Source organism: Rattus norvegicus, chromosome 1 (assembly GCF_036323735.1).
Source record: "Rattus norvegicus strain BN/NHsdMcwi chromosome 1, GRCr8, whole genome shotgun sequence".
In the NCBI taxonomy this organism is placed as follows: Eukaryota; Metazoa; Chordata; class Mammalia; order Rodentia; family Muridae; genus Rattus; species Rattus norvegicus.
The window spans coordinates 242,771,187-242,843,275 of record NC_086019.1 but is presented as its reverse complement, the minus strand read 5'-3'; the positions used below and the strand labels follow the sequence as shown (position 1 = coordinate 242,843,275).

General features: G+C 38.8%; 2 non-coding genes across 2 annotated transcripts; both read left to right on the top strand.

The window, feature by feature from the left end:
• Nucleotides 1–28,528: 28,528 nt before the first annotated feature.
• Nucleotides 28,529–28,654, top strand: LOC120100447 (small nucleolar RNA SNORA17). The gene has a single exon (XR_005500199.1). It is a non-coding gene; the product is annotated as a small nucleolar RNA SNORA17 (small nucleolar RNA).
• Nucleotides 28,655–38,346: 9,692 nt separating this feature from the next.
• LOC120100195 (U6 spliceosomal RNA) lies at nucleotides 38,347–38,449 on the top strand. The gene has a single exon (XR_005499979.1). It is a non-coding gene; the product is annotated as a U6 spliceosomal RNA (small nuclear RNA).
• Nucleotides 38,450–72,089: the final 33,640 nt, after the last annotated feature.

Here is a 72,089-nt window from a genome sequence, read left to right as displayed (position 1 = left end):
GTGAACTTGTTTCTCTGCTGACTTTCTACTCATGCCATTTTCCAGTTGCACTTTCTTTCCCAAACTGCAGTCAGTTGTCATAGTTAAGGTAGTGTCATTGGCTCAGGGTGAGCTCTGCATAGAGATGGTGCTGTGTTTGAGGCTCACTTGCCCTGCTATTTCCATGGTTCATTGAACCTCACTAAATGCTTATTCTTAGAGTCTGCAGATTCAAAAAATAAATAAAGGAAATGGAAGAAGTCATATGTTTATGGCCATCCATAAGAAAAATTGAATAAAATGAAAATTCTCTTATGGATATAGCTCTCAATATTTTAAGCTTCTATAGACTTTCCCAGAGTATAAAGCAGTAGTCATAGAACTTGAGAAATGTGGTTTCCCTCTAAAGGGTCAGCTGCAATGGGTTATCTTGCCTATATCCCCCATCCAAATACATCCAGGAATGTGCCTTAGTTCAGCCCATGTTTTTCTTATTCATTTCAGAAGAGAATGTGCATAAGAAATGGAGAAAACCTTAGAAAGAATCTGTAAAATGCTATGGGTTTGGGTTGAAATTTTGTCTGAGGGACTAGGTGTAGGCTCAATTTTACATTGTTATCAAAGCTCAGAGATCTTATGATTGAGTACATCAATCTTGCTTACAGGAAGGATAGATGCCACCAGAGAAAGGGTTGTAACAGCACCAACCCTGTGTATTTTCTAGGACATAGGTGTGTTGGGTGTTTTATGAAAAGCAGTGTTTCTAGTTTGTCTTTAAATACTAGTATGAAAAAAATTTCTGTTAATCACGTACTCTGGATCCATTTGCTTGGCACTGGAATTCAATGAAATTATTTTCATAAGGAGAGTCATGTGACCAGCTATGAGGCACGGGTCAGCTTCAAACATCTCTGGTGTCTGATTGCAAGTGATGGACTAGTTTCTAGCTGTCAGGGCCTGATTCTTTATTCTATTCTTTCTTTTCCTTAAAATGGAAGAGTAGCACAGCACATACAAAGTCTTTCTGTGGTTTGTGTGCCCCCCTCCCCCATGTTGAACCCTATTCATAGAGATCACATAGAAACAGGGATACATCACTGGAATCTGGGTAGCTGTCCTCTCCTGCTTTTCTTATGGACATTCAGCCTCCCCTAATCTGAGTATTACTTGGCCAGTATCAGAGAATGGTCACTGTAGATGTCCTTAAGACTCTTGGCACCAGGGCTTCTTGTTTTGGGATATTACCCTTGGTGCTAAATTTTCTTCTTCCTGCTTATATTCCAAACTACCAAACTTCATATAAATTTTAAGACACAAGAGTCTTAAAAAACCCCACAAATGTCAACAAACCTACTATTTAACATAAAAGATTGACGACCCAAATTGCCCACCCACAAGAAACCCTCATCAGGTTGCCTATGATACTCAGAAAAAACATTTGAATTTGATATTTCTTTCTTATACATTTATTTATGGTCTATACATGTGTATGTATATCAGGAAGTGGTGTGTCTTGCTGCTTTGAATGACTTTAAATTTCATATGAAGAACTTCATATATATTCCTCAATTTCCATCTTTTGTTCAAAGTTACTGTGAAGTTCACTGGTGACAATGCATACAGGTCTTGTTCATCTGTTTTCTTCTTGTGTACAAATTCCTTTTTGCGAATATATTGTAACTTGACACATTTTCTTCCATTGGGCATTAGGATTGTTAGAAGTTTATTTTGTTGTTACAAAAATATTGCTATGAATATTTTTATGTATATTCCATTGTACAGGTGGGTGAGATTCTCTAGGATTTTTATGTAGGAGGGCAAATTCTGAGTCATACTCTATGTGTGTCTGCAACTTTAATTTAATCATAGTATTTCTCTCACCCACTAGCAGCATGAGAAAGTTCCCAGTCTCCATATTCTTTCAGTGTTCAAAAATTTGGTGATATGACAGGTGAAATGATGTCAATTTAAATTTTCATTATATTTTCCTGTTTACTCTGCTTCATTTGTATTTTCTATTGGCTATGAAGTCATGAACCATTTCATGTGAATTTGCCATTCCCCTGATGTGGGTTATATGAGTGGGCTGCTCTACAATTTGCTTTGTTTCTCTGTTTTCTCGAGGCCCTGTTATTGGATGGTATCATTGCTTACATGTGTTGCACACACATGTTGTGGTATGAGTGGCTGTGTCTTCTTGTAAGCTGTGGGTTATCTCTCTATGCTTTATGGCATACTTGATGGAAGGAAGCTCTAGTAGAACCATATTGTTTTTTGGGTGCTGGATAAGGAGCACCCCCATAACAGAGTGGCTTAAAGCAATAACATAGTTCTTAATGCTACCCGAGGTTCTAGAGGGTAGCAATTTTAGGAAAGCCAGGTTGTCTGTTTCCAGCTCAGACTTTCTCAAGGAACTGCAATGGTGTAGTGAAGAATGGAACAGAACAAAGGCAGTTGGGCGTACTTTCACCACTTACACTCAGGAGTTCTACCCGAAAGACCTCTGTAGGGACTTGTTTCAGTTTTATCAGAACATGACTGTGAAGACAACTAGCTCTCTTGCCTGGCACTCAAGTCTCTGACAGTAAGACAGGAGTTGTGCTGTCTTGAATGTCCTAGTTTTGGGATTTCAGGTTTTCAATTTGAAAGTGTTACCAGATGACCCATTTTAAAAGATAGGTCACATATATCTTACCTCTTAATAAAACAGACATTGGGGTCATGCTGCAAGAAGAGTGTGTAGAGTGCATTATGTCATATTGGGAAAATAAAATGTATAAAATAAATTTATCACTATTTTACATGAATAACCTCTTGATTTTCAAAATTTCTGATCTAAACTCAAATTCAAGGATAGTTCCTCAGATGTCTCTATAAATTTTTCTTTGTTTTACACATCTATACCTTTAGTCTGCCTGGGATTGATTTCTGTGTTTAGATAAAGAAGTGATCTAATTTAATTTTAGTGATTCTAACACACATTGTTACCTATTGGTGATATGAAATGCTAGATATTCTGAAATGTTTTCATGCCAACATTTTAATTTTGGAGCTTCCTTTTCTGTTACACCAGTCAGAATACCCAAGGTCAAAAACTCAGGTGACAGCAGATGCTGGTGAGGATGTGGAGAACTAGAAATACTCCTCCGTTGTTGGTGGGATTGAAAGCTGGTACAACCACTCTGGAAATCAGTCTGACGGTTCCTCAGAAAATTGGACATAGATGAGGACCCAGCTATACCACTCCTGGGCATATATACCCAAAAGATGCTCAAACATACAACAAAGACCCATGCTCCACTATGTTCATAGCAGCCTTATTTATAATAGCCAGAAGCTGGAAAGAACCCAGAAGCCCTTCAACAGAGGAATGGATACAGAAAATGTGGTTCATCTACGCAATGGAATACTACTTAGCTATTAAAAACAATGACTTTGTGAAATTCATAGGCAAATGGTTGGAAGTAGAAAATATCATCATGAGTGAGGTAATCCAATCACAGAAAAACACACATGGTATGCACTCATTGATAAGTGGATATTAGCCCAAAAGCTCGGATTACCCAAGATACAATCCACGAACCACATGAAGCTCAAGAAGAAGAATGACCAAAGTGTAGATGCTTTGGTCCTTCTTAGAAGGGGGAACAAATTTATCCATAGGAAGAAATGTGGAGACAAAGTTTGGAGCAGCGACTGAAAGAAAGGGTATCCAGAGACTGCCCAACTGGGAATCCAGCCCATATACATATAGCCACCAAACCCAGATGACGTTGCTGCATACTGACAGGAGCCTGATATAGCTGTCTCCTGAGAGGCTCTGTCAGAGCATGACAAATACAGAGGCAGATGCTGGAAGCCAACCACTGAACTGAGAACAGGGTCCCCATCAGAAAAGTTAGAGAAAGGATTGAAGGCACTGAAGGGGTTTGCAACACTATAAGAACAGCAATACCAACTGACTAGAGCTCCCAGGGACTAAACCACCACCCAAAGAGTACACGTGAAGGGACCCACGGCTCCAGCTGCATATGTAGCAGAGAATGGCCTTGTTAGGCACCAATGGGAGGAGGAGCCCTTGGTCCTGCAAAGGCTTGACCCTCCTGTGTAGGGTAATGTCAGAGGGGAGGTGGGAAGGGGTGGGTGAATGGTTGGGGGAACACCCTCATAGAAGAAGGGGGATGAGGATGGGATAGGGGGTTTATGGACGGGAAACTGGGAAAGGGGATAACATTTGAAATGTAAATAAAAATATCCAATAAAAAAAAAGAACACTCAGCTATGGTTCCTTAATCTCATTACTTTGGTGAGTTTTGATCCTCTGATTTGATCTTTGCATTCTTCCAAAAGAGGATCTTCTGCTTAAGACTGAGTGTATCAGCATCAGACTATGTGTATAAACATAAGTATTTAGAAAAAAGTTTAACTACATGTCCCTTTATCAAAACATCAGTGTTAAACTCTCTGATAGGACCTCCCTAGACATAGACTTTTAAAGAGTTCTATAATGCCAGGCATGTGCTTTTTCTAATCAGGCCTCAGTTTCAATCAAGAATCAGCTGTTTATGCCTTGACTGCTGATGCTACGTGGAAAGTCCTTATCTGGCTTGTCAGTATGGTAGCACACAAAGTCTTTAGCTTGGTCAGACCTTTGATAGCTTTTCTCTCCCATCAGTCTGCGTAGAACTTCATGGCACTATGAACACTAGTCAGCAGGGAGAGTGCTTCTAACTAAGTTACAGCTAGAGTTTTTTATGTCCTGTATCCGAATATAATGTAATAGGGAAATGAGAGGCTATAACAAGGGTAGAAAGGCCTAGATGGGAATAGGATCGAGGGAAAATGGGAAAACTGGTGGTGGGGAGATTATCATCCAAATCTAAGGGTATATGACAAAGCTCATCAGAAACCTACTAATTTAAAAAGAGCTAAAAACTATTTTAATTAAGTTAAATTTAAAAGATTTTTGATAATTTCATACACAAGTACCATATTTACATAATTTCATTCTTTCCTATCTCCCTTGCTACTCTTTGACCTCAATCACTATCAAACTTATGATTTCTTCTTTATACAACACACACACACAAACACACATGTATACACATACACATGTATACATACATAACCGTATATACACAATTACACAGTATACATACATATACACACCTAGATGTGCAGACACACACACAGATGTGTATATAAATATAGCCTCCTGAGTTGATTTGATGTTATTCGTGTTTGTGTGTATTTGAAACAGAAGCCTGAATGGAGCACCCCTGCATGAGTTGATAGCACGGCTCCCAGAAGTCAGCTGTCATTTCATACGTTTAAACATTTGATTTTCCTCTGGGATATTTTCCTTCTATTTTCTCTGAACAACTCTCTGTGGTGTTTATCTCAGGGCAATTTGGGTTAGGCTGAATGATTTCAGTTTTGGAATTTCAAAAATATGTGTTTGAAGGATGCTTTATTCAGCACAGAATTTTTGATTGGTAGGTGTTTTGTTTCCTGCTATCTTATAATTCTGAATCCTGTAGTTTCTGTTGAGCTTTCATTTGTTAACCTTGCAGTCGTACTTAAACTCTCATAAATTTTAAGATCCTATTCTGTGTCTTTGGTTTTTAGCAACTTTACTAAGATTCTTTCTGTGACAGTTATTCAAGTTTATATTACTCAGAGTTTTCATTGATCTCCCTTAACTGTGGGTTGATGGATTTTATTAAAGAAAACTTATGTATATTATCACTTAAATATATTTTTAACATTTTACCCACCCTTGAGATAATGCAGACATATTTAATTTGTAGAATGCTCAAATTTATCTGTACATTTATGCAATCTTCCACTTTAATTCATGTCTTTTGTTTTATTTTTTTCTTGTGCGCATGCATGCATGCGTGCATGTGTCTGTGTGATATTAGTCTATGTGTGTGACTGTGGGCATACACATGTCAGGCATGTGTACGGAGGTCAGAGGTCAGAGGACAAATGTTCTATACCTCATACCTTGTTTGAGATGGGATTTCGGTTTGCTGCTGTCTATACAAGGCTCGCTATTTACACACTTCCAAAGATAATTCTATCTTCATTTCTCATCTTGCTGTAGAAGTTCTGGGATTAAAAATGTGTGCTTCCACATCTGGCTTCTTGTGGGAGGTGGAAGCTCCTCATGCCTCTGCGGTAAGCACTTTACTCAATGAAGCATCTCTATAATGTTTAGTGTTAATATTCTCTCTTGACTGGATTTTATGATTCACTAAAACAATCTCTGCTTTGTGTAATAATCCAATATAAATACATTGTGTTCTTTCCATACGGTAATTTCCATTCCATTTTATTTCATAAATGTCAACAATATATTAAATTTTTCATATTTCATATTTTATTTTTCTATTTGTCTATCATTAAAAATCTATTAAACTATTTAAAATTCTTATCTACTTATGTCTGCAGCACTGGGACTTGAAACAGGGTCAAGAATCCTAAGCTCTGCCCTGAGACCCACCTCCATCCTGCCTCTGACTTTTCAGGTATGGAACAGGCTCATGAGAAGCATCTAGAAGCTGGAAAAGACTAGAAATCGATACCTCTGTAGAGGATCCAGGAGTGCAGCCCTGGTCTTACCATTGTTTTGGCTTCATATCATTTTCTACTTCATTCAAAAAGCCTTTCATTGCTACCTTCTAGTCTCTGCCTCCTCTTTTCCTTAGCCCCTGACCATGGCACACTCTCCTTCAAGGACTTTTTTGTTTATTTGTTTTGTGACAGGGATTCTCTGTGCAGTAGTCCTAGCCGTCCTAGAACTAACTTTGTAAACCAGGCTGCCCTTGAACTCAGAAATCCACCTGCCTCTGCCTAGTGAGTGCAGGGATTAAAGGTGTGTCTCGTCCTCTTTATGTTTCCCATTCCCTTTATGGGCCTGGAGTTCTGTAGAAATTTTAATTGAATCCTCCATGTTGTGAAGGTTTCAGAAGTGTTTTTCTCCTGGGTTTTTTTTGCCACTATGAAAATTAAATATTAGAACTTTCATTTGATATCAATAGTTGCTTCTGAGCATCACAAATTTTGTATTTACCAGTCTGGTATTTTTAGGTGTTGTTGGCAGAATTCAGACAAATTGTTTAGAACTCAGTTTCCATTAAAAATCTATACATGTAAATTACAATAGTGTCTACATGACAGGCTTGTAAATATTCAGTAAATATTATAATGATCCCAAAGATGGTGATTAAGATAACCTGCTTCTTCAATCTAGCTGAATTAATCAGCTGTTTCTGCCTCCATATCGAATGCATAATGTATAAGTACATTGCTCTGTTAAGGAATGATATATGTCACCCTGGTGCAGGAATTGCACTTTTGAATAGAGAGCTTTGCAATCTGTCTGGCTTCTTTGGGGGAAACAAACATTTAATTGAAGCTGTTGTTTTACATAGTCTCACTTTGCATCTCTGCCTTCAAAAGAATCTGTTCCTACTTCTTCCTCTCTATGACGTTCTTATTCGTAATTTGAGCTTTAAAGCCACAGAGTAAAATATTTACTTAGGATGATGGAAACCACATTTTAGTATTAAAATTTGGTGGAAATCAATTTGTGATCTTCACCTTCAGACCAAACTCCACATTAAATCAGAGTCACAACAGGGACTCAGACTAAATAGACTTTCCAGAACAGTGGAAACCTGAAGGGTCAGACATTAATCAGTGGTGTTCAGAGAAGGACTCTAATTTCTAAGTTCAGAGAAGGGCATAGCTTGATGACATTGAGTTTAAAGAACAAGGAAGTTTGTAGAGTTCCCTGAAACAAAAGTGTGTAGTTGTTTAGTGTTAGTCATTTCTGAAGATGAAGTTAACCCAGAGGATAAGGATGCTTGATTGCAAGAACTGAATTCTTTATGCTTGGCAAGACCCTAGTGGTACAGGTAGTCACCGGATATCCAGAGAGGCTAACACCGTACAAGGTTAGAAAGTCTGTGTATGTTCTGTCTAATGTGTCCGTTTAATTTGATCTTTTTCTATTAGTGTCTAGACAAATAAGAGATTTAATGCAATCATGTAGTAATCTCAGGAGAAAGGCTATAGAATACTATGTTATAGTCTATACACAATAAGATCTAACTACTATAAACAAAATATGATATGTAATTTCAAGTGTCCTCTACAAAAAAATTAGTGAGACCAGAGAAATGTGGGCAGATGAAAATTTATCTTTTCAGATATGGTTGATATTATTTTTCCTGTTGTTATTTATCTTTTCTGGCTGATTTGGGCACTAATATTTGTTCTACCCACTATATTGCTTCAGTTTCAAATAAAATAATTCAACTTAAAACATTTATTTATTTATTTATTTATTTTAATGAAACTGTTTTAGTTTCTGCAGCTGAAGTCCATAAACAGATTGGGCATGGTGCTTCATCTTTCTTGGATTCTACTCAAACTACCCCCTTCCTCTCTATCTTTTGTTTGTTTCTTCTCTTCTCTTCTATTTTATTTCTTTCATATCCAGAATTTATTTTCCCTAGAAGGAAAGTACCAGAAATTCTAGATTTATGGAACCGATGGGTCTTGACCCCAGACCAAAACCATGCTCTTTCCAGTCATTCTCACACAATGCATGGTACGTCCAACTGTGACGTAATGCTCTAATCACTGTGAGTGGGCTTACAGAGGGCTCTTAGTCAGCCTACGATTACCGAGCACCACTGTGTGAAGGTAGGATGAAGCCAATTCCACCGGATGTCAGGGAAGTTGCTCCTTTCAGCTAGTTGGAAATATTTTATAAGCAGCAGGTGGAAAATCATACCAGACCAAATATATACAACACATCATTCTCTATGTTGCATATTCTATACATTAGAGCCTTTGCCAAATATGTAGAGTTTGTAACAGCTTAGCTCAGATTCGAAATGCAGTTGTCATCAAACTGTCCTTATTATTTCCAATAACGTTTGCTCTCTGAATACGTCTTGACTGCATAGAAGGGCATATCCCCTCTAATATGCTCGCAGGAGCATCTGCTGGTAATTAACTTTGAATGACATCTTGCGCACTTCAGTTAGGGGTATTCCATTTGGCTGTATGCTTTCTGTTTAGAGGAATCTCCACTCATTGATTTAAGGCTTATCAACTTGAGGACTAGTGGGATCTTTGCCAATAGCTGACCTGTGGTAAGTTACAATCTTTCCAGATTTTCTGAGTTTGGGCTTTCTGCATAATCTGATCCAAATTTTATGCTCTTGTCACGTCTCCATTTAGACACTTTTTAATTAGTATTAGTCACAGTAATTACTGGCAATTCGCTTTTTCAATTGGTTTCTGTTGCTTATAAAGTGCCTCATTAAGTACTACTATAGTTTAGTTTCCTAATTCTAGACTCCGTATAAACAACCTGTGTTCACAAGAAGTACATGATGAGATTGCTGCTGATTTCTGATTGGTTGTTCATCTCTGGACCACAATTGCTCCAGTGACAAACATTCACGAGTTGTATATTTTAATATTTCATTTTACAATATTTAAAACCAGACTTTATATATAGGGGTTCATTTTATTTATCAAATATTGCAAGACAGAAGAATAAAGAGAAAGTCGAAGCTGGAAAACCCTTTCCCCAGACCACTAATTTTAAGTTTTAAAGATTTAGTTATTTTGTGTATATGAATATTTTGTCTGCATTTTGTGCTCCCTGATGTCTGAGAAGGCCAGATGAGGCAGTAGATTCCTTGGGACTGAGGTGACAGATGGTTGTGAGCTCCTATGTGCTGTGAATCAGCCTTAGTCCCTGTGGAAGATTACCCAGTGCTTTTAACTGTTGTTACATCTTTCCAACGCCCCTACAAAAATACTAAAAACAAAATCTCCTTTCTAATTGTTTCAGTGCAACAGTTGTATTCTGTGACTAGCTAGTTATGCCTAGTTCCTTTTGTATTACTAATCAATGGAAATAAAAGGAAAGCTTGACTTACAAGGCCACTTCTTCAAAGGAAACTTTTTTTCTTAAAATTGAAGTAATGACTAGTTTCTTTAAAAATATATACACTGTTTTCTTTTAATACCAAACAAAATTGGGCACTAATGCACAGCAGTCTTTGTTTTAATGCAGATTATAGCTAGTATTTATGTGAGTTGCTGGTAACAGTCTTTGCTATTCTTAAGTTTAGACTTCGACAAATGGTTCACAGTGCTTTAGAAACCCATCAGTGCCACGTCTTTATGATACTCCTGCAGCTTCTAGGCTCAACTGCTCACCAGGCAGTGTGAGATATAGTCCTCCAGCTATAAAGTCCTCTGAGATGAAAACACCATTGGCAAAGCTACTCTCCCATTCATTAATCTCTTCCAAGAAGGTTACAATAGCAGTTGCAACATTAATGATATTGGTATCATTATGAACATTTATGATCACATGTGGGAGTTGATATAATTCTGTGGTGCACAGAACTTTTAAGAGAGCATACATCTCCTATGTTGTCACTAGACAACACTCACTGACATCTTTTAGAGAATATTTGTGTGTGTGTGTGTGTGTGTGTGTGTGTGTGTGTGTGTGTGTGTTCAAACACATTCCACATTCAGGTATCCAGGTACCCACGTGTGAGGTGTCTACAGAAGATGCAGAAAGATCCTTGGAGCTTGTACAAGGTAGTTGTAAGCTGCCCAATGTGGGTGCAGGAAGTTGAATTTGGGTCCTCTGGAAGAGTCATTAAGTTAACCTCTAGGTCTTCACTGCAGCCAGATTTTTAACATTTTCATAAGGTGCTCTCTTTTCTTTCCCCTTCTCTCCAACTCCATTTTGTTTTTCATTCTTTTTTTTCAATTCTTTGTATATAAGAGGGGCACTTGTGAGAATATTGGGTCCAGTATTTAACTCATTATATCATTATAGTTCCTTGTCTATAAAGGCATGCTCATTATTGAAAACCATGATTAAAGCGTGCATGTATCAGGGAGCTAATATTCTGCTCACCACATTTGACAAACCCCTTTCTTCCCCCTTTTAAACTTAATATATCAGTGAATATGGTTTGCAATTTTGTTTGAAGAAATGTAATAATTGGATAGTATATTTGGAAAGACTCTCAAAGAACAGAGGAGTAAGAAAGTCATTGTTAGGGTGTGACTTTAGCACAAAGAAAAAGTCCCCCAGTTGTTGTGCACCTACATGCTTACATGTGGTTCCAACTTTCAGTGTACAGACTCTCAGTGTTGAACACTAAACATCAACACAGGGGGGTCCTTGTTGTTGTCCTGGTGTGTATTTTACTCTCACAATATCAATCTTGGCTTTGAATGGATGTAGGATGAAAATATCAAAGTAAATTAAATTGCAAACAATTGCAATTTTAGGCCAGAATGTTTCAACATCATATCTAAACAAACAGATATGTACTTAAGACCAAAGCCAACTTTCTTATTCTGGGTCCTGCCAAATTTCTCAGTCTCTAGCACAGAGCCAAATTCAAGATTTTTTTAATCCCCCTCCAAACTGGCATTCCATTGATATAGAACAAGGACTTCTAGGTCACATAACTCTTATAGAAGGACCTGAAATCTCAGTAAAAATCTTACACTTACTATTGCTTATTGAGTCTTGAATTTGCATGTACATTTTTTGGAATAATAGCTGGAGTCACCAATTCACTTTTGTCTCAGTAATGAAGCCTGTTTGTATTTAGTGTTCCATGTGGTCCAACCTTTCAAGGACAAGAATGTATGTTTGATAAGAGTGTTGAACTTGAATTACTTGTGTAGAAGGTAAACCTAGCATGTGCTAGCTGAATTAGGTGTACAAAGAAAACAGAACTTTAAAGTAAGTTTTTGACAGCAGGACTTAGAGTTCTTGTCCCCTCCCTTTGGCCTGTAGCCCTCCAACACCCTGGAAAAAATGAATTATCCTGGGATAGCAACTTTATGAATTCTATTGTATGTCTGCCTCCAGTAGACTGTCTGATGAACTGTTTTCTATACTTCAGCATATGCAGACAGGTGCTTTGAAAAGAAGGTGATACAAAACAGTGGATTGCTGTCTATAATGCAAATTTTCCAGGATCTTTGGTCAACTAAACACGACATTGTATTAAAATGTGGATGTTGTGTGGCAGAAAAGGTATTGAGTAGAGCCAAGGGGCTTAAATAAACAAGATTGGAGATGAGTTTTAATATTGCAGTCAAATGGTTCTTTTGAAAAATATTTCTGTTTTTCAATCAACATTCAAAGTGTTAGGTATTAGTATGTCACTTTCAAGCAGAATTTGTTTTGGTTGACTCTTCTCACTCCAGCTCTTTTATCCCCTTTTCCCCTTGCACCTTACTCCAGTCTTCTTCCCTCTTCTGTGTCCCATGTACTTTTTGTTTTTGTTGATGTCATTTGTTTTTCCTCGGTTCTTTTACCATTTCTTGGTGTCTCAATTATTTCTATTACTGTGATGAGACACCATGACCAAGACAACTTCGGAACCAAGAGTTTATTGGAGGCTTACAGTTTCAGAATGTTGAAGTCCATGACCGTCATTATTGGCAAAATGTTTTTGTACACTGTGTAAAGTTTACCCTTGTATTATTTTGAATGCTGATTTCTCTATCCCACTATGTGGTTTCAATCTGGATATGGCTTTGTTATGTTTATTCTTAGAAGATCCTGTCTCAAGATTTTGAGCAATACTCCTCATTCAATTCTGCCTTGCCAGTAAAAGCCAATGAGCCAATACGGAGCTTTAGAGAGAATGAGGTGGGACTTCTGATTCTAGGAAAGGTGGAGAAAGAGTCAGGAAGGAAGTGTGGGGACATGAGGAGAGGTCAAGGAAGCATCAGGAGAAGAGATCTGGAACAAGAAAGGATGGAGAAATCCAAGTAATATGGGGCTATTGTCTGGGAGGAAGCCTGACTAGCTTGGAGGTTTAGAATGGAATAACTACTCAGTATTTGGTCCAAGGCAGTTTTAATATATCTTAGTTTCTCTGTGCAGATGCTGGGGACTAACAAAGGTAAAGAAATATAGCTTCTGGAATCCATTATTTATGTATAGATTAAAATAATTCATTCAACATACCATAGTGGTGAAGATGGCAGTCGTCATGGTGTTGGAGCAGTAGATGAGAGCTTGTGTCTCACCATGAAGCAAGAGCAAAGATGCAAACTGGGAATGGAATTGGCTTTTGTAACCTCAAAGCCCACACATACACACTCCTTCTCCAATGCAATGCCTCCCAGTCCTTTCTAAACAATTCCATCAACTTCAGATCACGTACGAGCCTACAGGGGCCATTTTCTTTAAACCACATACTTGTTATCCTTTTATTTAAGTTAAATATTATTTCTTTTTACTTATTTACTTTACATCTCATTCACTGTCCTGGTCACACCCTCCCACAATCACTCCCTCACCTGCTCCTCTTCTTCTTTGAGTGGGTGCGTGGAGTCCCTTGAGTATCCCACCATCCTGGCACTTCAAGTCTTTTTTAAGACTATGTGCTTCTTCTTCCACTGAAGTCAGATAAGACAGCCCAGCTAGAAGATTATATCCTACATACAAACAATAGCTTTGGGGGCAGCCCCTGCTCTAGTTGTTTAAGACCCACATAAAGACCAAGTTGTACATCTTCTACACATGTGCAGGGAGGCCTTGATTCAGTCCATGTATGTTCTTTGGTTGGTGGTTCCAACTCTGAGAGCTCCAAGGGTCCAAGTTAGTTGACTGTGGGTCTTCCTGCAGAGATCTTATCCTATTTGGGGTCTTTAATTCTTCCTCATATACTTCAATAAGAGTCCCCAAGGTTGGTGGTTTCTCAGTAACTGGGAATAGTTCTACCTTAAGAACCAGCTATACCACTCCTGGGCATATACCCAAAGCATGCCCCTACATCTCACAAAGATACTTTCTCAACTGTGTTCATAACAGCTTTATTCACAGAACCTGGAAATAACTAGATGTCCCTCAATTGAAGAATGGATAAAGAAAATGTGTGTGTATCTACACAAGGGAATACTCTTCAGCTATTAAAAACAAAGGCATCATGAATTTTGCAGGCAAATGGATGGAACTTGAGAATATCATCCTGAGTGAAGTAGCCCAGTCCCATGCATGGCATGTACTCATTTATATGTGGATGTTAGCCAAAACGTACCATTGTACGCTTCACAGACCCAAGGAAGTTAAACAAGAAGGAAAGTCCAAGTGAGGAAGCTTGAATTTCACTTCAAAGGGGGAATAAAACAGTCATAAGAGGCAGACGGAGGGAGAAATCTGAGAGGGAGTGGGGATAGTGAGAGGAATAGGGAGGCAACTTGGGATCAGGTGTGGATAAAGACAGGAGAGGTGACCAGATGGTCATGGAAATAAATGGAAATCTATAACTGAGGGGGTGAGGAGGTGGGAGGAATCTCTAGGATGAGACAAAGACCTGGGGTAAGGGAGGTGTCCAAGAATCAATGCGGGTGACCTTATCTGGCTCTCGTCTCCATTTTAGTTTTTAAGGGCTTACCCTCATGTGCTTTGGTTCACGTACATACATAGTACATTATATGCTATGATCTGCATATGAGAGAGGGCATAGCATATGACTCATTTGTGCTTTCAAGGAAACTCCCAAAGGATCTGCATCCCACCACAGGATGTAGTTATTGCCTCTTTGTTCCCCAATGTTTAGAGAATAGAGCCAGTCTAGAAGCACATCAAGTTGCTAATTCTGCTTACTCTCAAATTCACCTGAGGCAGTTTTTATAAATGCAGATTCATGTGACCTTCCACAGACCTAATCAGAATTCCCAGGAATGTAACAAGAGGATTGAAGTACTCAGCAGTGTGTGAGAATGAGTGGACAAGTGATAGATTGCTTGATTCTGTATTTTGCATCTTCTGTGACAGAAACTCAGTAGCTCCAGATATAGATTTTCTCAAGAGTTGGTACAATTGTATTAGTTGGTATGTATTAGTTGGTATGTTGTCTTAGTCTTTCCTTTGTATCTGTATCACACAGGCTAAAGAAAGTTACAACTCCATTTCCAAGATTTCATCACAACCAAGAACCCAGCTATGAGATAAATTCTACTAACGTAATTTCTTTTTTTTTCTTGGATATTTTTTTATTTACATTTCAAATGTTATTCCCTTTCCTGGTTTCCCATCCATAAACCTCCATCCCATCCCCCTCCCCCTTCTTCTATGAGGGTGTTTCCCCCACCCACCCACCCTTTCCTGCCTCCTTGTCCTGACATTCCCTTAAACTGGGGGGTCCAGCTTTGGCAGGACCAAGGGCTTCTCCCATTGGTGCCCAACAAGGCCATCCTCTGCTACATATGCAGCTGGAGCCATGGGTCAGTCCATGTGTATTCTTTGGGTGGTGGTTTAGTCCCTGGGAGCTCTGGTTGGTTGGTATTGTTCTTATGGGGTTACAAGCCCCTTCAGGTCATTCAGTCCTTTCTCTAATTCCTCCAGTGGGGACCCTATTCTCAGTTCAATGGTTGGCTGTGAGCATTCGCCTCTATTTGTCATGCTCTGGCAGAGGCTCTCAGGAGACAGCTGTATCAGGGTCCTGTTAGCATGCACTTCTTAGCATCAGCAGTATTGTCTGGGTTTAGTGACTGTATGTATATGGGCTGGATCCCCAGGTGGGGCAGGCTCTGAATGGCCATTCCTTCAATCTCTGCTCCAAACTTTGTCTCCATATCCCCTCCTATGAATATTTTTGTTCCCCTTTCTTTTTTTTTATTAACTTGAGTATTTCTTATATATATTTCGAGTGTTATTCCCTTTCCCGGTTTCCAGGCAAACATCCCCCTCCCCCCTCCCCTTCCTTATGGATGTCCCCCTCCCAACCCTCCCCCCATTGCCGCCCTCCCCCCATAGACTAGTTCACTGGGGGTTCAATCTTAGCAGGACCCAGGGCTTCCCCTTCCACTGGTGCTCTTACTAGGATATTCATTGCTGCCTATGGGGTCAGAGTCCAGGGTAAGTCCATGTATAGTCTTTAGGTAGTGGCTTAGTCCCTGGAAGCTCTGGTTGCTTGGCATTGTTGTACTTTTGGGGTCTCGAGCCCCTTCAAGCTCTTCCAGTTCTTTCTCTGATTCCTTCAATAGGGGACCTATTCTCAGTTCAGTGGTTTGCTGCTGGCATTCGCCTCTGTATTTGCTGTATTCTGGCTGTGTCTCTCAGGAGCGATCTACATCCGGCTCCTGTCGGTCTGCACTTCTTTGCTTCATCCATCTTGTCTAATTGGGTGGCTGTATATGTATGGGCCACATGTGGGACAGGCTCTGAATGGGTGTTCCTTCAGTCTCTGTTTTAATCTTTGCCTCTCCCTTCCCTGCCAAGGGTATTCTTTTTCCTCATTTAAAGAAGGAGTGAAGCATTCACATTTTGATCATCCATCTTGAGTTTCGTTTGTTCTAGGGATCTAGGGTAATTCAAGCATTTGGGCTAATAGCCACTTATCAATGAGTGCATACCATGTATGTCTTTCTGTGATTGGGTTAGCTCACTCAGGATGATATTTTCCAGTTCCAACCATTTGCCTACGAATTTCATAAACTCGTTGTTTTTGATAGCTGAGTAATATTCCATTGTGTATATGTACCACATTTTCTGTATCCATTCCTCTGTTGAAGGGCATCTGGGTTCTTTCCAGCTTCTGGCTATTATAAATAAGGCTGCGATGAACATAGTGGAGCACGTGTCTCTTTTATATGTTGAGGCATCTTTTGGGTATATGCCCAAGAGAGGTAGAGCTGGATCCTCAGGCAGTTCAATGTCCAATTTTCTGAGGAACCTCCAGACTGATTTCCAGAATGGTTTTACCAGTCTGCAATCCCACCAACAATGGAGGAGTGTTCCTCTTTCTCCACATCCTCGCCAGCATCTGCTGTCACCTGAGTTTTTGATCTTAGCCAATCGCACTGGTGTGAGGTGAAATCTCAGGGTTGTTTTGATTTGCATTTCCCTTATGACTAAAGATGTTGAACATTTCTTTAGGTGTTTCTCAGCCATTCGGCATTCCTCAGCTGTGAATTCTTTGTTTAGCTCTGAACCCCATTTTTTAATAGGGTTATTTGTTTCCCTGCGGTCTAACTTCTTGAGTTCTTTGTATATTTTGGATATAAGGCCTCTATCTGTTGTAGGACTGGTAAAGATCTTTTCCCAATCTGTTGGTTGCCGTTTTGTCCTAACCACAGTGTCCTTTGCCTTACAGAAGCTTTGCAGTTTTATGAGATCCCATTTGTCGATTCTTGATCTTAGAGCATAAGCCATTGGTGTTTTGTTCAGGAAATTTTTTCCAGTGCCCATGTGTTCCAGATGCTTCCCTAGTTTTTCTTCTATTAGTTTGAGTGTGTCTGCTTTGATGTGGAGGTCCTTGATCCACTTGGACTTAAGCTTTGTACAGGGTGATAAGCATGGATCGATCTGCATTCTTCTACATGTTGCCCTCCAGTTGAACCAGCACCATTTGCTGAAAATGCTATCTTTTTTCCAGTGGATGGTTTTGGCTCCTTTGTCAAAAATCAAGTGACCATAGGTGTGTGGGTTCATTTCTGGGTCTTCAATTCTATTCCATTGGTCTATCTGTCTGTCTCTGTACCAATACCATGCAGTTTTTATCACTATTGCTCTGTAATACTGCTTGAGTTCAGGGATAGTGATTCCCCCTGAAGTCCTTTTATTGTTGAGGATAGCTTTAGCTATACTGGGTTTTTTGTTATTCCAGATGAATTTGCAAATTGTTCTGTCTAACTCTTTGAAGAATTGGATTGGTATTTTGATGGGAATTGCATTGAATCTGTAGATTGCTTTTGGTAAAATGGCCATTTTTACTATATTAATCCTGCCAATCCATGAGCATGGGAGATCTTTCCATCTTCTGAGGTCTTCTTCAATTTCTTTCCTCAGTGTCTTGAAGTTCTTATTGTACAGATCTTTTACTTGCTTGGTTAAAGTCACACCGAGGTACTTTATATTATTTGGGTCTATTATGAAGGGTGTCGTTTCCCTAATTTCTTTCTCGGCTTGTTTCTCTTTTGTATAGAGGAAGGCAACTGATTTATTTGAGTTAATGAGTTTTTGATCTTAGCCATTCTCACTGGTGTGAGGTGAAATCTCAGGGTTGTTTTGATTTGCATTTCCCTTATGACTAAAGATGTTGAACATTTCTTTAGGTGTTTCTCAGCCATTTGGCATTCCTCAGCTGTGAATTCTTTGTTTAGCTCTGAACCCCATTTTTTAATAGGGTTATTTGTTTCCCTGCGGTCTAACTTCTTGAGTTCTTTGTATATTTTGGTGTAGGATTGGTAAAGATCTTTTCCCAATCTGTTGGTTGCCGTTTTGTCCTAACCACAGTGTCCTTTGCCTTACAGAAGCTTTGCAGTTTTATGAGATCCCATTTGTCGATTCTTGATCTTAGAGCATAAGCCATTGGTGTTTTGTTCAGGAAATTTTTTCCAGTGCCCATGTGTTCCAGATGCTTCCCTAGTTTTTCTTCTATTAGTTTGAGTGTGTCTGCTTTGATGTGGAGGTCCTTGATCCACTTGGACTTAAGCTTTGTACAGGGTGATAAGCATGGATCGATCTGCATTCTTCTACATGTTGCCCTCCAGTTGAACCAGCACCATTTGCTGAAAATGCTATCTTTTTTCCAGTGGATGGTTTTGGCTCCTTTGTCAAAAATCAAGTGACCATAGGTGTGTGGGTTCATTTCTGGGTCTTCAATTCTATTCCATTGGTCTATCTGTCTGTCTCTGTACCAATACCATGCAGTTTTTATCACTATTGCTCTGTAATACTGCTTGAGTTCAGGGATAGTGATTCCCCCTGAAGTCCTTTTATTGTTGAGGATAGCTTTAGCTATACTGGGTTTTTTGTTATTCCAGATGAATTTGCAAATTGTTCTGTCTAACTCTTTGAAGAATTGGATTGGTATTTTGATGGGTATTGCAGTAAATCTGTAGATTGCTTTTGGTAAAATGGCCATTTTTACTATATTAATCCTGCCAATCCATGAGCATGGGAGATCTTTCCATCTTCTGAGGTCTTCTTCAATTTCTTTCCTCAGTGTCTTGAAGTTCTTATTGTACAGATCTTTTACTTGCTTGGTTAAAGTCACACCGAGGTACTTTATATTATTTGGGTCTATTATGAAGGGTGTCGTTTCCCTAATTTCTTTCTCGGCTTGTTTCTCTTTTGTATAGAGGAAGGCAACTGATTTATTTGAGTTAATTTTATACCCAGCCACTTTGCTGAAGTTGTTTATCAGCTTTAGTAGTTCTCTGGTGTAACTTTTGGGATCACTTAAATATACTATCATATCATCTGCAAATAGTGATATTTTGACCTCTTCTTTTCCGATCTGTATCCCCTTGATCTCCTTTTGTTGTCTGATTGCTCTGGCTAGAACTTCAAGAACTATATTGAATAAGTAGGGAGAGAGTGGGCAGCCTTGTCTAGTCCCTGATTTTAATGGGATTGCTTCAAGTTTCTCTCCATTTAGTTTAATGTTAGCAACTGGTTTGCTGTATATGGCTTTTACTATGTTTAGGTATGGGCCTTGAATTCCTATTCTTTCCAGGACTTTTATCATGAAGGGGTGTTGAATTTTGTCAAATGCTTTCTCAGCATCTAATGAAATGATCATGTGGTTTTGTTCTTTCAGTTTGTTTATATAATGGATCACGTTGATGGTTTTCCGTATATTAAACCATCCCTGCGTGCCTGGGATGAAGCCTACTTGATCATGGTGGATGTTTGTTTTGATGTGCTCTTGAATTCGGTTTGCCAGAATTTTGTTGAGTATTTTTGCGTCGATATTCATAAGGGAAATTGGTCTGAAGTTCTCTTTCTTTGTTGTGTCTTTGTGTGGTTTAGGTATAAGAGTAATTGTGGCTTCGTAGAAGGTATTCGGTAGTGATCCATCTGTTTCAATTTTGTGGAATAGTTTGGATAATATTGGTATGAGGTCTTCTATGAAGGTTTGAGAGAATTCTGCACTAAACCCGTCTGGACCTGGGCTCTTTTTGGTTGGGAGACCTTTAATGACTGCTTCTATTTCCTTAGGAGTTATGGGGTTGTTTAACTGGTTTATCTGTTCCTGATTTAACTTCGGTACCTGGTATCTGTCTAGGAAATTGTCCATTTCCTGAAGATTTTCAAGTTTTGTTGAATATAGGTTTTTATAGTAAGATCTGATGATTTTTTGAATTTCCTCTGAATCTGTAGTTATGTCTCCCTTTTCATTTCTGATTTTGTTAATTTGGACACACTCTCTGTGTCCTCTCGTTAGTCTGGCTAAGGGTTTATCTATCTTGTTGATTTTCTCAAAAAACCAACTTTTGGTTCTGTTGATTCTTTCTATGGTCCTTTTTGTTTCTACTTGGTTGATTTCAGCTCTGAGTTTCATTATTTCCTGCCTTCTACTCCTCCTGGGTGTATTTGCTTCTTTTTGTTCTAGAGCTTTTAGGTGTGCCCTCAAGCTGCTGACATATGCTCTTTCCTGTTTCTTTCTGCAGGCACTCAGTTCTATGAGTTTTCCTCTTAGCACAGCTTTCATTGTGTCCCATAAGTTTGGGTATGTTGTACCTTCATTTTCATTAAATACTAAAAAGTTTTTAATTTCTTTCTTTATTTCTTCCTTGACCAGGTTATCATTGAGTAGAGCATTGTTCAATTTCCACGTATATTTGGGCATTCTTCCCTTATTGTTATTGAAGACCAGTTTTAGGCCGTGGTGGTCCGATAGCACGCATGGGATTATTTCTATCTTTCTGTACCTGTTGAGGCCAGTTTTTTGACCAATTATATGGTCAATTTTGGAGAAAGTACCATGAGGAGCTGAGAAGAAGGTATATCCTTTTGCTTTAGGATAGAATGTTCTATAAATATCCGTTAAGTCCATTTGGCTCATGACTTCTCTTAGTCTGTCAACATCACTGTTTAATTTCTGTTTCCATGATCTGTCCATTGATGAGAGTGGGGTGTTGAAATCTCCCACTATTATTGTGTGAGGTGCAATGTGTGTTTTGAGGTTTAGTAAGGTTTCTTTTATGTATGTAGGTGCCCTTGTATTTGGGGCATAGATATTTAGGATTGAGAGTTCATCCTGGTGGATTTTTCCTTTGATGAATATGAAGTGTCCTTCCTTATCTTTTTTGATGACTTTTAGTTGAAAATTGATTTTATTTGATATTAGAATGGCCACTCCAGCTTGCTTCTTCTGACCATTTGCTTGGAAAATTGTTTTCCAGCCTTTCACTCTGAGGTAGTGTCTGTCTTTGTCTCTGAGGTGTGTTTCCTGTAGGCAGCAGAATGCAGGGTCCTCGTTGCGTATCCAGTTTGTTAATCTATTTCTTTTTATTGGGGATTTGAGGCCATTGATGTTGAGAGATATTAAGGAATAGTGATTATTGCTTCCCGTTATATTCATATTTGGATGTGAGGTTATGTTTGTGTGCTTTCATTCTCTTTGTTTTGTTGCCAAGACGATTAGTTTCTTGCTTCTTCTAGGTATAGCTTGCCTCCTTATGTTGGGCTTTACCATTTATTATCCTTTGTAGTGCTGGATTTGTAGAAAGATATTGTGTAAATTTGGTTTTGTCATCGAATATCTTGGTTTCTCCATTTATGTTAATTGAGAGTTTTGCAGGATACAGTAACCTGGGCTGGCATTTGTGTTCTCTTAGGGTCTGTATGATATCAGTCCAGGATCTTCTGGCCTTCATAGTTTCTGGCGAGAAGTCTGGTGTGATTCTGATAGGTCTGCCTTTATATGTTACTTGACCTTTTTCCCTTACTGCTTTTAATATTCTTTCTTTATTTTGTGCGTTTGGTGTTTTGACTATTATGTGACGGGAGGTGTTTCTTTTCTGGTCCAATCTATTTGGAGTTCTGTAGGCTTCTTGTATGCCTATGGGTATCTCTTTTTTTAGGTTAGGGAAGTTTTCTTCTATGATTTTGTTGAAGATATTTACTGGTCCTTTGAGCTGGGAGTCTTCACTCTCTTCTATACCTATTATCCTTAGGTTTGATCTTCTCATTGAGTCCTGGATTTCCTGTATGTTTTGGACCAGTAGCTTTTTCCGCTTTACATTATCTTTGACAGTTGAGTCAATGATTTCTATGGAATCTTCTGCTCCTGAGATTCTCTCTTCCATCTATTGTATTCTGTTGGTGAAGCTTGTATCTACAGCTCCTTGTCACTTCTTTTGGTTTTCTATATCCAGGGTTGTTTCCATGTGTTCTTTCTTGATTGCTTCTATTTCCATTTTTAATTCCTTCAACTGTTTGATTGTGTTTTCCTGGAATTCTTTCAGGGATTTTTGCGATTCTTTCAGGGATTTTTGCGATTCCTCTCTGTAGGCTTCTACTTGTTTATTAATGTTTTCCTGTGTTTCCCTAAGGGAGTTCTTCACGTCTTTCTTGAAGTCCTCCAGCATCATGATCAAATATGATTTTGAAACTAGATCTTGCTTTTCTGGTGTGTTTGGATATTCCATGTTTGTTTTGGTGGGAGAATTGGGCTCCGATGATGCCATGTAGTCTTGGTTTCTGTTGCTTGTGTTCCTGCGCTTGCCTCTTGCCATCAGATTATCTCTAGTGTTACTTTGTTCTGCTATTTCTGACAGTGGCTAGACTGTCCTATAAGCCTGTGTGTCAGGAGTGCTGTAGACCTGTTTTCCTCTCTTTCAGTCAGTTATGGGGACAGAGTGTTCTGCTTTCGGGCGTGTAGTTTTTCCTCTCTACAGGTCTTCAGCTGTTCCTGTGGGCCTGTGTCTTGAGTTCACCAGGCAGCTTTCTTGCAGCAGAAAATTTGGTCTTACCTGTGGTCCCGAGGCTCAAGTTCGCTCGCGGGGTGCTGCCCACGGGTTCTTTGCGGCGGCAGCAACCAGGAAGACCTGTGCTGCCCCTTCCGGGAGCTTATGCAGCCTCAGGAGTGCCCACCTGACCAGGTGGTGAGGTCTCTTTCCCACGGGGTCTGGGAGCAGAGAGCTGCTGCGGGCCGGGATCCGCGGGTGTGGGACTTCCGGTAAACCCAGGACGTGCCCAGTCCTAGAGGAATTCTGCCTCTGTGTGTCCCGATTTCACCAGGCAGCCTTCTTGCAACAGACAAGTTGGTCTTACCTGTGGTCCCGAGGCTCAAGTTTGCTGGCGGGGTGCTGCCCACGGGCTCTCTGCGGCGGCAGCAACCAGGAAGCATGTAATTTCTTGAATTCAGTTTTGAAAGACTACCTAAGGAGACAGCCAGGTGTAATTGTTAGCCAGGTGGGATTTGATATTTCAGTTTCAGATTCCACTCCTCATTTTTAAGTGTCAACATTAATATGCCTGGACACCATAATGGCTCATTAACTCAACTCTAATCTTGGAATTACAGATTTGGATGTTTGCACTCCAGATTGATGGTATTCACAGACTGTTGCACAGTGAATGGGTGCCTATGGTGCTGGGTTAATTTCATAGAGATGGTCTGTGGACTGTGCCTTCCTCAGTGGGATCTGTTCAGCACCATTCTGGAGACACCTAAGAAAGCAGCCTAGAGCCTTCTTCTCTCTCAGTCTTCCCACAACACTATGATTGCAATACTTAATCCCTCTGCCAGTTCTCCTTTGGTAATTCTGCTTTATTTAACAAAGAGGGTAAGATGCCGGGAAAGAAATACCTTATACGTAAGCACACAGTAACCTACAGCCATGTCACTTGGAACTGACCTGATTTCGTGAGAAACACACAACTCACTGCCAGTGAGTTGTAGCAAAGGTGAAACCCTGGCATAGTAATTGCCAACTGCTGAATATATATATATATATATATATGTATATGTATATGTATATGTATATATATATATAATTTATTTACATTTGAGAGCATTTGATTCTTTTTTTTTTTTTCCGGAGCTGGGGACCGAACCCAGGGCCTTGCGCTTCCTAGGCAAGGGCTCTACCGCTGAGTTAAATCCCCAACCCCAATTTATTTACATTTGAAATGTTGCCCCCCTCTCCCAGTTCCCCCTCCACACACCCTTACCTAATTCTTCCTTCCCTTTACCTCTAAGAGGGTACTCCCCCCCAACTTCCACCTCACCCTTCTGGCACCCCCTTCTCTGGGGCATCAGGCCTCCACAGGACTAAGCAAAACACCTCCTACTGAGGCCAGACAAGGCAGTCCTCTGCAACATATGCAGCTGGGACCTTGGACCAGCCCATGTATGTTCTTTGGTTGGTGGCTTAGTCCCTGGGAGCTCTCAGGCATCTGGTTAGTAGATACTGTTGTTCCTTTTATAGGGGTGCAATCCCCTTCAGCTCCTTCAGTCCTTTCCTTAACTCTTCCATTGGGGTCCCCAAACTCAATCTGATGGTTGTCTGTGAGTATCTGCATCTGTCTTAGTCAGCCAACGGTAGAGCCTCTCAGAGGACAGCCATGCCAGGCTCCTGTCTGCAAGCACATCTTGGCATCAGCAATTTTCATGAGTGTGTTGCTAGGAAAGATAGAATTCATTTAAGGCTTTCTGAATAACTTATGAATGGTGTTTGCGTATGTGTGATTGTGCACAGGCTTGTTGCTAGACTATTCATATGTACAAGAGACTAGGATAAAGTGTATTTGGCTTTATCAAGGTATGTTGCTGTCTAATACTTTGATATGTTACATATTAACAGACTTGATCCCTCCACTAACATTTACTGTTTCCCTTAATATAAAAATTACATGTGTTTGTGAAACTTCTTAATAGTTTTTGTTGTTTTTGTTGTTGTTCCACAAGGATGTCCCCTCCCTTTCCACCCCGCCCGACTTGTAAACTCCCTGGGGCCTCCAGTCTCTTGAGCGTTAGGTACAACTTCTCTGACTGAACCCAGACCCAGCAGTCCTCTGCAGTATATGTGTTTGGGGCCTCATATCAGCTGGAGTATGCTGCTTGGTTGCTTATCCAGTATCTGAGAGATCTCAGTGTCTGAGATATCTCGGGGTCCAAATTAATTGAGTCTGCCGGTCCTCTTATAGTGTTGCCCTCCTCCTCAGCTTCTTCCAGCTTTTCCCTAATTTAACCACAGGGGTCAGCAGCTTCTGTCCATTAATTGGGTGCAAATATCTGCATCTGACTCTTTCAGCTCTTTGTTGGGTCTTTCAGAGGGCAGTCATGATAGGTCCCTTTTTGTGAGCACCCCATAGCCTCAGTGATGGTATCATGCCTCAGGGCCTCCCCTTGAGCTTGATCCCCCTTTGGGCCTGTCACTGGACCTCCTTTTCCTCAGGTTCTTCTCCATTTCCATTCCTGAAGCTCTTTCAGAGAGGAACAATTACGAGTCAGAGTTTAGACTGTAGGATAGCAACCTCATCCCTCACTTGATGCCCTGCCTTTCTGCTGGAGGTGGGCTCTACAAGTTCTCTCTCCCCATTGTAGGGCCCATCCCCTTGAGTCCTGAGAGTCTCTTACTTTCCAGGTCTCTGGTACATTCTGGAGGGTCCTCCCAACTTCCTACCTCCCTAAGTTACCTGTTTCCATTCTTTCTGCTGGCCCTCAGGGCTTCAGTCCTTTCCCCACCCAATACCAGATCATGTTTCCCTCCTCTGCTCAGTCTCCTTTCCTTCCCAGGTACCTCCCTCTCTCCCCACTTGTGGTTACTTTCTTCTCCCTCACAAGTGGGACTGAGGTATCCTTACTTGGGCCCTTCAACTTTTTGACCATTTTGAGTTTTGTGTGGACTGTATCTTGGGTATTCTGTACTATTTTGGCTAATATCCACTTATTAGTGAGAATATAACCATGCATGTCCTTTTGAGTCTGAGTTACCTCACTCAGGATGATATTTTCTAGTTCCATCCATTTGTCTGCAAAACTCAGGCTGTTTTCATTCTTAATAGCTGAATAGTATTCTATTGTGTAACTGAATCACATTTTATGTGTCCATTCCTCTGTTGTGGGATATCTGGATTGTTTCCAGCTTCTGGCTATCACAAATATGACTGCTGTGAACATAGTGGAACATGTGCCCCTTTGGCCCAGTTGGGCATCTTTTGGGTATATTCCCAAGAGTATTATTTCTGGATATTTAGGTAGGACTGGCTATTTCTGGTTTTCTGAGGAACCCCCAAATTGATTTTCAGAGTGGTTGTACCAGTTTGCAATCCTGCCAGCAATGGAAGAGTGTTCCTTTCTCCACATCCTCACCAGCACGTGTTGTCACATGAGATTTTGATCCTAGCCATTCTGATTGGTGTAAGTTGGAATCTTAGGGTCATTTTGATTTGCACTAAGGATGTTGAACATTTTTCTTTAGGTGTTTCTCAGCAATTCGAGATTCCTCTCTTTTGAATTCTTGGTTTAGTTCTATATCCTATTTTTTGATTGAATTTTTTTTTTGGTGGTTAGCTTCTTGAGTTCTTTATATATTTTGGATATTAGCCCTATATTAGATATGGGGTTAGTGAAGATTTTTTTCCCAATCTGTAGGTTGCCAATTTGTCTTATTGACTATGTCCTTTGCCTTACAGAAGTTTTCCAGTTTCATGTGGTCCCATTTATCAATTCTTGATCTTAGAGCCTGAAGCACTGGAGTTCTGTTTAGGAAAATTTCCCCGTGACAATGATTTCTGGGCTCTTCCCCACTTTCTCTTCTATTTCATGCAGTGTATATGGTTTTATGTTGAGGTCCTTGATCTACTTAGACTTGAACTTTGTGCAAGGTGATAAATATGGGCCTATTTTCATTTTTCTACATACATACAGCCAGTTAGACCAGCATCCATTTATTGAAGATGCTTTCTTTTTGCCTTCTTTGCTAAAGATCAAGTGTGTAAGTGTGGTTTTATTTCTTGGTCCTCAAATCTATTTAATCAACCTGTCTGTCTTTGCACCAATACTAGGCGGTTTTTATCACTATAGTTTCGTAGTAGAGCTTGAGGTCATGAATGGTGATTTCCCCAGACGTTCTTTTACTGTTAACAATTGTTTTTACTTTTCTTTTTTTTTTATTTTTTTGCCTTTCCAGATGAATTTGAGATTTGCTTTTTCCATGTCTTTGAAGAATTGTGTTGGGATTTTGTGGGGGATTGCATTGAATTTGTAGATTGCCTTTGGTACGATGGCCATTTTTACTGTTTATTCTGCAAATCCATGAGCATGAGAGATCTCTCCATTTTCTGAGATCTTCTTTGATTTCTATCTTTAATCTTGAAGTTACTGTGTACAGATCTTTCACTTGTTTGGTTCAAGATATTTTATATTATTTGTGACTATTGTGAAGGGAGTTGTTTCCCCAATTTCTTTCTCAGCCTGTGTATCATTTGTATAAAGGAAGGCTACTGTTTGAGTTAATTTTATATCCACGCACTTTGCTTAAGTTGTTTATCAGCAGAAGTTCTCTGGTAGAATTTTTGGGGTAGCTTTTGTATCCTATCATATCATTTTAGAATACTGATACCTTTGTTTCTTCTTTGCCAATTTGTATTCTATTTTAAAAAGTTTTTAAAAGTAATTTTAGCATACAAGGGGTTGATTGTGGAAAATTTGCACATTATTATTATTTATTATTTCATATATATTAGGATGTTAATATATCTTAATCGTTTTTGTAACACTCCTGTTCCCTGACCTTAATCCAGTTATTCTTTCCTTTCATGTGTGTGTATGTATGTACATATAACTCACATGAAATACACAACATGTCTATTTTCATTTACCTTTTATATCTGAGCGAAATTGTGTAGTATTTTCTTTTTCTTTGCAATTACTCTCTCTTGCTTCTCTTTGCTCTCCTTCAAGGCCCACTACTCCTCCCTCTCAGAGTTTCCTTTTACTTTCTTGTCACACAAAAACACATATTCGTGTATATTTAGATTTCCATATAGGTCAGCATAGTAGAGACAACATGGCATTTACCTTTACTGACTAATTTTACTAAACATGATAATCTCCACTTCTGTTAATTTTCCTACAAATGAGATAAATTCACTTTCTTGATGGGTGATTAAAATTCCATTCTTTATTTATTTTCCTTGACCTGCATCTAAAGATTGGCATCTAGGCTAGCTTTCTATCTTGGCTATTGCAAATAATTCAGCATTAAACACGAGTGTGCAAGTATCTGTGTTCTGCTCTAATAGGATATACCCAGTAGTGATACAGCTAGGTCAGATGGTATTCTATTTTTATATTTTTAAGGATACTCCTAACTGACTTCCAGAGAGGCTCTTCTAGCTTTTATTGCATCCAGTCTTCAGTATATAAGGTTCCTCTTTTCCCACATACTCACCAACGTTTCTTGTTTGCTTTCTTGTTGACAGTGTTCTGACCATGATGAAATGGAATCTCAAAGTATGTTTACTTTCTATTTTCTTATGGTCAAATATTTTGAATATTTTTTTTCAAATGTTTTCGAACATTTGTATTTGTTTCTGGAAATTTGCCTATAATTCATTTGGCCATTTACATTTAATCTTTTATTGAACTTTTCACTACAGTATATTCTAACTAAGGATTTTGCTTCACCTACTCTTCCCAGTTTTTTCCCACCTCCTCTCCCATCCAGATATACACACTATTTATGTCTCTCATTACAGTAGAGTCAGACACCTGTCCCTAGAGACATTGCAGATGTTTTGCTGTGTCACATGTACATCAGTAGGTGGCAGAGAGGGGAGATACTAGGTCTACAGTCTATTCTGATGTATGAACATTTGAATTAGTAGCCTAACATTCCCAGAAAGAAAGCAGACCTGGCCAGATTCCCAGGATGGGAAGCAAGCCAAGGACAAGAAGAACCCCAACTGGGACTTCAGGCCCAGGGCAGAAGTGAGTCTGAGACAGACAGCCTTTGAAAAGGACCACTTGGGCAGGCCAGGCAACCACTAGACAGTCCCCATGGAGCCCAGACAGGAAACTAGCCTGGAATTGGCCAACAACCTGGAACTGCTTAGGCCTTGGGGCACCAGACCATGACCACTGTGGCCCCTACCCAGTGCTATAATGTATGAATATGTCATAGCATCTCTGAGACCACTCATGAGTCACTTGAGGGCTCTGCAGAGCTGCCCCCAACCCTCACCTGGACATTGTGGGAGAGTCGGCCTTGGTGGCATGACAGCAGGAGAGCTGACCCTATCCGTAGCCAGCTGCAGTACTCAGAAGAGTGGGCTACACATTCCAGGATTTGGGTGCAAACAAGCCCCTGAGATACAAGTATGGGACATCCACTTGTATCTTGTGAGGTGGTACAAAGAAAGGAGAGATACCTTCATTCCCCCTTTCCGCTAAGCACCTACGGCAGGTAGGAGACCTGGTCCTGGTTTCATGAAAGCAGAAGAGCTGTCCCTACTCCTCATCAGCTCCAGGACTCCAGAGAATGGGCAGCATAGTAGAGCTGGTCCTAGATGGACAGGTTGTGGTGGGCTAGCCCTGCTTCTGGTTTGCTGGGTGGTGGCTCAGACAAGGGAGAGACGCCTTCTTCCTCTCCTTCGTTTCTTGCCATCTATAACAGGTGGGAGAATTGGCCTCAGGTTTATGAGAGTAGAAGTGGCCATGTCCCTCCCTAGTTGCAAAAACTCAGGAGATTGGGCCTTGTACCTTGCCTGGGCAACAGGGTAGAGCTGTTCCTGCTTGTAGGTTTCCTGGTAAGCTGGCTCCAACGTGTTAGAGTGGGGAGCCTGTGGACTGACCAGCTCAAATACCTTAGTCCCAGATCCAAGGCCTTCAATTGGTCCAACTTAACATCTGCTCCTTGATGAACTGTTAGAATACATACACGAAGGGACCGATCCTACAAATCCAAAACTATACGATCTCCACAGCACAGATCAACAACAGATTATCTAAGAGGAGCAACAGTGAGGTTTCAGTATTGATAGAGTAGCAGAAGCCAGAGGCCTCTTCACAGACCAAGTCATTGTAATGAACCTTTGCAAGCAGGGAAGTGTTTGCACAGAACACACTGTGCCATACCACAGCTTCCACAATGAGATTTTTTTCCCTCTGATGGTGATGGTGGTAGGGTTTGCAAGTGTAAAGAGAGGGTATGAGGGGCGAGGAAGATAAATGGGCTTGGGGTCCATGATGAGAAATTCACAAAGAAACAATTAAAAGGGTTTTTCTTTTAAAGGAAACAAACAGGTATTGAAGGAATAAAATAAATATGAGAAATAAAAACAAAAATTCAGAATATGACCAAAGAACAAAAAAGAAAAGAAAGAAAAGAAAGAAAAAGAAAAAGAGCCAAAGAAAAAGTACCAGAAATGTATATAAGTGCATGGACACAAACATTTCTGTATTCAAGAATCCAATTAAAAAAATAATGGGAAGCCATTTTGTGATATCAATTTCTTTCCTCAAATGTCTTAAAGTTTTTACTATAGTAATCTTTCACTTGCTTGGTAAATGTTACCATAAAATTTTTTATTGAGGCTATTGTGAAAGGCATTGTTTCCACAATTTCTTGCTCAGTCCATTGGTCTATTATATATAGAAAGGCTATTGATTTTTGTGTGTTAATTTTGTATCCTGCTACTTTGAAGCTTTTGAAAGTGTTTATCAGGTGTAAGAGTTTCCTGGTGGACTTTTTAGGGTCACTTATTTATATTATCATATCGTCTGCAAATAATGATATTTTGACTTTTACTTTTCCAATTTTTCTAAGTTTCCTTTTCTAAGGTCTACTTCAGCTGTGTTACTGGTTGAACTAAGACTTCAAGTACTATATTCAATTGGCATGGATAGAGTAAACACCCTGTATTGTTCATGATTTTAGTAGAATTGCTTTGAGTTCTTCTCCACTTAATTGGGTATTGGCTACAGGCTTGATGTAAACAGCCATTGTTATGGTTAGGGATGTCCCTTGTATCGCTAATCTCTTCAGGACTTTTACCATGAATGGGTGTTAGATTTTATGAAAGGTCTTTTCTCCATCTAATGAGATGGTTATGTGGATTGGGTCTTTTAGCCTATTTATACAGTGACTTACATTTATGTGAGTTGAGTCATGCCTGCACCTCTGGAATCGCTCTTGATTATGTGGAAGATTTTGTTGATCTGTTTTTGGGTTCAGTTAGCAAGTATTTTATTGAGAATCTTTGTGTATATATTGGTTTGTAATTCTCCTTGGTGGATATTTAGTGTGGTTTAGGTATCAGAGTAACTGTGACTTGTTTCTTCTGTTTCCATTTTGTGGAATAATTTGATAAGTATTGGAGTTAACTCTGTTTTGAAAGTCTGGTAGAATTCTGCCCTAAAACCATATAGCCTGGCATTTTGGGGGGGGTGGGTGGGAGACTTTTAATGATTTCTTCTATTTCACTAGTAGATATAAGTCTGTTTAAATTACTAATCTGCCCTTAATTTAAGTTTGGCGATGAGTATCTATCAAGAAAAGTATCCATTTCTTTTAGATTTTTTTAAAAGTATGTTTTCATGATTCTCTGGATTTCCTCAGTGCCTGTTGCTATGTTCCCTTTTCTAAGTTTGTTAATTTGTGTATTCTCTCTCTGAAGTTCATTTAATTTGGCTAAGGAATTGTCAATATTATTGATTTTCTTGAAGAGCAAACTTTTTGTTTAATTGATTTTTCGTATTGTTTTTCATTGTTTGCTTGTTTCTGTTTTATTGACTCCAGCTCTAAGTTGGGTTAATTTTTGCCATCTATTCATTTGGGGGTATTACTTCTTCTTGTTCCACAGCTTTCTCATTGCCTTGTTTATTGATTTCATTCTTTGATATTTAACTTTTACATTTTATTTTAAGAATCTAGTTATTAATCTTTTGTCAGATGAACAGCTGAGATTTTTTTTCCCATTCTCTAGACTGTCCCTTTACTTTGCAGATATTTACTCTGTTGTGCAGAAGCTTTTTTAACTTTATTTAATCTCTGAATCATCTTAATTATACTCTGTAGTGTAGATGAGAGAGGGTCAGGGAGTCTTGACTTACAAACTACTGTATTTCCTGTGGTGTATACTAGTGCTTCCCTTGCACTAAATCTGTGTCTGATGCTTCCTTAGTGCTTTGGAAAGGAGTATGCAACTACTGGGATCTGTTCAGGTCATTCTGTCTCTAATTTTTCAAAACTTACTATGCATTAAAACATCAGATAGATAGATATTGCTATGGATGTCAAATAGTCCAGTGCAGAATCATAGTTCTCTCTCTACAGCAGTAAACCTCATGTAAGACTTTTGCCTCCAGAGGTTAATCTACCCATAGCCCTTAGGTTCATCCTACCAAACTCCAAAGTTACTTCAGGTGATGAAGTCAGATCCTAGCTCCAGAGGAAGGACTACCTTTCTTTGGGTGTCACTGCTTGAGGTAAACTTCTCTTAGGCACTTTTCAGCTTTTCAATTTTCAGTTCTCAAGCCCTCCCCAGCTGCCACCCATGACTTCCTCTTTATACCGGACTTCAGAATGTTGTTTTCAGGTTCCCAGCCTAATGATTCTTTCCTGCTTGCAAGCTCTTGGTGTTAGGTACCTAGTTAGATACTGGCAAGCTTCAAGGAGGCTATGATTGAACATCCTCCTTACAATCACCACCATGCAAAAACAATCAGAAAATAGCACCTGAGTCATATCTGTCCCTGGGGGGATGTATGATATCTTCAACTGCCTAGTAGTTGAAAACTAACTAAACCTGGTTCCTAAGCCTTATGAAATTATTATTTAGAAGAGACTTTTCTAACGCAAAACCTGCTACTACATTGCCCCTTCTGCAAAAGTTGATAGAAATGGGGCCATAATTTATTTGAACAAAACAAAACAACTCTAAACAACTCCCACAGAAAAACTCTTCCATAGGATTTAGAAATATGCAAATTTAATTGACTCAGTGGTCTCTCTGCCTTTTGTATACTTTCTTTTGTGAGCACATTCAGTTTTGCAATGATTTCTTTGACCATGGCCAACTTTTATCCCATAAGTACGCTCTGCTTCATTGTCTTTTACATTGCACTCTGTGTATCATGTCTAAGATCTTTGGTGCATAATGGGAAGCCAGAGGAGGCCCTTGTGATGCCAAGGTGGCTAAATTTTAAACAATTGAGTCCCTTTTAGGATGGCACCTGGACACAGCTCCCTGAGCCATGGAGAAATACAATATAGAATTTCTCCACTGCTGACCACAAGGGGAGAGCTGCTAATTAGCCAAACCCTGCAGCTGGGTTTGGGACCTGTAATAGATGAGTCTTTTGTTCTGTGGATGCAAGTGCCAAGCACTTTTCACCAGGGCTGAACGACTCCCCTCTTCCTGTCTGGAGCTCTCCTACCTGCTTTATTACCACCCCTTGACCTGTCTAAGGTTTTCCAAGGCACAATTGACAATTCAAAGCTGTATGAATCAATACTCTGATTTGCAAGGTTTCTCATTACCTTAATTTGTAGTTAAGTAATTAATAAAACACACATTTACTGAGGATTCTGTGCTCCAGTGGACTCTGAGGTGTTAGCGGTGAACAGACTATAATGCTTGTGTGCAAAGTTTGACCCTTTTGCTGACTAGTAATTGATTACAATGAATCATGACGTTACAAGATAGCACAGGGCATTGTAGATTCCTGTGGCGGGTGGAAGAAGTCCTCCTAGAAGTGGCGACAGTGTCATTGTGTAGGCCAACTCACAGGAGGTCTTGGTCATGGTCTTCTCAATTATTTTAGACTTCAAAGTCCTCATTATATCCCAGTTCTGTCTTTGTGCTCAGACTGTGGTACCTCAAAGAAGCCAAGTAATTACCAAGTTTTACTTTCTCTCACCATCTAATTCTGCCTTGTCTTAGTAGTCTATGAAGCGTTCATCACTTTGCTCTGATATAGTTGAACTCTTCTTGTCCTTCCTATTTTGCTGCTTTAAGCAATTGGTTTTGATTCCTCCTCCTGGAAATAATTCCTCCCCCCATTCCTCATCTTTTTTTGTGTGAAATACTTTATTTATTGCTATTTTTCCTTGTCTCTGTACTTTTTAATTTCTTTTTAATTTTTTCTTTCTTTTCTTGGATATTTTATTTATTTATATTTCAAATGTTAGCCCCTTTCCCAGTTTCCTCTCTATTAGTCTCCAATCCTACCCCCTTCTTTTATGAAAGTGCCCCCCCACCCCACTCTCACCTCCCTGCCCTGACATTCCTCTATACTGGGGCATCAAGACTTCATAGGACCCAAGGGCCTCTTCTCCCATTGATGCCAGACAGGGCCATCCTCTGCTACATATGCAGCTGGAGCCATGGGTCCCTCCACGTGTACTCTTTGGTTGGTGGTTTAGTCCCTGGGAGCTCTGGGGGTTCTGCTTGGTTGATATTGCTGTTCTTTCAACGGGGTTGCAAACCCCTTCAGCTCCTTCAGTCCATTCTCTAATTCCTCCATGTCCTTCAACAGAGAAATGGATATAGAATATATATATATATATATATATATTCATATGTACATTCACACACAAGGAATCAAGTGGATTCTTTGGTGTATGTATGGTGTTAACGTTCAAACCCAGGGCTTTCATCCACTAAGCGAGTGGTCTGCTATTGAGGTATACCACCAATCCAAGTATACTCCCTTGTCATCTGTGGTTTTCACTGACCTTATGTTATGGTCATCTGTAAGCTTAATTTGAATGATTAAATTAATCTTTCATTTTTGGACATTGAGATAGACATTTCCAATAATAGAGTTATTGGAAAATATGTTTCAGTAGATAATTGTATTCTTTAAGAGTGGTTCCCCTACCTGTTGTCGATTAATAAGCTCTAGAGGGAAACAATTCAGTTTTCTTCAAGGATTAAGGGTGTGAGAGTCTAACCCATGCTCCAGGAGATGGCCCTAAAGTTATGGATGTACAGACACTAAATGGATTCTCTTTAAAAACAAACCCCTGATATTATGAGGAAAAATCAATAGGTTAGGGGTTTGAGGGTGGAGAAGGAATTGTAGAAGAGGTAATAGGATTGGGCCAAGTCCAATTCTATATGTTTATGCTATACCTATGCATGGTATTCTCAAATGGTTAAAAAAGAAGGAAAAATTTTCTCCTTCAGTGATTGTGCATAGGGAGGCTGGAGGTTGAAGTGGAGTGTTTTCTTTGATAACCCACTTTCTACTGTCTTTTCTGAGACAGTCTCTCACTGAACCCAGAATGTACTGATTTGGCAAGACTAGCTGGCCAGCAAGCTCCAGAGTTCTTTGTGTCTCTGTTCTCCAATATTGTGACTCCAGGGATGTGTCTCAATGGTCAACCATTAACTCTTTTTAACCTGAGTCCTGGTAGTCTAAACTCTGGTCCTTACGCTTGTTGCATAAGGATAGCAGATGACAGAGGGTGATAATCTTTAACAATGGCTAGCCTAGAAAGTATATGCTGATCAATTGATATATGTAATTAAGAATGCAAAGCAATTTTATCCCCAAAGAGTACCATTTAGAGCATAGAGATCCTGTCTCCTTTCTACTTTCTCTGTTGCTGTGAACACAATATGGTGGTGGGGGAACTCCTAGATGAAAGTTTGTTGTCATGGTCACCACTGATGAATTTCTGCTTCTGAGGACCTCACAAAAGGATGCTAGCAAACTGAAATGATTCTTTAAACTAACCTTTTGAACCACGCTCGAATGGAAGGCCACACACATTAGAGCATTTTGGCAGTGTGAACTGGCCCCAATGGGGAAAGAGAAAAAGAGAACACAAAGTTTGATGGGAAGGAAAAAGGGTTGGTCCTAGAAAAGGTGGGGAGGAAGGTTAAATATGATCACAATACATTTCATGAAAACTAATCAAAATTTAAAAATGATCTTTTGTAAGTGACTTTGAGATTAAAGATGGTTTTGGCTCTGTCTAGGGTTTATCTGTGAATTGCCTTTAATTTTTTAATCATGTTATTCCTGGTTTCTCTCTCTTCCTCCCTGCCTTCATCCTGTGTCAAGATTTTTGAGGCTAAACTGTTTTTGTTTGTTTGTTGTTGTTGTTATTGTTGCTTTCAAAATTGAAATGGGGATAGCAGGACTTACACAGATGCTATTAAAAGTGTACCGGCCACTGTCTAATTGGAAGAGATGGACAGCCTCCTTATGGAGATGGCCCTCATGCTTATTTTGTTAGGGTAGAATGAGCTTCTATGTCACAGGCACCTGATTTCAAATCTTCTATATACTATAATTCTAAAAACAATACCTAGTACCCCCTGGGCTCCCCCCTTTTTTTAACATGTGGACAATAGCAGTTCCTCACAATACTGTTGGAAGAATGAAGGCAAATGCCAACACAATGTCTGTCTCAAATGTCTGCCTCTAAAGTGATCTTCCTGTTCTGAGAAAACAAGTCAGAAGACAGAAACATAAAGGGATACTGGGAGATGTGCTTTAGCTTCAGAACTTTTTTCCTCTTTTCTTTCTGGAAAACATTCTTGTCATTTAAGATCAACAATGACTCTGTGTTTTCCCCCTTTACACTGGCATGTCAAAATGCTAAATTTTCTCCAGTGACACGGATTTGCCAGTCATCAAAAATGCTGAGAAAAATCAGTATTACTGAAACAATTATTTTGAGATTTTTAAAGTCCCAAATTGACACAAAAGATGCAGCGAGTGATGAAAAGCTGCTGCAGGTGCTGCAAATGTTACAAGTGCTGCAGGTGCTACAGGTGCTGCAGGTGCTCCAGGTGTTACAAGTGCTGCAGGTGCTGCAGGTGCTCCAGGTGTTACAGGTGCTGCAGGTTCTGCAGGTGCTGCAGGTGCTGCAGGGGCATTACTTTCATGCTCCCCATCCCAACTGAAAGATTGATTCCTACTGATGGATAGGTTTGGTTTTTAAGTCTAGATAAAATTACAGAGCGATAACAACCAAGCATTGGATACTGCATATCCTGGAGCTAATCTGAGTATAAGAATTCCAGAGATGTGTTATGGAACGATTTGTTACTACTGGGTTTTGGGAGGGTGTAGGTACAAGCACGGGCAGCTCTTGTACTTGTGTGGGTGTTTCTACATAGAGTAGCAGTCCGGCTTGCAGTCCAGCATGACGGCTAAACTCAGCCTAACCATCTGCTTAGCATTCAGTCTCAATGAGGATATTTCAACTGTCTGCACTGTATTTCCCTTCCTTATAAAATTGGGTTGCTAATAAAATCTGGTTTTGGGAGGGCTTAGGAAATATATAGGACTCAATGCATGTAGCATGGCTGACACGTAGCATGGTCTTGAAGTGTCGTTGTTATGAAGGTGTAAGCCTAGGCAAATGCCAGAGACTTGGCTTCTAACTCCAGCACCAACAGACTGGCATTTGGATGCTTATGTAATGTGCTCTTCCTTTTGAACCATATTTCCTTGATAGAAAAATACAAGGATTAAGATAGCATCAAAAATATCTTCCAGTTTCATGCACAGTTCTGTAAAGTATGACATGATCATGTTTTTTGAACACAGAATTATTTAGAAAGGTATAAACTTTATGTTATCAAACTTAGTCCTGTGAGAGTTAATTTTAGCCCTCTGCCTTATTTGTTTCTTCTTGTCCTTGTGTATACATATTGTGTGCATGTATGTACATGTGTATGTGTGTTTATTTATATGTGTCTCTGTGTGTGTGTGAAGTTTGTCCATCACTCATTTTCCATCTTACTTTTGGAGTCAGGGTCTCTGAGCTTGCAGCTTGCTTGTTCAATTAGTCTGGGTGGCCAGTAAGGCCCTGGGATCTGCTAATTTCCCAAGTCAAGGATTCCAAACTCACTCCAGCTGACTTGCCATTTACATGAGTGCTAGAGACAACACTTGGAACTTCAGCCTTCTTTGACTAGCTTTTATTGACTGAACCATCTCTACAACTTTATAATTTTTAATAACTGCTCTTAAGAATATGGTTTTTTGAACCATGCAAGTGTGAATGGTATAAAAAGTAAAAACGAAAACAAAAACAAAACAACAACAACAAAAAACAAACACAAGGCATTGTCCTAACTCTGAGCAACAGACTCATTAAATATTTAATTGTTTAAATTAAAAAATGTAGAGCCTTTGATCAATAAAAATATAGTGATTGTGTTTAATATATGATTATTTAGATTGTGATCCTGTAGTCTGTTTTCAGAAGGGGGCCCAAAGATACAGTTATGAGAGAAAGTGTGTGTGTGTGTGTGTGTGTGTGTGTGTGTGTGTGTGTGTGTGTATGTATGTATGTGCATCTATCTGTTTGTTCATCTACAAAATTTCTCTTTAGGATCATTCTTTTTTCTGTGTTAATCTGAAAATTTCAAGCTTAATGATATCATTATTCTGTCTATGCATGACCTGCTACATCAATTCCAAACAGGAAAAGCTTAACGTTTGTTATAGGTTTTGTGGATTAATATATAGAAAATTAATGTTTATAAACCCTTCTTATTCTGCATAGAGAAACTTCCAGAGGTATTCTTGCCCTGCATAACTTGTTATTTTCTTATTTGTTCTCACCTCAGCAGCATGTATACTAAATTTGGGACAATTCAGGGATGATTAGCATGGCCCCTATGCAAGGATGCCATGCATGTGAGTAGGTTTTTCTTTCTAGCATCCTATCAACAATAAAAGGAGTACATCCACTAATATAAAACAACAGAGTTTGAGACTTCTAATCTCTAGATCCGTGCTGTAAAAAATATGTGTTGTTTTAAGACACAAAATTACTGGCTATTTGTTACATCAGCAAAAGGAAAGTAATATAACATGGTAGCACTTTGCTTACCTGTTTAGAAAGGGACATTTAGACATTCTATAAGTATCATGAAAAAAAGAATGTTATTACCAATAATTAAATTTTGTGGGCTATTTAGCGTCTCAGAAGATTTGTTCATACAATTACAACCTCTTCATCTTCTCTAGGGCAGTTCTATGAAGCTATTTATTTGTTTGGATGACAGGGTATATTTATCTTCCTCCAGGAATAAGACAGTCTCAAATTCCCCCATTTTATGCAATTTTTATGTCCATAAAATGTTCCAGTTTCCCAATAATACTTTAAATCCCTTAGAAATAATATATTTTACTAGTCCCAGGAGATGAGTTCTTATCTAAAGAAAACCATACTGTTTGGAAGGAATAGCAGACCATGAATAAGTATAGGAATTGCTTACTAATGGACTCTGCCTTTTGTGCGTTCTCCCAATGTGCATGCCTACCTCTGTGCCTAAGAATAAGGAAGTGTCCTCTATTGGATGTTGTGTTAGTGAAGTTTTCCCCAATCTGTAGATTGCCAGTTTGTTCTATTGACTATGTCCTTTGTCTTACAGAAGCTTTTCAGTTTCATGAGGTCCTATTTATCAATTCTTGATCTTAGAGCCTGAGCAATTGGAGTTCTGTTTATTCCTAAACACCCTCCCCCAGTGCCAATAAGTTTGAGGCTCTTTCTTACTTTCTTTTCTATTAGATTCAGTGTATCTGGTTTTATGTTGTGGTCCTTGATCGGACTTGAGCTTTGTGTAAGGTGACAAATATGGATCTATTTTCATTTTTCTACAAACTGACTGTGTTAGACCAGCACCATTTATTAAAAGTGATTTCTTTTTTCCATTATACATGTTTGGCTTCTTTGTCAAAACAAAGTGTCCATAAGTGTGTGGTTTTATTTCTGGGTCTTCAGTTCTGTTCCATTGATCAATGTGTCTGTCTCTGTACTAATACTATGCAACATTTATCACTATTGCTCTGTAGTATAGCTTTAGGTCAGGGATGGTGATTACCCCAGAAGTTCTTTATTTTTTATAATTGTTTTTGCTATCCTGAGGGTTTTTCCATATGAAATTGAGAATTGCTCCTTTCATGTCTGTGAAGAATTGTATTGGAATTTTGATGGAGATTGTGTTGAATCTGTAGATTGATTTTGGTAGGATGACCATTTTTTACTACTACTTATTATTGGTTAATCTTACTAATCCATGAACATGGGAGATCTCTCCATTTTCTGAGGTTTTTTATTTTTTTTAGACTTGAAGTTCTTGTCATACAGATCTTTTACTTGTTTGGTTAGAGTAACACCAAGATATTTTATGTAATTTGTGACTATTGTGAAGGGTATTATTTCCCTATTTTCTTTCTCAGCCCATTTATAATTTGTATAAAGATGGCTACTGATTTGTTTGAATTAATTTTATATCAAGTCACTTTGCCGACTCAGCTGTAGAAGTTCTCTGGTAGAATTTTTGGGGTTGCTTATGTATACTATCATATCATCTGCAAATAGTGATACTTTGACATCTTTGATGGCTAATAACCAAAATATATTTAAAAAACTTAAGAAAGTAACCACCAGAGAAAAAACAAACAACCCAATCAAAAAGTAGGGTATAGAGTTAAACAGAGAATTCACAGCAGAAGAATTTTGAATGGCCGAGAAGTATTTAAAGACATGTTCCAGGTCATTAGTGATCAGGGAAATACAAATCAAAACGACTCTGAGATTCTACCTTACAGCAATAAGAATGGTTATGATCAAAAAACTCAGGTGACAGCACATGTTAGCAACAATTTAGAGAAAGAGGAACAGCCCTCCATATTTGGTGGGATTGCAAACTGGTACAATCACTCTGGAGATCAACCTGGAGGTTCATCAGAAAATTGGAAATTGGTCTACCTGAAGCTCCAACTACCATTCTTGGGTATATGCCCAAAAGATGACCCACCATGTCACAGGGGCAAGTGTTCCACGATGTTCATAGCAGGCTTATCTGTGATAGCCAAAAGCTAAAAACAACCCAGATGTCCCATGACAGAAGAATGGATATAGAAAATGTGGTTCATTTACACAATGGAATACTCTTCAGCTACTAAGAACGAGAACATCACAAGTTTTGCAGGAAAATGGATTGAATTAGAAAAATATCACCCTGAGTGAGGTAACTCAGACCCCAAAGGACATACATGTTATGTACTCACTAATAAGTAGATATTAGTCAAATAATCACAGAACGCCCAGGATGCAATCTATAGAACTCAAGAAGGTTAACAAGCTGAAGGGCCCAAGTAAGGGGGCCTCAATTCCACTTGGAAGGCAGAAGAAAGCAATCGCAGGGAGCAGATGAAGGGAGGGACTTAGGTAGGAGAAGTGGGGGAAGGAAAAAGGGAAATATGATCAGGTATTGGGGTTAACAGGATGAGAGAAACCCTGTGGACCATCAGAATGAATGACAATATGTAACCTCAGGGGGCTGGGAGATGGGGGGACCCTCTAGAATGTACCAGATACCTGGGAGGTGAAAGACTCTCAGAACCCAAAAGGAGAAACCTTAGATGAAATGCCCTATAATGGGGAGAAGGAAATTGTAGAGTCTACCTCCAGTAGAAAAGACACAGCATCAAGTGGAGGGATGGGGTTTCGATTCCACAGCAAAAAGTCTGGCCTAGAATTGTTCCTGTCTAAAAGAACTGCAGGGACAAAAATGAAGAAGAGACTGAGGGAAAGGAGGTCCAGTGACCAGCCCAACTTAGGATCTATCTCAAGGGGAGGTTCTAAGGCCTGACACTGTTACTGATGCTATCTGTGGTGTGCTTGCAGACAGGAGCCTAGCATTGATGTCCTCTGAGAGGCCCAACAAGCAGCTGACTGAGACAGAGGCAGATACTTACATCCAACCAATGTTCTGAATCAGGGACCCCTGTGGTTGAATTAGGAAAAAGCTGGAAGAAGCTGAGGAGGAGGGTGACCCCATAGGAAGACCAGAAGTCTCAAGTAAACTGGACCCTTGAGATCACTTAGATATTGAGCCACAGGCAGCATACAAGGTCTGGTCTGAGGTCCCTGGCACATATACACAGAGGACTGCCTGGCCTGACCTCTGTGCGAGAAGATGTGCAGAACCCTAGAGACCTTGGAGGCTCCAGGAAGTAATGGGGCCTGGCAGAATGTGAGGTGTGTTGAGGACATCCTCTTGGAGACAAGGGGGAGGAGGAATGGGATGAGGAACTGTGGGAGGGTGAACGGGAGGGGGGAAATGGCTGGTCTGTAAAAAAGTAAAACTAATAAGAGGAGAAAGAATAAGAAAGTGTCATCCATTATTAGTACAGCATAGGCCTTCTAGCTGTGCTAGCCAAGACTCAACCTTTACTTTTGTGCTGGACATTTAGTTCACTGACATTGAAGCCCTGTTACCATCTGTATCTAGGAGCAGGCTTCCCGGAAGCACAGTGAGTTTTAAATTAGTGCATGGAGGTGGCAGGTTGTGATTAAAGCTGTAGAAATGCTTTCTTTTCTCCTACTGATGGTGACTGTTAGTGCCAGGTGATCTCAGACACCAGAAGATGACCTCACTGTCTCCGTCAGACTTAGTCAAAGTAAAACAGGAATTCCACGTGACCCATCATTTAAATCTCTCACCTAAATCTGAAATAAATGCCATGTGACCCACTAAAACCTTAGTATTTAATTTCTAGCATTGGCTTAATTAATTAATAAGTCTCTTTAATCTTCAAGTACAATAAAATTCCATGTAATTTTATCAGTATCCAGCTTTCATTTTCTCTCAAAAATATATTCAAGAGATAAATCTGGAGAAAAATGAATATGTTGCACAAATAAAGTATTGAATTGTTTTTTCAAAAAAGAGAAAAAGAAAAAGAAAATTCTGTATAAGATTTGCAGTCATGACAAAGGTATTGAAATAGAAATACATGCTTGTGTGCACATATCAATATTCCACATTTTCTTCTATGTTTAAAATCTCCCAGAGACTAAACCACCAACCAAAGAGTACACATGGAGGGACCCATGGGTCCAGCTGCATATGTAGCAGAGGATGGCATTGTCAGGCATCAGTGGGAGGAAAGGCCTTAGTCCTGTGAAGGCTCGGTGCTTCAGTGCAAGGGAATGCCAGGGTAAAGAGGCAGGAGTGGGTGGGTGGGTGGGTGGGGCAGCACTTTTATACAAGCATGGGGAAAAGAGATGAGATAAGGGGTTTCTGGAGGGGAAGCCGGGAAAGGGGATAACATTTGAAATATAAATAAATAAAATATCCAATTAAAAAAAATAAAATCTTCCAAGGCCTTTTTATTTGTTTTGTCACTGGCCTTATTGTATGCATGTAAACAAGGAGATGTCTTTGCAAGCCCAGCTTGGCCCTGATCAGGGTTGGAAGCTCAAGACTCCACATGCTAAGACCTCACTTCAGTTACAGAAGACCCAGGAATAAATTCTTGAAGAAGCATGTGGTTCATCTTACTTCTAAAGAGATACTAAAAACTTAAAGAGTACAGTGAGGGAAGTTGTGTATAGATGTACATGCGAGATAGTTTTAGGAGAGATGGTGGGAACAAAGGTCCATAAACAAATGGTGGAGCCAACTCAAGAAAAACCAAAGCTGTTCACCAGTCTGAACTTAAGACTACCAAAGAGAATTGGTCAAGTGTTGGTTGTGCATAAACTCATGTCGAACTGACAAGAATGTCCTGCACTGTGATAGAGTAGAAGTAGAGTTGCGTTTTCGCTGAGACAGAAGAGCTCAGTCCAATTCTTTCTGTTCTCCGGCTGGTTATTCTCTAGTCCCAGGATGCATCCTCTAATGTGTTTGGTTTGCTAGAAGCTGCTGATGAATTTACACAAAAATGTAATCCTTGTGTAATTGTGAGCTAGGAGACACGGGATGGTGGGATGAGAGACAACCATATAAAACCTGTAATTGGGGTCCCTGGAGGTGAAGACTCAGTAATTGGATTGGGTAAAACTCAAAGCCTGGTTGCCCTTTGTATTAAACATAGGAACATGCTTCCATGGAGGGAGAACCACCTTGGGTATATTAGTTTTCATGCTATTCCCACTGGCCAGTAGCAAATGGGCACCGAGAATGGAAACTCACGACGGCATCCACAGTGTTGACTTCTGTTCAAGCTCTTGTCACAGAAAGACTCATGTCCACGATCCATATTGAACATAGCGTGTAGGGAAGGCTGACCCTATTGAAACAGGTTTATTCCATTTCTCAAGAATGTTCTCTCAAAAGACCAGATGTCTGGGATTTGGGTGTGTGAAGACAATCCTGTAGTAAACCACGGCAAATGACAGTTTGGTCACACAGAGGTCAGGGCTCCCACTCAGAAAATCAGTCACATTTGTTACTTTGCCAATTCAACATGCACTCCAGCGGCTCTCATCTGGGTAGCATTCTGCTTTACTTGCCTGAACTTATTAGGAAAAGATGAGATCAAGTGGGATTGTCCCTGTATCATCCAAAATGCTGGATAGCTGCTCTCTCTCTTTTTTAAAAATAATTGTGAAATGCTGGATGTAAATTCATTTGAAATTATCATAATTTGATATGTTTTTATTTTAATATGCAGGAAATAGTATACCAGGCTCCATTATGAGTTACAGAATGATTTCATTAGCATAATTGAAACAGATGCTATTTCTTAGGATAATAGGTAAATGTGCAAAAAGATATTAAGCTACTGTCTTCAGACTGTTTTTATGCTGCAATGTGTTTTCAGGCAAACAACTTTAACAATGATGTCCAGGAGCATACAGTCAAAAGGATAATAAAACAAATTAAAAAATTGCAGCCAAGTTAGACCTCCCTTGGGAAGCAGGAGCTTAGGAAATTAGTCATTTTTTGTTGGCAAATTAACAAGATATAATTGGAATAAATTGTTTCCTTTAATATCTTAGCACAATGGCTATAGTCCTATGAATAACTAGACATCGTTTCAATGCTATAAAATAGTCCAAAATGCTAAGGAATCTAAAATGGGTTTGATTTCAAAACTGGGAGTACAAGTATGTGTATAAGGAAATATCTTGGTGATGGTACCCAAGTATGCACATGGTATTAATTTATGTTCTGTAGATGTTTTATATATACATGTGAAAGCAGTTTAAATAATATTTTTAATATACCAGAATTGTCACTGTTACATGCCACATGAGTGCACTATATATTACTCATGGCTTAGTAGTTAGTTATCTTGGTTAGGGTTACTATTACTCTGATGAAACACCATGACCAAAGCAACTTAGAAAGGGTAGGGTTCATTTCACTCACAGCTCCACGTTACTGTTCATCATCAAAAGTACTGAGGGCAGGAACTCATACAGAGCAAAAACCTTGAGGCAGGAGCTGATGGAGAGACCATAGAAGGGTGCCACTTATTGGCTTGCTGTCCATGGCTTACTCAGTATACTTTGTAATAGAACTCAGGACCCTCAGCCGAGGGATGGCACCACCCACAATGGCCTGAGTGCTCCCATATTCATTAATTAAGAACATGACAAGGACATCTGGAGAGCATGGCCTGTGGAATAAATTAAGCAGGGATCATAGGGGATCATTGAAGCAGCAGTCAAGCAGCCTTCACGGGTCTGTGTTAGGTTCTCTGCATATATGCTATGGTTATTGGCTTGGTATCTTCTGGGACTCTTGAGAGTGGGAGGAGGGGATGTCTATGACTCTTTTGCCTGCTCCTTGGACCCCTTTCTTTTTTTTTTTATCATTAACTTGAGTATTTCTTATTTACATTTCGAATGTTATTCCCTTTCCCGGTTTCAGGGCAAACATCCCCCTAATCCCTCCCCATCCCCTTCTTTATGGGTGTTCCCCTCCCCACCCTCTCCCCATTGCCGCCCTCCCCGCAACAATCTAGTTCACTGGGGGTTCAGTCTTAGCAGGACCCAGGGCTTCCCCTTCCACTGGTGCTCTTACTAGGATATTCATTGCTACCTATGAGGTCAGAGTCCAGGGTCAGTCCATGTATAGTCTTTAGGTAGTGACTTAGTCCCTGGAAGCTCTGGTTGCTTGGCATTGTTGTTCATAAGGGGTCTCGAGCCCCTTTGAGCTCTTCCAGTTCTTTCTCTGATTCCTTCAACGGGGGTCCTATTCTCAGTTCAGTGGTTTGCTGCTGGCATTCGCCTCTGTATTTGCTGTATTCTGGCTGTGTCTCTCAGGAGCAATCTACATCCGGCCCCTGTCGGCCTGCACTTCTTTGCTTCATCCATCTTGTCTAATTGGATGGCTTTGTATGTATGGGCCACATATGGGGCAGGCTCTGAATGGGTGCTCCTTATGTGTCTGTTTTAATCTTTGCCTCTCTATTTCCTGCCAAGACCCCTTTCTTCCTACTGGGTTGCCTTACCAGCCTTGATGTGAGGTTTTATGCTTTAGCTTACTGTATCTTATTGTACCATGTTCAATGGATGCTCTTGGGAGGCCTGCTCTTTTGGGGAGTCAGAAGGAGTGAATATGGGGGAGAACGGAGGACTGGAAGGTGTAGAGAGAGGGGAAGCTGCAGTGCATGAGAAAAGAATAAATTTTAAAAAGTCGCAGCCGGTTCTTATGGAAGCATTTTTATTTTATTTTATTTTTTTGGTTGAGACTCCTTCCTTTCTGATGACTCTAGCTTGGTTAAGTTGACATAAATTTAAAAATCTAGCCAGGACTGTAGTAACACATACAAAGTTTCTGATCTTAGAGTATTTAAGATTTTTTTCTATTAGGAATGCTCAGCTTATTCTATGAAAAGTCATATATTTCTCTGACTTAAATGATAAGAGCTTCTGTTGTAGATAATATTTAAATATTCAAATTTATCGTTAGGTATTTATGAATCTGAATCTAATCTCTCTCTCTCTCTCACACACACACACACACACACACACACACACACACACTTGGTTTATATCTCACTCATTTTCTGCAAAGTAATTTTGAAAAGGGCAAGTTAGTGAACTCAAAAAAATACATCAACACTTTACTTACCTTCACTTAGTTTTACACACACACACACACACACACACACACACACACACACACACACACAATCGAAACAATGCTGAAAAGATTATTGCTTCACATTTTGTGAATAGCTGAAGGAAGAATTAGAGAAGTTTTGTGTTAGTAGGAATGGGCTGCACAAGCTCTTACATTTGAACGCTTAGTTACCAGAGAGCGGCATTATTTGAGAAGGATTAGGAGCTATGGCCTCGTTGGAAAAGAGTTTTACTGGGTGTAGAGGCTCTAGGCCTAGAGTTTCTTATTCTCTGTGTCTGTGTCTGTCTATTTGTCTGTCTCTCTCTCCTTCTGTGTATCATTCTCTGTCTTTCCCACTCCTTTCTCCTCTGCCTATTAATCAGAATGTTCTCTCATGCACTTTTTGATTTGTTTGATATTTTGTCTTGTTTCCTTTTTTCTACTTTTAAAATTTTTTGTTGGCCTGTTCTGATTTTTCATTTTTGGGAGTTTTCCTAGTTATTTTAATTTTTGAGAGAAACAGAACCACAAATCCGAGTGGGTAAGTAGATAGTAGGACATCAGTGAAGAGTTGGGAGATGAAAAGAATATGATCAAAATAAATTGTATATAAAGTTAAAAAGTAGGTATCTCAAAAAAGAAAAAGCAACTTTTAAAAGAAGTTGAAAAGTAAAACAACAGTTTATTGAAAGAATACTTACTTACAGTGTGTATAGTTGACTGTTTTATTTCAGGGATCCAAGAACAAACAACCCTATACAAAAGGACAAAGCAACACCAGAATATTCACAAGTAAATGTAGGCAAATTTTCTCTGAACTCATCAATAAAGTGTTCAATGCCCTTAGCTCCTGGGATTGCACCAAGGGACCAATTTAAATCCCACTTTCAATGTCATGCAGGAGGGCAAGAGTATAGTGTTCACTGATTTTAGAGAGCAAAGTATCTTGAAAGAATCAGAATTTGAGTTGATCTTTAAGATGCTTTTCTGACAAATGACAAAAGACAGTAATCCCTGCAGGTGCTGGAACATTGAGGTGAAGCAGAGCAACACACATTGAAGGTTAGCAATGGTCAATCTGGCATTGCTACTCACTAGCCTGAGGGTCACAATTATCCTTTAAAACCGTTCTTATTCTTTGTCTACAGAATTTGAAGCAATACCTATTTTTAGCATTGTTTCCATATATATCATATATTTATATATAGTATATGAGTAATATGTAATAGATATGGCTGAAACATTTTGTCCAGAAAAGTAATCAAAGTTTTAATCAAACTGAAAATATAAATAAGTGAAGATAAGTGTAGCATTAGGGTATTCTTTGAGTTCATTAACCTGCCCTTTACAAAATTGCTTTTCAGAAAATGAATGAGATATAATGCAACATATGTATATAGGTATACATATTGCATATAAACATTATATATAAATATTACAAAATTATATTGAGATATAAGGCCATATATATCTATGTCTATAGACAGATATGAGAAAGACAATGAAATGATTTCTTTATTAATGTAATGACAATGAAATGATTTCTTTATTAATGTAATTGAAATCTGAATAATCAGATTTGAACTCATAAATACCTGAAGATAAATTTGAATGTTTGACTATTATCCATGACAGAAGACCTTATTTAGGTCAGTCATAGAAATATATGCTTTTTCATAGAATGGGATGAACACTCCTAACCCCAAAATCTTAAATACTTTAAGATCTGAAACTCTGGGTTACTGCTAGCTAGATTCATGTCAACAAAGTACAAACTAAAGTCATCAGAGGAGGGAGCCTCAATTGAGAAAATGCCTCCCTAACATCCAGCTATAAGTCATTTTTAAATTAGCGATTAATAGGGAAGGCCCAGCCCATTGTGGGTGGTTCCATCCTTAGGCTGGTGGTCCTGGGTTCCTTCCTTTGCCAATGAGTTAATGTTGTCTTTTGAGGAGCAAACAATCTATATTTTGAAGGGTTGAATGTATCATTTCTTTTTATAGAAAACTGCATTGCTTTAAAGAAATGTTTGTCTAATAGCATGTCTACTTTTGTAGGCCTTTCATCTTTCTCATACCTCAGTTTTTGATTCATCTTACAATATACTTGTTTTTACATGTGTAGTGGGCTTATGGCCTCATAAACCCATTATAAGTTCAAAACATTGAAAATCAAAATGCACTGAGTGCCCCTCACTTACTGAGGATCATAGCTTAGCTTTGTTGACCTTAAAGAGTACGTTCCTATAGTAGACTACAACAACCAAATGCAAAGTCCATTTTACAAAAAGTTTCATATTATTTATTGAATAGTGTATCCAAAAATGCTGGCAACCTTTGTATAACAGGGTCATTTAGAGTTCTGATTGTGTAGCTAACCGGAAGCTCTGGCTTATTGCTGCTACCAAGAATTATGACTGAATAACATACTTCATCCCTCACTCAGAGAAAGATAAAAGTTCAGTGTTCAAAGTATGGTTTCTATCAAGTTAGACTAGTTCTTGTACTTTTGTAAAACTGAAAGGTTTAATTAGTTTAAATCTTAAATCTTTAGCAGTAGATATACAAGCACTGTCTGTAATTTTTATTTATAATGGAGAATACACATATTTTTCACTACTGTGGTATTTCTTTTTTCTGTTAATATAGCAACATTTTTAAAGAAAGGCTTTTTTTCCCACAGTCTGATTAATATTGTAATTAATATTGAATTAAATCTCACATAATAGGTCAATTCTGTTCTGTTGACCTATTTGTCTGTTATTGGTCAATGCCACACAAACTCATGTAAGATATTCTATAGTATATTATTGTATATTATTCTAAAGTAATGAGTATATGTGGTTATGAAGGTCAAGAAAATACATCCTTTTGATTATACATTTAGATTTCAATGAACTTTTTAAACTCTAAGGAAACAGTGTTTTAGAAATTCCAGGTTTTCTGATTCACAAGCACACTACACCTCTATTTTGAGTTTTAAAGTGTTTTCTTCAGCAATGCTGAAAATGATACTGTTTTGAAGATTACACATGTAATAGTTCTAACTTTTTCTTTTTGGTTTTCTCTTCATCTTAAACATGATATTATAAGTAATCTAAAGGAATTAAGTGAAGATATGGGTAATATTGTTATCTATTTATTTATATTAATTTCTGATGATCTTAGTTATTTGCATTCATTTCTGATGATCTTTATTCATTCTGGAAAATATGAAGACATTTACTAATTATAATTTCTGTCAACTAAATAGCTTCTTATACTATTAATTTGTGTTAGAAATCTATAGATTTATCTTCTCTTAAGAAGTCTAGGGGTGGGGACATCCTCTTGGAGACAGGGGGAGGAAATACGAGATGGGGAGCGGTTGGAGGGCAGACCAGGAGGGGATGAAGACCGAGTACAAAACAGGACTAAAGAATAAAAAAAGATTAATTCAATTTCAAACCTGAACTCTACATATAAGCAGCCTTATAAGCAACTTAAGTGTGTCAATTATTAGACAAAACAATTAAAAACTATTACTACTGGCATACCTGGCAAACCCCTCTTCAATGATTCTTTCCTATTTCTTAGTATTTGGAAGGCCATGGAAGGATAATTGTAAAACTTAATGAAAACAAATGCTAATTGAAAATTAAAAAAAAGAGAAGTCTATACATTGTTGTGCTGCCAGTATTTTATAGTTGGAGGAACATACAATGTGTATTCAGATGCTGATCTCTATGCCCAGACATCTGTTTATAGCCCAGAAGTCGGAGTGGTCAAGCATCTTTAGACTCAATACTATGTAAACAATTGTTTTCCATCATCTTTGATTGATTAAAAAGAGTTGATCAGCCCATGGCTATGCAGGAAAGGACAGAGGAGGTGGGGCATCGGAGCACAGGGAAGGACTACCAGAGATAAGAGAGGCAAGAGAAAAGGAGGAGAGGAAGAGAAGAAGGTGTAGAGAGACCAGTAGGAGTTGCCATGCGGACACACATGGAACTCAGTAAGCCAGGGCAAGACTCAGATTAAAGGTAAAGGACCACATGGCTGGGAAATAGGCAGTCTTGGAATGTTAAAATAGATCAGAACCTGCCTAGCACTGTGCCACCAGCTTGTAAATAAAATTACAAGGTCTCTGTGTCATTTACTAGGGAGCTAGAACAGGCTAGAGTGAGTATAGAAACCCAAAGACTACACATGGACAGACCCATGGCTCCAGCTGCATACGTAGCAGAGGATGGCCTTTTTGGGCACTTATGGGAGGGGAAGCCCTTGGTCCTGTCAAGTCTGGACCCCCGAGTGCAGGGGAATGTTGGGGGGCAGGAAGAGGAGGTGGTTGGGAATGGGGAACACCCTTATTAGAAGAAGAAGGGGATGGGATAGGGGACTTATGACTGGAAACTGGGGAAGGGAATAACATTTGAAATGTAAATAAAAAATATCCCCCCCCCCAAATGAAACACTCCAAAGTTATTGAGGAGTAAAGGGGGTAAAGCAATGCCCCTAAATAACTATTACAGTTTCTTCCCATGACTTCTGGACTACATTTTCTTACAGGAGATTAGTCTTCCTTCCTTCCTTCCTTCCTTCCTTCCTACCTTCCTCCCTCCCTCCCACCTTCTTCCTTCCTTCCTTCCTTCCTTCCTTCCTTCCTTTCTTTCTTTCTTTCTTTCTTTCTTTCTTTCTTTCTTTCTTTCTTTCTTTCTTTCTTTCTTCTTTCTGTCTTCTCAGGAAAGATTCCTTTTAAGACCTATGTTGACGTGCTCAATTGTAACTTTTTAAAAATTTTTTTTCCATTTTGTTCCACAGAACTTGGAAAACTGTTGACTATAATATAAAATATTAAACTCATCCAGAATTTTTTTCTCATTTTAAGCATTGGATTTTTGTTCTCAAAATTTGATATAATTACTTGTTGCTTTAATTTTTGTTACTTTCCACACCTCTTCATTCTTCACGGTTCTAACTTGCTTAAACATTTTTAAATTTTCTTGCCTGGTTTTCTTTTAATTGTTAGTCAAATTATCCTGCTCACATGTAAATTCAATTGTATTGACAGGACATTTTGAACAGTTTAGTGCTCACACTGCATCCATTAACATCTTATGAAGAGAGTTGGTTTTGTTTCCATTAGGTTCTTTTCTTGATTAAACTCAAATCACAAGCTCCTCATTTTCCACGGCAAAATGGATCTGAAACCTCTCCTCAGAATCTACTCCATGTCTCTGTCCAGCAAACAGTCTGGTAACTCATGGCCAAAGTAAAGATGGTGGGCACAGGAATGAATTACCAATGTGACTTTATCCTGAACTCACTCTACGTTCAGGGAAATTTTGATCCTGTAAATATTTATTCCTTGACTCATTAATCAGGTAGGCCTCAATTTTTTATTCTTGACTTCTAGATACCCAACTAATTTGGGGATGAATATAGTTTAAAACAAACAAACAAAAAACCAAACAAAAAAAAACCCACCCCCCAAAACAAAAAACCCACAAACAACAGACAAACAAAAAATCAAACAAACAAATCCTCCCCAGATCATAAAAATCTCACCTATAGTAGTTTTCATATATTGAGTGGTGATTTTATTTTTGCCTGATTTATAGTGCTGTCATATATTTTTAAATAATTACATTCTATTTTAATATTTTGTCACAATTTTCAATTATAATCCATGTTAAACTTAATATAATGAAACAACTCCAACTTTGCTATAATGAGAACCTTTGTGTGTTCTTATGTTAAAATTCTATAAAATTTTGAGCACAGTACTAAAGCATTTTTCTTTTCAAACTAACTAAATAAATCTACTAATTAACTATCTGCACAATATGATCTATGGTAATAAGTCAAGTCAATGGGCCTGACTATATTGAATTGTTCATACTTGGCATGTCTCCACAATGTTATTACATTATTTTTAAAGTATACCCACAATATGAATAATGACATTTGTAGATCGGTATATTTCAGCTACCACATTATTTACTACTATAAATTAATTTTTTCATTATTTGTAGACCTCTGTCTACTGAATGAGATATTATTTCTCTTGGAGATAGTCTTGAAAGTTAGGTTCTTCCACTATCTAAAATGTGGATTTCTGGTTGAAGACATATAAGTCAGCCAACCTAAGTCAAAGGAACTGTTTTAGTCACAGGTCTTTTGCTGTGAGGAGACACCAACTAAATCAATTCTTGGGAAAATGCATTCAACTGGGGTTTTGCTTACACTTTCAGAGGTTTAGTCTATCATCAACATTGTGGGGATCGTGGCAGCATGCAGGTTGGCACTGGAGCAGAATCTGAGAGCTACATCTTAATTCATAGGCGGGGTTTGTGTGTGTGTGTGTGTGTGTGTGTGTGTGTGTGTGTGTGTGTGTAAATTTTTCTTTTTTATGTGAAAGATTAATTTCTATTTTATTTTTATTTATATTTTTATTAATCATTTTGTTTACATTTCAAATGATATTCCCCTTACTGAACACCCCTCCACAACTTCCTCCCCATCTATCCTCCCTTTCCCCCTCCTCTTTGTCTCTAGGAGGGTGCTCCTCCACCTACTCACCCACTTTTAATATTTTCAAAACTCTACTTTTAATGATGGTTCATAAATGATTTTAGTCCACCACCCACCAGAAGTAGTGAAAAAGAAAGGATACAGGGGCTGGGGGAGTAGACCTGTTTAGAAAGGGTCTTTGAAGCAACTCTTGTCCGTGTTGTCTAGAAATCAGCAGTTCAGTTCACAGGTCAGCAGTGGCAGCTCGATCCACTTGCAAACACTTTACAGATACAGCAGTCCAGTTCAGTAGAGTCAGGAAAGCAAATAGGAGTCTGCAGCGGTGGCACTACCTAGGAGGTATAGCCAAGCCTCAGTCTCTGTACAAGTCAGCAGGAGGGACCTGGAGAGACCCCAGGAGAAGTTCTTAGCTATGACTCTTTCAGCAAAGCAAGATCAGTGAAGACAAAAGACCAACAAGCATCACACAGCTAGTTCTATGAGCAAGCCAAGTTCAGCATCCCCCAACCCCTATCACTGTTCATAGAGTCTTATTTCTACCTTCCAAATATCACGTCCTTCACAAGTATTGCCTCAGCAAGTGTCTTAGCTCAGCACGTGCTCTGTCTCACCTGACATCATTCTGCCAATCGGTCTGAAGCTGCAAGAAACTGTGGCACACCACCAGAAGAATTGGTTTTTGGTGTGTTTCTCTCTATAGAGTCCCAACAAATGGAGTTCAACTAAACAATGTAAGGTGGGCCAATACATGCATCATTAGCAAATAATCTTTCCTCATTCAACCTTTCCTTTCAGGTGCTTGCTTTAGTAGAGCATCTTGTGTCTCTTGTGTCTGCTTCAGCTAAATGTTCCTTCATGAGTCTGCCTTATTTTTTCACCTCTGTCCACTTCAGGAAAATACTCCTTCACATGTGTGCCCCTGCAAAACACCATCCAACATAACTGGTTTTTGAAAGAACCCTGAAGTTTCTACTTCAGAGAGGGGGGGGGAGGAGACAGAGATATACACAGAGAGACAGACAGATAGAGAGACATAGACAGAGACAGACAGGAGACAGACTTTGGACTTGGCATGGGCTTTACTTCAAAGCCCATTCCCAGGGACACACTTCTTCCAATAATGCCACACCTCTTAATCTTTTCCAATAGTGCCACTCACCTGTGACCAAGCATTCAAATCTATGAGCAGATGGTGGGCATTCTTATTTAAACCACAACAGGAACTAAAGTTAATACCACTGTGGTAGCACAATTGGGAACAATTCAAAATGATTATTCATAGATACTTAGAATTCAAAATATAGGATAATGCCAAGGTTGGATGTAGATCAATTTAGGATGATGACATGAGTAAATAATTTTGTTTTTCATAGTTCATGAAATGAATAGTGTTATCATGTATATCTGTAACATAATTTGGGGGGCTTCTTTTGGCCCTTTTATCTACCAAATGAATGACACAGAGACCTGGTATGCTTATTATAACCTCTGACAGTAAACTGGACAGGTTCTGGGCTATTCTAAACCAACTATGCTGGCCTGTCCTACTTCCAAGCCTACTTTCCCTCCATCTTGGTCACACTCTGGCCTCCTTCACCTGAATACCTGCTCATGATGAATCTTCTCATGGTGACTCCTCAGCTCACCTGAGAACCTCTCTTTCTATCTCAAGGCACAGACATTCTGCCTTCTTCTCTCCTGCCCAGAAAATAGGTTGGTCAGGGTCAGTTCTTTATTGACCACAGAAGACGACGGAGAGCAATGTTTTACACAATACTGTGTCAGGAGGTGCTTAACAATAATAAGAACAATAATGAGATCCAGACTGCAGCCAGATCTCCGGGTACAGAAATCAGCCTTGAAATAGACACTGCACGAAAACATTCGCCAACATAGATCAGTTTCTTCTCACTTTGGACTAGGCTTTCTGCCATATCAACTATACGGACAGCACAGCCCTTGTTTCACAGGCCAGCTTCTTCACTCCTTCTTGACTACAGCAAGGAGCCACTGTCAATATTGCACCTAAGCAGTATATAACTGTTACTTGCTTATGTGGCTAGCTAGCTGCAGTTTAAAACAAAAGATTGTATTAATTACAAAAAAATCTACTTTTAATCCTTTTGTTCCCCAACAGGGCATCTAGAGGCTCATTATGGTAAAAAATGAGACCTTGCTGCTTGTATCGAGGACTTTACTTCTTTGCTGATGCCTTAATTTTACTCAAGAAGGAAATTATTGAAAATTCGATAGCACAGGCAGAACAAATTCTCAATAATATCTAAGAGCATACACAGTCAACCCTGGAGCTTTGCCAGCACTTTTGTAGCATAATGTTGCATTTAAATATGCTTTTTAATTTTCCAATTATGCATACCCGTGGGAAATGCTCATAGCCAACAGTGCCTCCAGAGGGATGTGATAAGATTTTCCTATACTGAAGTAAACAGAAGAGTTTCAGCAAACTCGAGGTTATTTGCTTTGTTTTAAGAGTTTGGGTATAAATTCATTTCCAAAAACCTGCGAGAGAAAATAGGGTACCCAACATGGGAGTCACTCTCTGATAATATATACCTATAAATAGAATCTTTACAAAACTTCAAAAGTCAAAAGCAAACCCTGTTGCTATCTAAATAGCCTTTGAAATGGGTATTGAAAATAAAAATATGATGACTTAAATTTACGTAGAATAAATGACATATCTGGAAATGATATTTCACTCTGCTGCAGTTCTTTGACTAATGCTTTGAGGGCTTGCGTATTAAAAGCACACATATAAACACATGATCTTAATGTAACCTGTTGTCTACTATCCCAGAGTCTGTGAAGACTGTTTGGGAGTCCTTTTGAGAGGGAACACACATGCTAGAATGTTTAATATTGGATGTGGAGGCAGATTGTAACTTCAGGAAATCCTTTTCTAAAGCACACAGAATTATATCTTGTTTTCTTTTACTTGACCTTGCTTTCTGTCCAATGGGTTAATTCTAAAGAACTTTTTAACGCCAACTGTTTGAACTGCGTGCTTGTATTTAAACCAAATAGAAGGGATATCCTTTGTTCCCAGTAGCAGAAAAATAAAAATTGAGTGTCTAGATCCTTACTGATCCGGCTTGTATTATGTGATCATAATTGTGTCAATCACCATGGACAGGGAAACTTCTGGAAGTGAAGCAGTGGGTGGGTCAAAAGTGGCTGTAGGTAGGCGTTACTTGTTTTGTGTAGTTGGACATTGTATTACGCTTTTAAGAAAGAAATGAAGAGCTGGGCTGAGGTTATAGCTCAGCTGGCAGACTGCTTGCACAGCAGGTGTGAAGCCCTGAGCTCAATTGTTAGCTCTCTGTACACGAGCATTTTGAGGCTAGCCTTGAGTTCTGCACATGAGACATATAGCAAGAAGGAGGATCAAAACTTCAAGATCACCCTCTGTTGCATATCCAGTGTAGGGTTAGCTCGAGCATCCATATCCCATCCCCCATCTATGTGAGGAAGACTTAGTACATACTTGTTGAGAGGAACCCATGGATGTCACTAAAGTGTCTTCCACCTTGAGTAAACAAAAATATTATGGCCATTCCTTCCATTGTGAATTAACTTTACTGAAGGAGTCCAGATACCATAGAATTCTTCTAAGACCCTTGGCAAGCTGGGACGCTGACCTTCATATATTTTTTGAATCCCTTGGCTGGTACTGGTCAAACTGATGCAAATCTTTGGCTCCAATGGGAGACAACCTAACCAGCACATGAACAAATGGCTAGCTGTGTTCTTTCATCTACTCAGCTCATTTTATTTTCCTGCACAAGAAAAAGTCAGCACAGTAATGCTATTTGACGGTTTTTAGGGGGTCATAATCTCTGTACACAGAGTAAATATTCTAGTGGGATGGCAAGAAGATAAACGAAAAATAGGCATGTATTGTTGTACTCTAAGAAGCCTTTGACCTTGTTTGGAGCATGATCCATGAAGGCTAAGCAGGTGATAAAGAGGTAAAATGACACCCAAGTCTATTCAGGTAGATTTTGGACAATGAGAGCCTTGTGATTCTCACTAAATACCTTAGCAAAGAGATGACTAGTTAATTATTCACCTCCTATTGTCTCCTTTATCGTTTGAAATCCAAATTTGTTGCAAATTACATTGTGCCCATTTGAAGATGCTTATCTTGAACATTTATTATTAAGTTTCTCTTGAAACAAACAAGCAATCAAATCCAAATAAAAGCAAAACATAAAAGGAAAAGCAGAACAAAACAGGACACAGTATTTCTAAATGGCAGTAAAAAAATAATTTTCTGGATATAGAGATTTTTTTCAATGTGTCCGAACAATTAAAATCCTATTTTAAAAAAATTGTTACAAAACTGATCAGGTAAACCAAAATTTATGCTACTGAATTACTTTTCCTCTATTTATATTTTTTAAAATTCTTTGACTTTAGTGTTTTCTAAAATTTAGATTTCTCTGGAGAATTTTGTTTTAGCTTGACAACTGAAATCCATTAAAAATGCTCAATTTATGCTCTTAAGGATTCAAATACAAAGAATTTGGGTTTCAGCCCTTTGAGTCATAAATGTTGATGATCTCTAAAGTCCATTAAATTCTTACAGTTATGCTTACCAGGCAGGCCTCCTTTCTACTAATGGCATTTCAGTATGAAGGCATAAAAGGTTAAGTGGTGAGTGAAGGGGAGTCTAGGACAATGGTGGGAAATGCTGTTGTTCTTTTTATTATAAGTTGGCATTTGCTTTAAGTCTATGTTTCTTTGCATAATGAATAACACGTCTCTGGCTTTATTAAGATATTTTAGGGGTTCTTTCAGCCAGAAGTCTTTGCTTCCGGTAATTAGTGCAACAGAATCTGGTCCCTTGTTACTTAATTATTCTTGAAATCATATAATTCCATTTAAAAAATCTTGTATATAACCATAATGGTACTATATACATAAGAGAAATGGCTCTGAAGGTCCTGGTTATATTGAAAGAAGTGTAGATGCTGTTACATGAAAGATTCTTTGTTGTCCTTGGTGCCACGATCCTGTTGGGTGTTGAGACAGAAATGACTCTGCATAGAGGTGTGTGTGTGTGTGTGTGTGTGTGTGTGTGTGTGTGTGTGTGTGTGTGTGGTGTGTGTGCATGTTACCTATTTGTATTTTTTTCCTTTGAGACAGGAAAGGAGGTAAGTCTCAAGTAGATGGCAGATCACACATTCTACTTTGACAAGATGACTTCAAATAAAGTTACAGAACCATGATGTAGGCAGTGCTTCTTGGAATGACATTCAGAAAATAGAGAACTGATCCAGCAGATGGCATTACCACTGAGGCCACCACTCTGAGTATTGTATGGAAAGAACCCATTGAAAAGGAAGAAGTGGCTGAAATTTCAGGTATCAGATGGCTTTTCTCATCCTCTGTTATGAGAATGTCAAGAGACTTGATCTTGAAGGTCTCTTGCAAGTTAATCACAGCTGCTTTGAATATAGGTGATTCCTGCAGTGCTTAGAGGGCAGCAATAGGTAGGAACTTCTCTCTTGGCTTGTCGCTTTCATTGTTCTCTGTCTATAGCCAAGTTGATCCCCCAAACTACTGTTTCTTGTCACCCTAAGGCTTGTTGATGAGATCCTGCATTAAGGCTCTTCAGAGTAAAGCACTTACCTTTACTCAATTATGAACACACAGGTTTGTCATTTAACTTTCTAATAAACAAATTTGTTTTGAATCAGTTTTATGCATGTATATAATGCTTACTGATCAGTCACTCCTCCCCACTCCTCTGTCACTGTGTCAACACCTCTCCTTTCCACAATTTTTGCTTTCTCTCATATTCATGACTTTTCATCTTGTTTTGTGATAGACTGATGTTGCGGTAAATATTAAAAAGGGGGCAGAGCTTTTCATCCCTTGCTAGTGTCGGCACCTGTGGGGCCACATGGCACTGCGGGGTCCTTTTATCTCAGCGGCTCCACGCTGCCCCCAAGTACTCTCTGACCCAAGCAAGGTGCCACGCTGATCTCTAGAGTTAGTTCCGGCACCAGAGGGCCATGTAGAACTAACCATAACTTATCTCTGGTTAATATCCCTCCTACTAGCCGTGAACTCTCTGGTTCCAGCTACCCGGTAAAATCAGGACTCTAGAAGTCCAGCATGGGCTGGCCTATTGTAGATCCCTGCCGTGGACTCGGCTCACGCTCTCAACAACCACCTTCTGGTAGTTAAGGTATAAACTCCCAACTGTCTGGTGAAATCATGGCTCAATAAATTTTAATTTATCAATCAGATTTCTATGTTAAATTCTCAATCCACGATACATCCACCCACTAAACTTATAACCAATTGATAAAGATAAAACTGCCCACCTAGATAATATAAATTGACTTATAGAAATCCATCCCTTAAGAAAAATTCATAACAATCTGTATCTATGTAGTGTTTCATGGTGAGGATCGTTTGTGTCTGCCTCCATCAACATGCTCTGCTCCTTTCTGCCTCTCCCTTTCCTTCTAAAACTTTGTTCCCCCCTCTCTTCCTTCTCATCCAATGACAGGCCTCATTTTATCTTAGTCTGCTTTCACCTGAATAATGACATCAACCTACCCTTCACCCTTTCCATCTAATTAAAAAAAACATATTTTCTCTCAAATGTAAGCTGAGCACAACTATTATCATTTTGTTATTTATAAAGTATAAAATGTATCTAACACCCAGTCCAACATTCTATCAGTTAAACAGAACATTTAGTTATCTATTTCAGCTTTAATAAAAGGCTTAAAATCCATGTTATGTCTTGGCTACCTTGTATGATATCTGATAACTATTCAATTAAATATGTATTCTCAAAGTTAAACAGCCTGGGTAGGCTATGGGACTATAACTAATCTCAGTCCCATCAGATATCTAAGAATGCCCAGTATTATCTGGAAATATAGGAAGCTTAACATGGCTTCCTGAACTGAGACAGGTTGAAGAGACAATTGTCTACTTGGACAATTCTCTGTTAGCAACATGTGAGAGCAAGTTTTCAACCTTCAACCTAAGATCATCTGACAGACTTGTGAGATGCAGAATTATGAAGGGCTGATCATTCTGGCTTGGCAGAAATTATCAGTCAACTATTCTGCAATGTTGCCCTTTCTGGACAGTATTTTGTTGGTGGATGACCTCGAGGTAGAGATGCTCATTTTCTTCTTTGACTCCACTGAAGGGGAGCTGTTAGGAGCAGAAATGTCTCAACAAATGATAAATAACAATCAGTGTCACATTTTGTGGATTTCTGACGTTTTTGAAAACCATCCAACTATTTAAGAAATCTGGACTGTTTTCCGTTAACTATCTTAATAAATTGTCTTGAAAGCACTCTAACAATAAACTTAGAGCCATGAACTTGCTATCTGGCCCTTAACTCACATGTTTAATCATCTCAGATTAGTGTTTTAATAGCAGTAAATTTAGAACTGGGTATAACTAAAGACAGTGGCTCTCTAAAATGATGTTGTTTTTGGGTGAGTGGCCAAGCAGCTTGGAAATTCCATGACAAATATTTGCTAAAACTAACACTGCAGTCCATTGAAGACAGATAATGGTGACTATGGAGTTGGAAGTGCTAGAGAATGAGTTAGATGACTAATATTTGTTCATATTAAGTGAGGATCAGAGAGGGTGAGCTAAAGAAAAATGAGTTGTTTTGGATTTAGAGTTGAGAAGAACATAAGTGTGTGAAGGGTGATTTCCCCGGCCATGGCGTGCACTGAATATTTACTGACAGCCAACTGGAAGGCCAATTGTTTCTGGATCTAAACTACAATCTCAGCCTCCTTAAAACTATTCTGAAATCAGACAATAAAATCAAGATTAAAGACATTGCACAGAGGTGTTCTAGATGTCCTTGCCAGGCTCAAGGACAATTAGATGACATATAGAAGTGCAATTTTTGTTTTGAGCTAGAGAACAGAGCGATGACTTTTCTTCTGAGAAACAGTTTCAACTATTGATCATTTCTAATTTAGCTACATTATTTTATGATTTATAGGTGACAGATATCAGTTATAATTTAATAGAGGGAAATGAGTAGAGAATGCGTCTCCTTCTTGAGTTCTTTGTATATATTGGATATTAGCCCTTTATTGAATTTAAGATTGGTAAAGATCTTTTCCCAATCTGTTGGTTGCCATTTTGTCCTAATGACAGTGTCCTTTGCCTTACAGAAGCTTTGCAATTTTATGAGGTCTCATTTGTCTATTCTTGATCTTAGAGCATAAGCCATTTGGTGTTCTGTTCAGGAAATTTTCCCTTGTGCCCAAGTATTCAAGGCACCCTCATGGAGGTAGGAGGTGGGGGATGGGATGGGAATTTCTGGATGGGATAACATTTGAAATGTAAATAAAGAAAATATCCAATAAAAAACAGAAAATGCATCTCCTAATGTATTAGGAACTTCAGAAGACTGCCTGGTACTTCAAAAACTTCAACGTTTTCCTATTTTCTTGATGTAACAAACTAAATTTTGAGAAAGGATACACCTAATTTCTTCAGAGTGTCTATCTGATGTGAAATGTTAATAAAAGAGGAAATGAGACATGGTGTATGTGAGAATTCTCTATCTTTGAATTTAAAACCAAACAAACTAAAATAAAGCTTTTCTTTGTTTTAATGCATCCTAGTACAAGACTGTATGCACCCTTCCCAACACATGTATGTATAAATATGTAAGACTTCTAAAATAACCTACTTGGTTTTAGGACAAGAAGACTATTGTCTTTGGTAAATGTTAGATTAAACTTTAAGTCAAATTGGGCAAATTTAGTTTCCTTGTGATATACTTTTATGCAAATAAAATATAAAGAAGATATGTATTTTTCTCTTCACTCCATGGTAGGACTGCATTTTCAGAGTAAAAGGCCAACTGTTGCATAGGCAGTGCCCTGTGCTTTAAAATGGTAATAGCTCCATGATTATTACTGAGGAAATGTCCCAAACATCTCACTACATACACTCAGTTTGTGTTCCCTTATAAATGGCACATGCATCTCAGGGCAAAAGCACAATTATCAAGCAGAATAAAACACTTTGATGGCACATGCCTTATGTTTCTATTAGAGCTTATTGGCTTGTACTTTATATAACTATAATAATGGTAACCTTGCATGCAAATACCTGGAGATGTGCAAAGCTTTCGCCGTGCTTTATCTTCTTTAATATTCACATTCCCTGAGGAGGGAAGTATCCTCACATCTAAATGAGAAAGCTAAAACTCAGGAGAGTGTAAATACGTTGATTATGGCCTCCTATCTAATAAGTGGAAAGCTGGATATAATTTCAGATCTGCATGCCTGCTGACTCTGAGCTTCTCCATTAGGTTATAATGCTTGTATTTACATACCAGTGTTCCTCCATTAAATTTTAATTCGTTGCTAATAGGAAGTGAGTTTTAACCATTTGTTATATGAATATAGCTTAGAATAAACCTGGAAGAGGGGTACACTGCATTCATCCTTACTTTGTTTTGTAACATGAAAATATGGTTGGTTCATTTAACTATATTTAAGAATGCTACCCCAAAATATTGTCTTCGTTAATTAAAAAATTTTTTGCTGTGTGTGTTTGTGTGTGTGAGTATGTGCTCCTGAGTACAAATGCCTGTGGAGAGCAGACGAGGTCCATGGATATCTGGAGACACCAAATGTGATCTGTCCAGAGTAGATGCTGAGGACTTGGCTTCTCTGTAACAATATGTTCTCCTAACCACAAAGCTGTCTCTATATCTCTGCACCCCTTTTTATTAATATTGGCGTGTGTGTGTGTGCGTGTGTGTGTGTGGGTGTGTGTATGCATAATTTGAATTTGGGGCATAAGTGCCACTGTGGATGTGTAGAGGTCAGAAGACCTTCTTGGAGGGTTGGTTCTCTCCTTTTACCTTTATGTGGGTTCCAATGACTAAGTCCCAGTTGCCAGACATGTGCAGTAAGTGCCTTTGTATACTGAACCATATCTCTAGCCCAAATATTTTAACTGCTTTTCATCATAATGATCATGAGGATTATACTGCTGCAAATCCGCACTATATAATGTGCTTACGGAATTATATAGAAGAAAAATTAATTCCCACTTTAAGCCAGATAGTGCTTTATATACTACTGAAATTCACTTGTGATGTGGTCCTTTATTACTGTGTGATATTCCCTGGGCAATAAAAGGCATTCTTGACCTCTTAAAACTCAAGCAGAAGAAAGGATGCTTCTAAGAGCCCTCTGGGAAGGCATATGAAATTATTTTTGTCTATGGAGCCTGGATGGTGATCCTGCTGCATAAAGTCCCAAGGCCCATTTAAATTGTTATGAGCTATCAGACAGTTCCCTGTTATGAGGTAGCAATGTGGTACATAATAACGATCTCATAACTGAGTATTTATTTATCAAGATCTACCGGGTTTGTTTAATGAAAATTATATGTCAGGAGCCTGCAAATTTATTTGTATGCTACCCTCATAAAATGCTTCTTGCCTGAAGTTCCATTTTCTTACCCTCTGAATAGATTTTTTTGATCACAGCTGGGATGTGCATTGCATCCCGTTCTCCCGAAAGTCAAGGGAAGACATTTCATTTGATACAGTGTGTGATGTTCTAAGTGAACGTAACTCTTCCAATTTGGAAAAACTCCCAGCCAAAGCCAAAGCCTGATCTGCTTTCCACAGTTTCCTGTTCTCTGTCCTGGTAAAGACTAGCAATTCACTGCAGTTGTCTGAACAAGTTGAATGTGCTTGCTTAGGTCTTTGTGACTTACATGAACTCTAACACCTTCTGTAATTACCCGCGATTAGAGGGCTCTGCATTTAGGACTCCTAGTGAAGTTGGTACCTAAGGTTTCCGAAGGTTCTGGATAGTAAGTAAGAAGTGTGACCTTGAAGGCAACTGCCCTCATTCCTAATTTCCGTTTTGCTCCTAGCTTGCTCTGGAGCACTGAGAAATATCCTTTACTTCTCGGCATCGTGGATTCTGCTCATGTGGAATGAAGGTACTGCATTTCAATATCCCTTATCCTACTCAGCGCCTCAGAGCTCAAGGGGAGTAAGTCTACAATTTAAAGATGATGATAACAGAAAGGGGTAGCAACTTTTCTTTAGATGAAAATTAACTTAATAATGAGAGAAGGCAATTATATGTTGAATTGTGAAGACTGAAAGTGGGGGTTAATTTTCTTTTTTTTTAATTTAAGGGATTTTATTTATTTACATTCTAGTCATTGCCTCCAGTCCCCCTCCCACAGTTACTCATCCTATTCCTCCTCCCCCTTGCATCCAAGAGGGTGCTTTCCTCCCCCCACTACATTCAGTGCCCCCCAGTCCCCCTCCCACAGTTACTCACCCTATTCCTCCTCCCCCTTGCATCCAACGTACCACATCTCCCCCCTTCCCTGGGGCCTCAAAGCTCTGGAGGATTAAGCACATCTTTTCCCACTGAGGCCAGACCAGGCTGTCCTCTGCTACACATGTGCCAGGGGCCTCAGACCAGCCTCCTGGTTGGTAGCTCAGTCTCTGGGAGCTCCCTAGGGCCTGGGTTAGTTGAGACTGATGGTCTTTCTATGGGGTTACTCTCCCTTTCAGCTTCTTCAATCCTTCCCCTAAATCATCCCCAACTTCAGGGCAATTGTTCTGCTTCTGTCTCAGTCAGCTGCTGATAAGGTCTCTCAGAGGACAGTCATGCCAGGCTCCCATTTGTAAGCACATCATAGCATAGTAGTATCAGGCCTTAGATCCCAAGTTGGACTGGTCACTGGACCACCTTTCCTTCAGTCTCTTCTCTATTGTCCCTGCAGTTCTTTTAGACAGGAACAATCCTGGGTCAGGATTTGACTGTGGGTTGGTAACCCTGGACCTCCACTTGAGACCCTGTCTATGTATTGGAGGTGTAAGCTTCGTGATCCCTTTCCCCAATGTTGGCCATTTTGCCTAAGGCCACCCCCAATGAGACCTGAGAGTGCCTCACCTTCTGAGTTTCTGGTATTCTCTAGAGGGTCTCTCCACCTCCCACTCCCCAAAGTTGCTTATTTCCATTTATTCTCTTGACCCTCTGGACTTCTCTCCTGTCCCCTCCCCCATCTCTGATCCTATTCCTCTTTTCCCTTCCCCTCTTAGACCTAGGTCCCTCCTTCTCTCCACCTCCCATGATTATTTTCTTCCCTCTGAGAAAAAGCCTCGAACTCATTGGCACAGGGGAAAATTTTCTGAACAGAACACCAATGGCTCAGGCTCTAAGATCAACAATTGATAAATGGAACCTCGTGAAACTATAAAAAGCTTCTTTAAGGCAAAAGAGACTGTCAATAAGACAAATCAGCAATCTACAGATTGGGAAAAAAACTTCACTAACCACACATCCGACAGAGCATCAATACTCAAAATATATAAAGAACTCAAGAAGTCACTATCCAAAAACCCAAATAACCCAATTAAAAATGGGGTTCAGAGCTAAACGGAATTCATGATAGAAAAATCTTGAATGGGTGAAAAGCAGTTAAAGAAATATTCAAAGTCTTTACTCATCAGAAAAATTTAAATCAAAACAACCCTGAGATTCTACCTTACACCAATCAGAATGGCTAATATCAAAAACTCAGGTAGGTAACAGTACATATTGGCAAGGATGCAGAGAAAAAGGAATACTCCTCCACTGTTGAGTGGATTGTAAAATGGTACAACCATAATCCATCTGGCAATTATTCAGAAAATTAGAAAGAGTTCTACCTGAAGACCAAGGTATGCCACTCTTGGGCATATGCCAAAAATTACTCCAACATACCACAATAACGCGTGCTCCATCATGTTCACAGCAGCCTTATTTATAATATTCAGAAACTGGAAACAACCCGATGCCCCTCAACTGAAGAATGGATACAGAAAATGTGGTTCATTTGCCCGATAGAATACTATTCAGCTATTAAATAAATATAAGGACACCATGAATTTTGCAGGCAAATAGATGGAACTAGAAAATATCATCCTGAGTAGGTAAATCAGACCCAGACCCAAAAGGACATGCATGGTATATACTCACTAATAAGTGGATATTAGTCAAAAATGTTCAGAACACCTAGGATACAACCTACAGACCATAAGAAGTAAAGAAGCAGAAGTGCCCAAGTGAGGAGGTTTCAACCCCACTTCGAAGAGGGAAGGAAATAATCATGCGTTAAAAGTGTGGAGAGGAAGAGTGATTATTTCACTATTATAGCTCCTGACTCAGTACTACAGCCAGAGTGTGATAAGCACTTAGTTAACATGGAAAATGAAATAAAATTGTGGGTGTAAGACATGAGTAGACAATGTGTTCTGACTGACAGTAGCATGTCACATCCGAAAGCAGGTTGCCTCTACGAAGGTTGTAACGAAAGTTCCACTGAGTAGAGTGAGAATGAGCTATTTGCTTAAATGAGGGATGATTTCATGGATTCAGTAATATATGTGAACTCAAAAACACAAAATATACTCATCTTCCAATTTGGGAGGGACATGCTCATATTTCAAGCATAGTTGAAACTGATTAAGAAAGAATATCTTCTAAAGTAAGTGTTCAATTGTGATGGGGCCAGACTTTTCAGGTACAATGCATATTTATCAACATGCAAAGGAGGGAACAGGGCATAAAACATAGAAGGACAGGTTCACTATGTACACATGATGAATATAAAAAGCACAGTGCACAGAAAAACAATCCACATGACCTCAAAAGAGAAGCGAAAGTTAAATTTTGGAAGTAGGAAAACATTTCACATAACTTGGTTACAATACATCTTTGTAGCTATTTGATTTTATTAATAGCTATTGCTGATTTTCTACATTTTCTAATATAGGAATTAAACTCTATACATGGGGATTTCTAGGAAAACAATAGTATATGTAGGGTCCAGTACTGTCTGTAGCACCAGGCATTGAGTATCTTAGAACATATATCCAAAGAATAGGAGTAGAGTATTCTCCTTCAAATGAGTGTGCTTTAAACTTAAAACATGTTTATAATTCATTCAGTTTGTGATTGTAGGAGGATGTCATATAAACAAATGCTTTAATCTTTTTTTATAACTTTGAAAAGTAGGTCTTATTATTATGGGCATATGAAAGATATATAATTATTATTCATTTGTATTTTTATTCCATTCTTATTATATATAGAAGCAAAGGAAATAATTGAATCTAAGGAACCTGTGTCCAGAACCAAAAATCCCATGTGCATGGCCATGATCAATACTATATTGACTTTTCATGAGAAAACATAAAATAATTGTGATCATAAGAAAAGCAAATGAACATAGGTAGAGATTTCCCAGGGACTGTCACTATCAATAATTAGTCACATAGTAAAGTCATTTATGTGATATTTTAAATATAATGATATATTTCATATGTTATCAGTTGACAAAGCAGTTAGCAGTTCATGTATTATGGATAAAATATATTCATTCAATAACTTATATTTTTACCATTCAAATAATATTTATTGATTTCCTAGTATGTACTAGGCATGAAATATGAATAAAGCTAAATCTTTTTTCCTTCAATGAACTTACAGTTTAACGATACAAAAAGGTATGTGTGATATATGTAAATTTCCACATGCTAAGTTGTATAGTGAAAACTTTGAAAGATCTATAGTTTCTTTTTTTCCTTTTTTTAATTAGATATATTTCTTTACTTACATTTCAAATGTTATTGCCCTTCTCAGTTTCCTGTTCATAAGCCCCCATCCCCTCCCCCTACCCCATATGGGTATTCCCCCCATCCATCCCCCTTACTGGCCCCCCATGTTCCCCTGCAGTAGGGGTCCAACCTTAGCAGGACCAAGGGCTTCCCCTTCCACTGGTGCCCCAACAAGTCTATTCTCTGCTATATATGCAGTTGGAGCCCTGGGTCAGTCCATGTATAGTCTCTCAGTAGTGGTTTAGTCCCTGGGAGCTCTGGTTGGTTGGCATTATTGTTCTTTTGGAGTTGCAAGCTCCTTCAACTCTTTCAATCCTTCCTCTAATTCCCCGCAAGGGGGTCCTGTTCTCAGTTCAGTGGTTTGCTGCTAGGGTTGACCTCTGTATTGGACATGATCTGAATGTGTGTTTCAGGAGAGATCTATATCTGGTCCTTTTCAGCATGCATTTTTTAGCTTCATCAATCTTATCTAGTTTTGGTGGCTGTATATGGGCCACATGTGGGGCATGCTCTGAATGGCTGTTCCTTCAGTCACTGCTCTAAACTTTGCTTCCATATTCTCTCCTATGGGTATTTTTCCCCTTTTAAGAAGGAGTGGGAGCATCCACATTTTGATCATCCGTCTTGAGTTTCATGTGTTCTGTGCATCTTGGGTAATTCAAGCTTTTGGACTAATATCCACTTATCAATGCATGCATACCAAGTATGTTTTTCTGTGATTTGGTTACCTCACTCAGGATGATATCTTCTAGTTCATTCCATTTGCCTATGAATTTCATGAAGTCATTGTTTTTGATAGCTGAGTAGTACTAGTGGTTGTACCAGTTTGCAATCCCACCAACAATGGAGGAGTGTTCTTCTTTCTCCACATCCTCGCCAGCATCTGCTGTCACTTGAACTTTTTATTTTAGCCACTCTGACTGGTGTGAGGTAGAATCTCAGCATTGTTTCAATTTGCATTTCCCTGATGACTAAGGATATTGAACATTTCTTTATGTGCTTTTTGTCCATTCAATAAATCTCAGCTGAGAAGGTTTGTTTAGTTCTGAACCCCATTTTTAATAGGGTTATTTGACTCTCTGGAGTCTAACTTCTTGAGTTCTCTGTATATTTTGGATATTAGCCCTCTATCAGATGTAGGATTTGTAAAGATCTTTCCCCAATCTGTTGGTTGCCTAATGACAGTGTTTTTTGCCTTACAGAAGCTTCACAGTTTTATGAGGTCGTATTTGTCGATTCTTGATCTTAGAGCATAAGCCATTGGTGTTTTGTTAAGGAAATTTTCCCCAGTGCCCATGTGTTTGAGACTCTTCCCCACTTTATCTTGTATTAGTTTGAGTGTATCTGGTTTGATGTGGAGGACCTTGATCCACTTGGACTTAAATTTTGTACAGGGTGGTAAGAATGGATCAATTTGCATTCTTCTACACTCTGACCTCCAGTTGATCCAGCACCATTTGTTGAAAATGCTATCTTTCTTCCATTGGATGGTTTTAGCTCCTTTGTCAAAGATCAAGTGACCATAGGTGTGTGGGTTCATTTCTGGGTCTTCAATTCTGTTCCACTGATCTACCTGACTGTCTCTGTACCAATACCATGCAGTTTTTTATCACTATTGCTCTGTAATACTGCTTCAAGTCAGGGATGGTGATTCTCCCAGAAATTCTTTTATTGTTGAGTATAGTTTTCACTATCCTGGGTTTTTTTGTTATTCCAAATGAATTTTCAAATTCTCTTTCTATCTCTATAAAGAATTGAGTAGGAATTTTGATGGGGATTGCATTGAATCTGTAGATTTCTTTTGGCAAAATGGCCATCTTTACTATATTAATCCTGCTAATCCATGAGTATGGAAGATCTTTCCATCTTTTGAGATCTTCCTCAATTTCTTTCTTCAGAGACTTGAAGTTCTTGTCTTCAAATCTGTCACTTGCTTGGATAAAGTCACACCAAGATAGTTTATATTATTTGGGACTATTTTGAAGGGTGTCATTCCCCTAATTTCTTTCTCAGACTGTTTATCCTTTGAGTAGAGGAAGGCTACTGATTTGTTTGAGTTAATTTTTTACCCTGACACTTTGCTGAAGTTGCTTACCAGGTTAAGTAGTTCTCTGGTAGAACTTTTGGTGTCACTTAAGTACACTATCATATCATCTGCAAATAGAAGATCTATAGTTTCTTAAATGTACCTAATACATCCTTCTTCTGATATGATGGAATTAATTCTTAGTTTTTACTATGAGCCATTCTTCTTTACCAGAAGTCCAGCTGTGGTCAACTTGAGTCTCATGTCTATGGCCTTTAGGAAAAAAATGGGCCGTTATATTGAAACTATGTCAGTTTTTGATTCTGATTTAAACCATGCATTTTCCTAAACATTTTATACCAAGTTTTTTTCACTTTCTACTTCTTTAAAGTATTGTCAACTGAATTTCATTAACTAATGTTCTCATGAAATGATGAGATATTGTACCAATACCAAAAGACTGGTGAGAAGTTATGGCTTGTTACATAATAAGAATTTAAACAGTAAAATAATGATGTGGATAATTCTTCAGATTTATTAAAGAATAAACCATTCCCCATAACTTGTTACTGAGCTTCTCAAAATTCTGTCAAAAATTTCAGTCTTGAGTGTTTAGCAGTATCAATTTAGGAAGATTTTTTTAAACATTTGGGCACTTGGGTACCACTACAGAATTAAGAAGTCAGAATATTTTTCACAATATATCTTTAAAAGGATAATTAAAATTTTCTCTGTTTATGCAATTTGTCTAAGCTTCACAATCTGTAGACCAGGTCATACCATTTTTGTAGTATACCCAAGGAAACAGAAAAAAATGTCCCAAATGATTACATTACCAAATCACTGATTCTTTATCCTCTCCTTATTGACTCTATTTTAAGATCAATATTTTTCTATTCTTTTTTTACTACTCTGAAACTCATGCAGCATAACACACACACACACACACACACATGTGCGTGCGCGCGCACACACACACACACACACACACACACACACACACACACGCACACACACACACCACAATCTGTTTGGAATTTCTACTTCTAGTTCAGATGTAGAATGATGCAAAAGCCTTTATTATTGCCAGTAAAAAAAGCCATCATGAAATAAATTTTAAAATAATAAAAATATATTAATATGAACAAGTGTCAAAATATCCAAATGTGAGAGATAGAGTGTGTCCATTCCTGAGTAAGGAAGGGGCAAGAGAACATTCTCACATCTGAGGAATACATTCGTCAGGGAAGAACAATATTTTTTGAAATGAAAAGAAACCAGCAAAGCTCTCCATTCTGTCTGTAACTAACTATTCATTATAGCACTTTAAGGCTTAGGCAGGGCAATGGGTCAGCTGAAGGACATTTGGGATACAGCTTAGAAAGGAAAAGTCAAAGAATCTTTATTTGCAGATTCTACGATAGTATAATTAGGTGGCCCTAAAAATTCCACAAGGGAACTCCTACACTTGATAAACACTTTCAGCAAAGTTGCAGGATATAAAATTAACTCACAGTATTCAGTAGCTTTACTTTATACAAATGACTAACAGAGGAAAAAATGTACTACTTTCAACAATAGTAGTAATAAATAAAATAAAATAAATGTGGTAACAAGTGAAAGACTTGTACATTTAAAAGCTTTAAGTAAGATATTGAAGAAAGGAACTGAAGAAGATACCAGATGAGGGGAAGGATGCTTCCTTGGTTGCATAAACTCAAAAATAACTTTTTTCAACTTTGATAGTGATTGCAATAATTGAGAGAGATGTCATATTAAAATCTGGGACCAGCAAAGGGTTTGGCATGGATAAAGAGACTTTATAGGTCATATATGAGTTGTACCAGGTTTCCAGTAAAGCCTGGAGTTATCCCTGCTCCACTTACTGGCTAGAAAACAGTTCCTCTATCTTTGGTATCAAGCTTTTGTCCTCATAGTTGCTGTTCTGGAATGGAAACCAAAAGCAACACTTCTATACTGCTCCTGTGATTTTGTCAGTAATATAAATTTAGCATTTATCTTCTCATTTTTTCAATCTGAATAAATATGAGGAGAAAACAGCTTACTTCCCCATTAGGCACACAGTATCCCCTGCTTTTGATACACAAGGCACTAAAGGTCAATTATGAAGGGACAATAGACAGACTCTCAGATGGTGTTGAAGGAAAGAAAAAAGTGGAAAGATACTTTCAGAAATTAACCATGCAGTGATCCAGCTAAAGATCCTACTTTGAAAATCTCTTTTCTGCATGGGACTTT